The sequence below is a fragment of the Coffea eugenioides genome, unplaced genomic scaffold, assembly GCF_003713205.1.
Source record: "Coffea eugenioides isolate CCC68of unplaced genomic scaffold, Ceug_1.0 ScVebR1_23;HRSCAF=104, whole genome shotgun sequence".
NCBI lineage: Eukaryota > Viridiplantae > Streptophyta > Magnoliopsida > Gentianales > Rubiaceae > Coffea > Coffea eugenioides.
In genome coordinates, this window is record NW_020862884.1 from 169,291 (window position 1) to 240,937 (window position 71,647).

General features: G+C 35.5%; 7 protein-coding genes across 7 annotated transcripts; all 7 read left to right on the forward strand.

Moving 5' to 3' along the window:
• Positions 1–9,486: 9,486 nt before the first annotated feature.
• LOC113756548 (receptor kinase-like protein Xa21) lies at positions 9,487–11,949 on the forward strand. The gene is made up of 2 exons (XM_027300185.1): positions 9,487–9,934; positions 10,964–11,949. Exons 1-2 carry the CDS (start codon positions 9,487–9,489, stop codon positions 11,947–11,949), a joined length of 1,434 nt encoding a protein of 477 aa, XP_027155986.1.
• Positions 11,950–19,721: 7,772 nt separating this feature from the next.
• Positions 19,722–25,508, forward strand: LOC113756549 (leucine-rich repeat receptor-like protein kinase PEPR1). The gene is made up of 4 exons (XM_027300186.1): positions 19,722–20,409; positions 21,184–21,327; positions 21,916–22,116; positions 24,997–25,508. Exons 1-4 carry the CDS (start codon positions 19,722–19,724, stop codon positions 25,506–25,508), a joined length of 1,545 nt encoding a protein of 514 aa, XP_027155987.1.
• A 9,883-nt stretch (positions 25,509–35,391) lies between these two features.
• Positions 35,392–38,380, forward strand: LOC113756587 (MDIS1-interacting receptor like kinase 2-like). Its single transcript, XM_027300220.1, has 3 exons — positions 35,392–35,876; positions 36,686–36,829; positions 37,240–38,380. The coding sequence occupies exons 1-3, from the start codon at positions 35,429–35,431 to the stop codon at positions 38,295–38,297; spliced, it is 1,650 nt and encodes a 549-aa protein (XP_027156021.1). The 5' UTR covers positions 35,392–35,428; the 3' UTR covers positions 38,298–38,380.
• Positions 38,381–50,981: 12,601 nt separating this feature from the next.
• LOC113756550 (receptor-like protein 35) lies at positions 50,982–52,138 on the forward strand. Its single transcript, XM_027300189.1, has 3 exons — positions 50,982–51,669; positions 51,806–51,927; positions 52,088–52,138. Exons 1-3 carry the CDS (start codon positions 50,982–50,984, stop codon positions 52,136–52,138), a joined length of 861 nt encoding a protein of 286 aa, XP_027155990.1.
• A 595-nt stretch (positions 52,139–52,733) lies between these two features.
• On the forward strand, positions 52,734–56,704 carry LOC113756551 (probable leucine-rich repeat receptor-like protein kinase At1g35710). The gene is made up of 3 exons (XM_027300190.1): positions 52,734–53,421; positions 54,839–54,982; positions 55,647–56,704. Exons 1-3 carry the CDS (start codon positions 52,734–52,736, stop codon positions 56,702–56,704), a joined length of 1,890 nt encoding a protein of 629 aa, XP_027155991.1.
• A 5,727-nt stretch (positions 56,705–62,431) lies between these two features.
• On the forward strand, positions 62,432–63,329 carry LOC113756552 (receptor-like protein 34). Its single transcript, XM_027300191.1, has 2 exons — positions 62,432–62,879; positions 63,298–63,329. The coding sequence occupies exons 1-2, from the start codon at positions 62,432–62,434 to the stop codon at positions 63,327–63,329; spliced, it is 480 nt and encodes a 159-aa protein (XP_027155992.1).
• Positions 63,330–64,176: 847 nt separating this feature from the next.
• On the forward strand, positions 64,177–67,257 carry LOC113756588 (receptor-like protein kinase 2). The gene is made up of 3 exons (XM_027300221.1): positions 64,177–64,631; positions 65,371–65,517; positions 66,105–67,257. The coding sequence occupies exons 1-3, from the start codon at positions 64,184–64,186 to the stop codon at positions 67,139–67,141; spliced, it is 1,632 nt and encodes a 543-aa protein (XP_027156022.1). The 5' UTR covers positions 64,177–64,183; the 3' UTR covers positions 67,142–67,257.
• Positions 67,258–71,647: the final 4,390 nt, after the last annotated feature.

Consider the following 71,647-nt stretch of genomic DNA (forward strand, 5'->3'; position numbering starts at 1 on the left):
CAAAAGGATGTCAGTTTTGAATTCAACGAGGAGTGCAAAGAAGCGTTCGAGAAGTTGAAGAAATTACTCACTTCTCCACCTATCATCCAACCTCCTGATTGGAATTGCCCATTCGAAATTATGTGTGATGCCAGCGACTAATCCGTGGGAGCAGTTTTGGGACAAAGGGTGGAGAAAGCGGCGCACGCAATATATTATGCCTCTAGAGCTTTAAATGGCACCCAACTCAATTACTCTACTACGGAGAAAGAACTCTTAGCTGTTATTTTTGCTTTGAAAAAGTTTAGACCTTATTTGTTAGGTGCTAAAGTAATTGTGTATTCTGACCATGCAGCTTTGAGGTACCTACTGACCAAGAAGGACGCTAAACCCCGCTTGATAAGATGGATATTGCTCCTGCAGGAATTTGACTTGGAAATCAGAGACAAAAAAGGAGCGAAAAATCTAGTAGCTGACCACCTAAGTCGAATACTGGTAACAGAGAAAGAATTACCATTAAGGGAGTCTTTTCCTGAAGAGCATTTACTTTCTATTAATTCATCCCCTCCTTGGTTTACAGATATTGTGAATTATTTGGTTACTGACAAATTGCCCGCAGGTTGGCCCAAGGCAAAAAGGGACAAACTAAAAAGCGATGCAAAGTACTATGTCTGGGATGATCCCTATCTGTGGAAACAAGGTGCTGACCAAATAATGAGGCGATGTGTAGGTGAAGATGAATTCCAATCTATATTGACTTTCTGTCACTCTTTTGCATGTGGGGGTCATTTTGGACCTAAACGGACTGCTAGAAAAGTGTTAGAGAGTGGCTTTTACTGGCCTACCCTTTTTAAAGATTCGTATTTATTTTGCAAATCCTGTGATAGGTGTCAAAGGGTGGGGAATATTTTTCTTAGGGACCAAATGCTACAAACCCCCGTGTTGTCTGTTGAAATTGTTGATGTTTGGGGGATAGATTTTATGGGTCCTTTTCCCTCATCTTTTGGTTTCCTATACATTTTACTTGCCGTAGATTATGTATCCAAATGGGTGGAAGCGAAAGCCACCCGTACTACTGATTCTAGAGTGGTTGCAGAGTTTTTAAAGTCTAATATTTTTGTCCGCTTTGGAATGTCAAGAGCTGTGGTAAGTGATAGGGGGACACATTTTTGTAATAAGACTATCACTGCCCTGTTCCGAAAATATGGCGTGCTCCACAAGGTATCCACACCGTATCACCCGCAGGCGAACGGTCAAGCCGAAGTGTCAAACAGGGAAATCAAGTCGATCTTGGAGAAGATGGTGCGTCCGGATAGGAAGGATTGGAGTCTAAAGCTAGAAGACGCATTATGGGCGTACAGAACCGCGTATAAGACGCCGATTGGGATGTCTCCATATAGACTTGTCTTCGGTAAGGCTTGTCATCTTCCCGTGGAGTTCGAACACAAGGCGTTTTGGGCAGTGAAGCAGTGTAACATGGGATTAGACGAAGCAGGGGACCAAAGGAAATTGCAGCTACAAGAGTTGGAGGAGATAAGAAATGAAGCGTATGAGAATGCCACGATCTATAAGGAAAAGAGTAAAATCTTTCATGATCAACAGGTTTCCAGAAAATCTTTTGTAGTGGGGCAAAAAGTCCTCTTGTATCACTCGAGACTTAAACTTTTTCCCGGTAAGTTGCGTTCTCGTTGGATTGGTCCATTTGTCGTTTCTCATGTGTTTCATTATGGTGCAGTGGAGATCCAAAGTTTAAAAACAGAGAAAACGTTTGTGGTGAATGGCCATCGTCTCAAGCCTTATTATGAGGGATTCGCTGTTGAAGAAGTAGAAGTTGTACACCTCCAGGATCCACTTTATCTGGCTTGAGGGTCTCAGCCATGTCTAGCCAAAGACGTTAAAGAAAGGCGCTACTTGGGAGGCAACCCAAGACTATTTGGTTTAGTTTTCGTACATTTTTGAAGTTCTAGTTAAGTGTTGGTAGCAATTAATAGTTTGATGTTTGGTGACGGGGAATTGGCATTTAGGCGTGCCTACGCCAGGTGGTCACGCCTGAGAAAAAGGGTTGGAAGGCGAGGATCTGCGGACTCTATAGTCGTTAGACGTGCCCACGCCAGATGGTCACGCCTGAGGGAAAGAAATTTTCGTTCAGGATCTGCGGACTCTATAGCAGTTAAGCGTGCCCACGCCAGATGGTCACGCCTGAGGGAAAGAAATTTTTGTTCAGGATCTGCAGACTCTTTAGCAGTTAAGCGTGCCCACGCCTAAGACTGGGTTTCTTTCATACAAAAAAAAAAAAAAAAATTTGAAATGAAGAAGACACGGAACCTTACTCTTTTCTTCTTCTTCTTTCTTTTCTTTTTCTTTCTTTTTTCTTTCTTCTTCCTTTTCTTTCTTTTTCCCCTTCTTCTTCCTTCTTTTCTCCTTGTCCGCCGCCGCCCACCACGCCAAGCCCACCTCGCGCCGTGCCTCCTCCGCCAGCGGACAACCATGTCGCCGCCCGCCGCCGCTCGACTGACCAGAGCCAAAACTGCTGCCGCCATCGCGTCGCTGCCCACCACGGGCCTCGCCCCTGCACCAGCCGCGCAAGACCCTCTCCGCACGCCGGGCCGCCCAGCGATCTGGCAGATCGCGCACCAGCAGCCGCAGCAACTAGCAACCGCCTGGCGAGCGACTCCAGCTCACTTCCAGAGCAGCAAGCGGCCAGAGCCCCAGCGCGCGCGACTCTGCCTGGCAACTCATCGCACGCCGTCCAGTCCAGTCGCCCTCTTGACCAGCAGCCAGGCGCGCAGCTTTTGCGCGCTGCCGCAGGCGCGACCCATCCGCGAACCTCGCCTTGGGGCCAACAGCAGCCCAGACCAGCAACAGCGAGCAGTAACGCCGCAGGCGCCCACTGTGCGCCCAGCTTCACCAGCCACGAGCTGCCTTCGCACGGCCAACTCGCGCGAGCAACGCCCCACCGCGCGCACGGATCAAAACCAGCTGCGCACGGTGCGCAGTCATCCGCCAAGCGCCGCGCCCACCTGCGTTCTTTTTCTTTTCCACCCATGGCAACTACCGGTTATTCCTTCCCCCTGGTGATTTCTTTCTTTAATTTTCTGTCACTAAGTAGCTGAGGCCAGATTACTAGTCTTTATTAGCTGACGCCAAATTTTAATTTCGTAGCTGAGGCCAGATTATTAGTTCTGCTTAGCTGAGGACAGATTTGTTTTAAATTGTTAGCTGATGCCAGATATTTTGTGGTTAATTTGAGTGTTGTGATATCATCTGTGGTTGGTTGACGACTATTTGACCAATTTTGGGATAGAATCTGAAGTAATTGGGGAAATTTTTGTTGTTTCCATGTTTAATTGGTTTTTGGGTGAAGATTTTATTATTTATCAACTTAATTGATTTTTGGGGTGTTTAGTTTATATTTGTGCAATTGTTGGTGTTTGGAGCTGTGTTTGGGGACCCCTTACTCTGTTGACTAGCTACCGCTCCATTTTACCCAGTTTTACCTTGTCTTTGCCATCTTTCCTGATATCCAATGACCAAACCAAAAACTAAAGGCAAGAACAAGCCATCCACCTCCACCCCTCAGCCTACGGTCCCCTTAGAGGGACCTGCCACATCGACTGGGCCTGGAGGGCCTCGTACCCGCCTTGGACGGAATAGGGAGGTTCATATCTCCTCTCCGGCCCACTTTGGCGGCAATTTGACCTTCACCCGGGCTGCCGACAAGGAGCGGTATGCCTCGGCTTGCACAAGGAAGATTATTCCTTGTAAATACATCCATGACCCTACACTTGATATGCTAAACCTGAGGGATGAGGTCACGCAGCACTTGACTAACGTAGGCTGGACCCGCTATGCTTCTATCGTTTTACCTGCTTTCACTGAACTGACGTGGAAATTTTATGCTACTTTTGAATTTAATATTCCTGATGAATTCTCCGTTACCACTCCTGGGGTAGTGAGGTTTCGATTAATGGGTAGAGAGTTCACCCAATCTATAACTGAGTTTAATTTGGCTCTTGGGTTTATTGATACTCCCTACTCCCAGAGTGAGGAGTATATGCACAGTGTGTGCGAGTACTCGGAGCCATTTTTCTCTCATTACATTGATTTTTGGAGAGAGTTGTCGGTTGACCGACACTGCTATGACCCCAGTCAGTCTAAGGCTTCTTATCTTAAGAGCGCCGCCTACCGTTATTTACATAGATTCATGGCCTATAGTTTCTCAGGTAGGAAGGATAGCTCGGGTACTCTGACCAAACCCGAGTTCTTTTTCATTTGGTGCATGGTCACTCGGACTAGGGTCAATTTGGGTAGCTGGTTTGCCCTCCACCTCCTAACTGTGCTAAGTAAGAAAAATAAGCCATTAATCTTAGGCTCATTTATCACTCAGTTGGCTGTAAATCTTGGAGTTTTGGACTTACATAATCATAACTTGCATCGTGCTTGTACTATGGAACCCCTCGATTTGGTTTGTTTGGAAAAAATGGGTCTTATAAGACAAGTGGGGGGGAATTTTTCAGTTTGCTCCCCCGGGGCCAATCTCCGTTCCTCCAAAGCGCAGAGCTTCCAAATCCGCTGACCCGGAGGCTGGTGGTCCTACTACGGATGCCCCCGGACCATCCTCTTCGGCACCTCCACCATCTTCCTCCGTCGATAGCCAGCTTGCAGCTCTTCGATTCCAGATGCAGCACATGGACACTCGCATGGAGCGGATGGAGTGTCAAATGGCCGGCATGGCCCAGAATTTAGCACAATACCTCCACCACGTGGGTTTCCGCCCACCGTGCCCTCCACAACCTTAGTCCACCTCTGCCCTCCGCCGTATTAAGGGAAGTGTTGTTGCCTTTCTCGCTTTATTTTCATCTTTATCCGCTTCCATTGAGGACAATGAAAGGTTTAGGTGTGAGGGAGGGTTAATTATGCATTAGTTGTGCTTTGAGTTGTTTTATGTGCATTTTCCTTGCCTCAGTAGCTCTTTTCTTTAAACTGTGATAAGTACAATTGAGATATGAGCGTACATAGTAAGTTCATGCCATGGGGTGTTCTACTTTCCTTGATACTGAATTGATTGATGAATATGCTGGATTTGACATCAATTTGATCACTTGTACAATTTTTGAGCCTAATTTTTCGTTTGTTGAGTGATTAGTGCACATGGTTTGTCATTCTAGAACTTGCTCGGTTATGCATGTCAAGACCACATCTAAATGAGTTTAATGCGTTGAAATGATAGGGCACCTAGGAATGAGCCATTTTGGACTTTCTTAACACCAACCCTTGGATTGTTTACTATCATTAGGGAGCCAAGTTGAGCCTTAACCCCTATTCTTTGCTTGAGACCCCAGCTTTTAGCCGTGAAACCTCTTTTTAGACTTTCTTTCTGAACCTCGTGTGAAGAAGTGCTTTGATTTCATTATACAGAATGTTGGAATAGTATCTGAGAGGCATTGCACATGTCTATATATTAAAAAAAAAAACCCACAAAAAGAGAAAAAAGAGGTGGAAAGAAGGCAAAATGCAAGAAAGCAACGAGTAAAGTTGATTCTTATGGTGCTGGTTGGGAGTTGTTGAAAAAAAAAAAAAGAAGAAAAAAATATAGAAAAAAAAGAGGAGAAAGAAAAAGTCGAAGGTCGTGGCAAGTGCCAATTTACTCTACTCGTGTGATGGTTGAGATGCCTTGAAGTCCCCAATGTGCAAGAATCTGTGTAGTGAGTTTCTGAGCACTTTCTTTATACCTTTACACCCTTTTGATTCCTTTTTATCCTACCTTCTCACTTTAGCCCCATTACAACCTTTTAAAGTCCCTTGATTGCTGCATTTAAATGCATAAGTAAGTGGTGGCGATATGATATATGAGCAAGCTTATGGTAGTGTCATTCTATTATGTTGATTTGAGAGTTATCTTATACACATTTCATATACACTTTGGAGTGAATGAGTGCACTTTGAACTGTGAGCATTGTTGAGTTGGTATATTTTGATTTCGATGAAGTTATTGGGGAATTTGGAGTGCCGTTTTTGGTATGAACTGCTGTAAATTGCTTCGTATCTTGATTGTACTTCTGAGATAATTATGCTTGAGGGCAAGCATGATTCAGGTGTAGGGGGAATTGATAGGGTATAATTGGTTAGTAATTTTATTATTTATTTCCCCTTTTATCCCTGATAAATATTGTGTTAATTGCTGATATCTACTCATATTTGGTATCTGGACTTAATTTCAGGAAGGAAACAGAAAACTACCGAAAAGGAGGGATTTTATGGAGAATATGGAGACTTCTAAGGGCTTCAATCCTTGGGCCCTTGGATTGGTGGGGACCACAAAGCTATAAGTTATTTGGGCTCTTCAAAGAAAGTTACGAAAAGAGGCTTGGGAGGAGAAGTACTTGGGAGGTTTTGTTCTCATGTGTGGGGACCACCTAGATAGCTTTAGTCTATCTTTCTTTTGTTTCTTAAATAGGGATAACGGAGGAAGGGAGACGTCTCTAGTTTTTTTTAGTCTTTTAGTTTAGTTTTAGTTCTTCTTTCTCCTGACTGGCCTCTGACACACGCCAGGTGTTCGACAATATTCCCCAACGGGAAAAACACCTTTTATTCCTTGCTTCTTAATAGAAAACGCAATGCCTTTGCAATTTATTAATTCGTGTGGTGATTTAATTATGCGGCGTGGCTAAGTCTTCCATCTAGTCAAGGGTCAACTCGACGGCGCAGTCCCGAAAATCTGTGAGATCTAATTAGTTTTCACGTGTTCCTTTATTTATTAATATTTGCACGTTGTCTGCTTGAATTTTCATGGGATTATTTTATTAATTGGATGTCAAGGGCCCGATGTTCAATGTGATTTATTAATCTCGTGCCAATTTAGTCAATTAAATCCGTAATTGTTTGATCGATTAATATTAGTGGCAACTGGTGTGTTTACATATTAGGGGAACGTGCAATCTAATTTAAATAACCCTCGTAGCGTGTTATTGATTAGGGCTAGGTTTTTCTGGTTATTAATGCAATTGGAAAATTAATTCCTACGGTCGTACCTAGGAGTACTTTTCTGGTTAGGGGTGATTAATGGTCGTACCTTGGTCATCTATAAATTAAGGAAAAATTGGTCATTAGAGTTCATCGATGGCTATAACTAGCCTATTAATAAATTAAGTGAACCTCTCTTGCATCAATGATCAGATAAATGGACTGTGCCTGAGTAGTTGCATCCTTGGCTAGAATTTATTTATTCCTGGTTAAATTCCTGCTAGATTTGTGCTAGTTATTTATTCATTTTTAGTTAAATTGTTTAATTGTTTTTAGTTTCATTCCAGTGAAATCCCCTCCCCCTTATCAATTGGACTTTAAAAGAGACAGATATCTCCAGTCCCTGAGGAGACGACCCTACTGGCCACTGTCTACTATTTGATAATTTTTGTCAATTAATTAATTCTGGTATATCGGATTAAGCAACTCTTCGGGAACAGGGTGAATCAAGTAACCCATTGCACACCTAAAGTCCATGCTCCAGTACCTAGGATTAATTATTGACTGCTCTTAGTGGTAGTTAGGTTCTATATTTATAATTATTATTGCACAGGTTTGACGCCCTGTCAAGCATAATCATAAACATAGTCATCTAACTTCAGTTCCACCTTTGACTTTGATGGTTCAATAATGTGATATATGCGTTTCATCTTTTGAAAAGTCAAACGAGCCAAGTCTTCCTTTACTTTAAGTCATCATCAAAATTGGATATTGAAACTTGAGCCTCCCATATGACATCAAATAATTAATAAGAGGTTCTTTAGTTTCTACAAGTCTTTGGCAACGTATCTACATCAAGTGGCTGGTCAATTATGGAGATGGTCTTTATATCTTTATCTTCGGACCTCAACTTTTTTTTTAAAAAAACTAACTGAAGCCATATTTGCCCACAATGCAAACAAGAGATTAACTATAAACAAAAAGAAATAGAAATGACTAAATTAATGACAAAAGAAATAAAAGTTGCAGTGGTAACGAGGTATTAATTTTTAACCTAAAAAATGAACATTTTTTAGTCATAGTTTTCTTTACCTAATCTATCCTAATTCAGGGGAGGGATGCTAACGAAAGTTAAATCACCATCGGAGAAACCCACTAAACGTGACAGTCATATACAGTGACAAATTAGTGTTGAATCCTTAACTTCTCACACCATCAAAATTTAAAAAGTTTTCGGTGATGATCACCTACCCAAGGGCTGTTGGCAGTTTTTTAGTCATAGTGGGGTAGTAATATTTTTGTGCAAATGTTTCTTAGATGTACAATCACATCATTGTCACAATTAACATGCAGCGAGCTTGTCAGCTAGTCTAGATAAATTCATTTTACTTATCTGACAATTTTTCATTTGAGTTGACTAAGTCTACCATGGACATTGGACAGAATCCATCTAACAACGTACCTTAAATGCTGGGATATCCATTGACATTGCTCGACAGCATTTGATCTTGAGATACATACATTATATCCGAATTGAAATGCTTGGGCCATGTAAAATTGGCTAAATCCCGGTCTAGGCATTTGCCAATACGTCCAGGGCCAAGGTGTCCGTTATTCCACGTGAATTTCAGCCCGTAAAACCCCAGATCAAATAGTCGGCTTTCCGCAAGAAAGTTATGAAATTCAATCATTTTGCTAGTCATGCAATCATGCAGAGTTGCAGAACCCCCCAAATGCTCAGGAGGAGACAGCGCACTGTTAAAATTGCCAATGAAAATTTACCAATTTGGTTGACATAAAATGAAATGCACACGGTCTTTTGAAGAGTCAAACGAAGCCTTGTAATCACCTTCTAATTGCCAACAATCCCTGCTGCTGCTGAGCGGACATTATTTCCCCGCTTTCATGTCTCACAGGAGTCAAACTTTGGTGCGGGGCCTACACAAATCAAATTAATCTCTCTATTCTTACTTGGAAATTCAGTCGTACGCCCCACCCTCCCATTCATTCGCACCGTGCATTCGTCAATGGGCGGCGTTCCCTCCATAAAATTATCCCAATGATGGAGATGGTCTGTTTTTTTATCCATACAATGTCGTTGTTAGACAGAATCCCTCTTAAGTCTCTAACAACCTTAAATGCTGGGACATCCATTGGTAGTAGTTGACAGCATATTTGATCTTGAGAATACCTATATGGCATCTGAATTGAAGTTAAAATTGTATACCTCAGCCCAATAATAGTGTGTATATATATATATACTTGCCCCTTGTCGGCACCATTTGTAAGGTTTGTCAAAAGAAATGGAGAGAACATGCAATTATTTTCCTGTAGGACTTTTGTTAGCCACTTCTCTGGCAGCCATGGCAACGGCCAAATTCCTTTAGGATGAATCTGCCCTTGTAGCTTTGAAAAACAACATAGTTTCTGATCCTCACTCAATCTTGGCCAAAAATTGGTCCATTTCTTCCTCTATTTGTGATTGGATTGGAGTTACTTGTGACTCTAGTCAGTCAAAGAGTGGTGGCCTTAAATATTTCTAACATGGGTTTTGAAGGCACGATTCCTGTACAGTTGGGAAACCTCTCATTTCTTGTTACTCTCGACATGAGTAACAACAGTTTTCATGGTTATTTGCCAGAAGGCATGTCTCATTTGCGTCGACTAAGTTTCATGGCTTTAAGCAACAATAATCTCGCGGGAGAAATTCCATCATGGTTGGGTGTCTTGGATAGACTTCAATACCTATCCTTGAGAAACAATTCTTTTGTTGGTCATCTTCCCACTAACATATGTGACAATCTTCCAAATCTAAAAGAGCTTGATATGTCTTTGAATCAGTTAAGCGGTGAAATACTATCAGGTTTAGCAAATTGCTCCAGATTGGAGTCATTATCTTTGTCATTCAACTGGTTCAACGGGTCCATGCCAAAAGAACTTGGGAGCTTAAAAATGCTTGAGGTGCTAGATCTTGGGTATAACCTTGTAGAAGGTAATATTTCTTGGTTTATTTATTCCCTTATTGGATGCCATATTTAAATTTGGTCACTGTAGAATCATATTTCTTGTGCTACAATCTCTTGGCTATTGCCAATTTAAAGTTTAAAGATTTACTTCAATTAAGGAGATCGGAGGTGATCCGCCGAAATATGCAGCTATACTCCAGAAGAGCTTGATTTAAGTCATAATTTTCTATTTGGGCAGATCCCAGCAGACTTGTTCAAATGCCCCTCACTCCGAATTTTGTCATTGGAACATAACAATTTGACTGGATCAATACCAAGGGAGATTAGAAACCTAACTATGCTTGAAGAGCTATACATTTATAAAAACAACCTTTCAGGTGACAAAATGGTGAAAAGTTTCAAATTTCAGCCAATTTTCTTGTTCTTTTAATATTTGTTAACAAATTGGTGCAGCAGAATATATGCATAAATAAAAAATGTGTTAAGTGGGTGGTTTTATTATTTTTTTCTGTTGGTTCAACTAGTCAGCAATTATTAATCCAAATTATTTTGGTGGAAAAATTTGCCATAATTTTGACTTGGAGAGGCAAACGGACATGAAATGAACATCAAGTGGCCTAAATTCCCTTTTTTTTTTTTTATTTAGTCAATCTTAGATATACAATTTTTACTGGTGGAAGTATATAACATGTCGATGTTACAAGGCATTAATTGGCTTATATAACATAACAACCTGTCCGAATCTCTTGCAGAAAGTTTAGGTGACTTGCTTCCTGAACTTGGAAGTTTATATCTACAGATAAACAATTTGGATGGCCAAATACCTAAAAACTTTTTAAAAAATTCCCCGCTTTAAATTCTTTGCCTAGGGATCAATAAATTCAATGGACAAATACCGAGGGGATTGGAAATTTATTAATCTATGCTTAAGAACCCATGTCAGAAATAGATAGCTATATCACGGGCATGCTAATTTTGAATGAGCTGTAGTCCTGAATTTGGTGCAACTTTTGGAGTATACGTAAATGAGATTGGTTTTGTTCATGAATTGACAGGTTCGATTCCAAATGAGATGTTCAACATCTCAACTCTAAGGGTATTTGACCTTTCTGACAATCATTTATCTGGCATTCTTCCATCAAATATGTGCCATGGCCTACACAATTTAGAAGATATTTCTCTTGCTGCGAATGACTTCAGTGGAGTCATACCTGCCTCTATCTCAAACTGTTCGAAATTGGCTACAATATCTCTTGGTGATAACAAATTTAGTGGTCGAATTCCCAATTCCATTGGAAATTTGAGACACCTCGAATTAATGTATCTATCTGCTAACAATTTGACGAGTGAATCTTCATCTCCAGAATTGAGCTTCTTCACTTCCCTCACAGGTTGCATCTCTTTAAGGATTATCTGGGTGGCAAGCAATCCATTAAATGGGATTCTTCCGAGATCCATCGGAAATCTTTCTATTTCTGTTGAATGGCTGGATCTAGCGAACTGTGGAATTAAGGGAAACATTCCAGATAGCATTGGAAATTTAAGCAATTTAAGATATTTAAATCCACGTAGCAATAGCTTGACTGGCTCAATTCCAACTACGATATGGGGTTTGCAAAAGCTTATAGGATTGGGTCTTCACAATAATTCCCTCACTGGTTCGCTCTCCGGTGATCTCTGTGGTTTGCAGAGTTTGAAGTATTTATACCTAAGTCAAAATCAGATTAGCGGTTCAATTCCAGGATGTTTCAATAATCTTACATCTTTGAGGTATCTTGACATAGCTTTCAATAGATTAACCTCTACTCTGCCAATGAGCTTGTGGGATCATAAAGATCTCGTGGTTGTCAACTTGTCATCAAATTTCTTGAGAGGACCTTTGGCTCCAGAGATGGGAGAATTAAAGTTTTTGACAACGTTAGACTTGTCAAACAATCAGTTTTCAGGTAAAATTCCCAGTACGATATGGAGTCTAGAGAGTTTGGACTATCTCTCTTTAGCAAACAACAGCTTGCAAGGATCCATTCCGGACAACCTTTGAATTGGTACCTTTGAATTTGGGCCTAGAAAACTGGTCCATTACAGAGTAACTATTCTGGTTTGGTTGGATCCCCAACGTCTCATATACTTAATGCTCACTTTTAAGGAATTAAGTAGTGGCTCGTGTATTTTTGCTCTGTAATAATTTAAGACCTATGTAGATTTCCTTGGTTTCAATATCCACCATACCAAGCTATTCGAAACAATAAAACCAAGGACAATAAAGGTGCATATGCATACATTTATTGTGCCACAACTATTCTAATTTTTTTTTTAAATTCAATTAGGAAGTGAAACTTTTCCCTAACTAACAAAAGATATTAAGAAAATAAATGTTTAAAGTTACTATGTTAGCCCATGGAAGAAAAAAAAATAGAGTAGTCCACATTTTCTTTGTCAATACCATCACCCTCACTTCATAATTGGAAAGCTACTGTTGAAAAGCTTTTGGTATCATATATATAATTGAAGACCAAGGGAGAATTGTTATTTTCTTTTTCTTTTGGTGAAAATAATATAATAGGCCTGCATTATGGAAAGTAAGGGAAAGTAAGGGAATTAATTCAACAGATTAAATGTCTATCTATTAATTTAAGTATGCGTGAAAAAAAAAAGTTGAAAAATAGTAAGTGAGCCATCAATATTTTTTTTTGGTCCTTTTAACAATAGTTTTTCCCGGACTTTTGCGTCTTTCTTAAAGGCTTGAAGGTGGTAAAGGTGAAGTACATATAAACAACATTAATATCAATTGACAGTTATATATTTATAGTTCTGAGGGGATATGAGCGTGATTAACAAATTACTTCTAAATGCACAAATCACCATATAAGATTTATGCAATAGTCTAGTCCAGCTAGGTGGCCCCAATAATTTTCTGGCGATGGGAATGGAAAATTGGCCATCAAGTAATTGAAGCACTCTTAGTTTGGTGATTATCACTTGAGTAATCCTTTGGGAGTTGTTGAGGATGATCTTCATCCATACATTTAGCAATGTGCGCATTTTTTTTTCTTTTAAGAGGTGAGTTGATCTGCATAATATTATTGGTCGTACAACTTTATTATGACTCTGTATTTTTTTAGAACATCTTTTGAATGTACTTGGATTTTAGTTGAATCACAAGTGTTTCATTTATATGGATTTTTTTTTTCTTTTTAACATCATTCGTGAGTGAAACTACACACCACTCTGGCCAATATATTGTTCTTCATTGAATCACCATTTGAACAATTGATAAGACACAACATTTTGCAGGTTAGCATGTTTTGATATGATTAAGCAATTCTGTAAGGATTGAAATTCTCGACTTGTGGCTTTGCTATCATCACATTTTGTATTATGGAAACAGAAAGTCGACAACTAGAGAAGCCAATAAAGAGTTTCTACTGCTATAGTCATCAATTCGTTCATTTTTTTCTTGAAATCAATGTGGCCCAATTTTGACCAATTTATTTGCAGGTGTATTGGTGGTTGATGGCAGAGAGTCTTATGTCTTAGGCCCAAATATATTTTACTTACTCGATGATGGCTAGATTTCGGCTTAAAACAACCCCTTAGCCGACGAATAATCAGATTGCTTGGTCATAGTATCCAAAAACAGCCGAGGCCCAGTAGCATTACGGGTCCATCATTTCTACAAATGCAGCATTATGTGCACTAGTATTATTTTGTACAAACGAACATGAAAAGAAGCATGAAAAACACGAAACTGGTTTCACTCTCAAACCTTCCCTCATTTTTCTTTTAGTTGTAATGTTTAAAGTTTTATATGATGAATACAAATTAAAAGATAAGCTTGTTTACGTGCTTAAGAAATTAAGGGTGCGCTTTGATAAAATTGAAATATGAATTCATTAAGTTATTGAATTGTTAAATATTAAATCTAATACATTTGAGTGGATACGTGAATAACCTATCACTTAGTCCCGTTTGATAACCCAATTTAACACTTAAATTTAATAGATTCGGATCTAACATATTCAAACCGTTTGATAACAAAAAATTGAACATCTAAATTAATTAAGTGGCACTGAATTTTTTAGGCAAAATTTGCTCCCAAAATTAAGTAATAGACTATTCACTTATCACTGAATGTGATATGCATTCAATTACATTAGATTTAATATTTAACAATTCAATAATTTAATATATTAATATTTCAGTTTTCAGATCTCAAACTTCAGACTTTAATTTTATCAAACGCATCCTAATTTGTCTCTGTAATCATAGAGTCAACACCAAAACACAAATTGATTTCCCTTGTGATTCTTCAATTTCCCATTTTCAAAAGGATTTTTTTCCAATTGCTAGGCACTGTTTTTGATAGCTTACATCACATCTTTATAATTATATACATTCTCTACTAAATTTTACATTTTTAAAATATTAACACTTAAAACTTCATCTTAACAAATCTCACAGACCACTTTTTTTTTTTAGAGTTTCTTTTTAGCAAAAGAATGGTAGGATTTAAAAAACGAGGAGGAGGATTGGAATCCATGGCCCCTAACTCTTGGGATCTCAACCTCAGCCCTACAACCTTTCTAAAAGGCAGTGAAACTTAAAGCCAATTTTATTCATTTACTTATTCAATTACCACTGAATCTGGATTATAAAATACAGTTGGTGATTCATGGAACCTAACACTCTACCGCACATAAAATTCAGAAGGATTACAATATATCACTGACATTCCCTGTTTTTAAATTCGTTTTTTCATATAATTGAAGTCATACATATTGTACTCGTTTTTTCTTATAAGTAGTAAGAAACTACTTGCACAATACCAAGTTATAGGCTAATAGCCTAAAATATTACTATTCAACTTGGCTATCAAACCACATCATTGCAGCCATAAATATGCGGCAGAGCCTGCAAACAACAATCAATGAATACATTTTCAGTTCTTGCCTTCTCCCCAAATTAATTTTTATATCAACCAATTTTCATTTCGAGTTGACTAAAGTCAACCATAGCCAGATGATGAGGTTTAAATACCAAGGGGATTGGAAATTTAATCTATGCTTAATAAGCTGCATCTAGATGATAGCTAATTTGACAGGTATGCTAATTTTCAATTAAGTGTAGTCTTGAATGTGGTGTAACTTTTGGAGCATATTTAAATGAGTATATTAATTTTTTTTAATATTCTTGTAATTTAACATTTATTACAATTAAGGAATCATAATCAAAGGAAAAAGGAAAGGCAACCTTTTTCCATCTTACATAATAGTGAAGCTATTTATGGTTCCACGACACTTTGTAATTTACCAATTTTTGTACTGATTTCTATGTTTTGTGACACTGAATTCTCCTATCAAGAGCTTCTTCCACTAATATGAAGTAGTTTTAACGAAGTTTTCTATTTAAGTGTAATTGGCATGGACTCACTTTATGTAGTTTTGTCAAGGGTTGCACGAGAATTTGAAAAAAATTAACCGCATTTCTATGAAAGCCATGCACGTAATAGGGTATGAATTTTGAGGAAAATTAATTCTAATGAATGAAATCACATTGGTTCTCGTAAAGCTGATAAAGTTTCAACAGATGGAAATGTACTCGTCGTCTAAAGCTTCGCAAAGCTAATCAAAGAGGAGCCAGAAAATATCTTTAAAGTAGCTTTGCTTAGGTATCAGAAATTACACTTACTCTCTTGGCGACACAATACTATAATAATCTTGAAAAGAATACTAATACCCAAATTTGCAAAAACCTAAAAGCCAAAACAAAAGAGAGAAAATAATAATTAAGATAAATGATGATTGAAATAAAATTTTAAAACCATTTAAGTTTATTTTTGCTAAATTTGAGTACAATTTGATGATTTCACCATTTTGGGTTTATTTCGTCTAAAAATATGAATTTCAATGTCTGAGGAACGTATATGAAATTATGCTAAATCTTTGGGAGAGATGTAATGAGTTGGCCCTAAAATGTGAGTGCAGATGTTATGGCAAATTTCCATCAAAGTTCAGAAAGAACCACACTTCTTTTTGACTGATTTAGTGTTTCCAGTTGATAAGAGTATATCTGTTGTACTAGTACATACATCACATGGTGGAATTGGAACGTAAGAGAACTGATGGATTTGATTAAAACCATAAAGGTTGTTCATAACATCTAACGGTGGTTCCTTTCACCTTTGGCGGTTCCATAACGTGATGTACACTTCGTATTTTGAATGGTCAAATAAGCCAAATCTTTCTATTATTTAAGTCGTCATCAAAGTTGAATATTAAGTTTCTACCACTTATATATAACATCAACTAATCAATAAAAATCTGTAGTTTCCACAAGTCTTTACCAAAATTTCCACGTCAACTGGCATGTCAAACCTGGAGATGATCTTCTTTTTTTTTTCCCCACAATAAAGGAATCCTAATCAAAGGAAAAAAAGGGGAAGAGAGCCTCTTTCCACCTTGCATTAATTTTGGAAGACATAGATGTTAAAATCTTTCATATTGTTTGATCAAATCAATCTTTTTGTTTCCATTCCAATTATGAGACAAGTCTAGGTTTTCATCTTTCATTTGTCTAAACTTTATTTATTTCTCTGGACCTTCCACTGACATTTGATATTCTAATCAAATCTTTTCTTGGTTTCTAACATTTTTCTTCGTGATTTTTCCACACTTCCCCACCTTCATTTCCGTTGTAGAAAGACATACTTACCATTCATACTTACCTTCTATTTATGGTTCTAATTCTGGGCAGACACTAAAACATTTGTGCCTGAAGAGACGCTGAAACAATGTTTATTTTTTTTTGCGGTACAGCCAAAATTTTGTAATTTACCAATTTTCTAAGTTTTGTGACACTGAATTCTTCTGTCAACAACTACTTCCACTGATATAAAGTAGTTTAAATGAAGTTTCCATTTAAGTTAATTGGCGTGGTCTCGGTTTTTATGTAGTTTTGTCAAGGGTTGCACGAGAATTTGAAAAAAATTAATCGCATTTCTATGAAAGTCATGCACGTAATAGGGTATGAATTTTGAGGAAAATTAATTCTAATTAATGAAATCACATTGGTTCTCGTAAAGCTGATAAAGTTTCAACAGATGGAAATGTACTCGTCGTCTAAAGCTTCGCAAAGCTAATCAAAGAGGAGCCAGAAAATATCTTTAAAGTGTTTTAATTCGGGAATAACTTTACATACCTCCCTTGAGGTTTAGCCTTGCTTAGGTATCTAAAAACTTACACTTACTCTCTTGGCCAGACAGATGCTATGATAACCATGAAAAGAATACTTATACCCGAATTTGCAAAAAAAAAAAAAAAAAAAACAGGAAACACAATAATTAAGATCACTAATGATTGAAAATAATTTTTTTTAAAAACCACATATGGGTATTGCAAAGTTAGAGTACAATCTGATGATGTCATCATTAATTTATACATTAATTTAGTTAACTGAAATACCAATAGTGCCCTTACTTAAATGCTAAATCAATTGACAGTTTAACTACTTTGTATAAAAGTATAGGGGGATTACGTGAATAAATACAAAAATCATAGGGGAATAAAGTGAAAATTTATACAAACCATGAGGAGGTTACATAAAAATTAAGATTTTATTACATGCGCTTTTGAGCATTGTTTGGTACAAACACCGTAACTGATTGTACTTTCTGTCCATTTTTCACTTTACATAAAACCATAGAGAGGTTATGTGGCTATTTGAAAATCGCTAGGGGGTTATTTGGGATTATGTAAAGTCACAAGGGATTGTAGGTAATTTATCCTATATTATATTGTGGGACTAAAACTTAATAGAACTGATGAATTTGAATAAAACCATAAAGTTGGTTCATAACATCTAATGGTAGTTCCACATTTGACGGTTCAATAACGTGATATGCACTTAGTCTTTTAAAGTGTCAAACAAGCCAAGTCTTCCTATTGTTTAAGTCGTAATCAAAGTTAACTATTAAATTTTTTTTCTAGTTGGATATTAAGTTTCTGCCACTTATATAACATCAACCAATCAATAAAAATCTGTAGTTTTCACAAGTCTTTGCCAAAATTTCCACATCAATTGGCGTGTCAAATATGGAGATGATTTTTTTCCACAATTAAGGAATCCTAATCAAAGGATAAAAAGGACAGACAATGTTTTTCCACCTTGCATTTATTTTGAAAGACATAGATGTTAAAGTCTCTCATATTGTTTATGAACTGATGAATTTGAATAAAACCATAAAGTTGGTTCATAACACATAACGGTAGTTTCACCTTTCACAGTTCAATAACGTGATATGCACTTTGTCTTTTAAAGGGTCAAACAAGCCAAATCTTCTTATTGTTTAAGTCGTAATCAAAGTTAAATATTAAATTTTTTCCTAGTTAGATAGTAAGTTTCTATCACTCATATAACATCAACCAATCAATAAAAATCTGCAGTTTTCACAAGTCTTTGCCAAAATTTCCATGTCAATTGGCGTGTCAAATATGGAGATGATTTTTTTCCACAATTAAGGAATCCTAATCAAAGGATAAAAAGGAAAGACAACTTTTTCCCACCTTGCATTTATTTTGAAAGACATAGATGTTAATGTCTTTGATATTGTTTGATAAAATCAATCTTTTTGTTTTCGTTCTTCTTGTGTGACAAGTCTAACTTTTCATCTTTCATTTGTTTAAACCTTATTTATTTCTCTAAAACTTCTACTCATATTTGGTTTTTTTCTAATCAACTCTTTTATTGTTTTCTAACATTTGTCTTCTTGATTTTTCCATGACTTTTCCCCTTCATTTGCATTGTAGAAATATATACTTACCTTCCATTTTATTTGAATTTTCATCTTGTAAGAAAGTATACTTAAATTTGTATCACAAAGTTATTAATAGCATGATCAATCCTATCGAAGAGGATATGTTAGCAATAAAGTATTTGGATATGCTTGGGCCATTTAGAATTTGGCTAAAACCTGGTTGCTAATACGAAGAGTCAAACGAGACTAGTTTTCATTTTGTTTAAGTCATCATCAAAACTGGATATTAAATTTCTCTCACATTAACTAATTAATAAGAATGTTTTAGTTTCCACAAGTCTTTGCCAAAATTTCCACGTCAACAGGCGTGTCAAATATGGAGAACCAATAGGAGTCATCTATGGTAGGTACTGATGTTACTTCCTACCGTAGCACATCATGAAAGCATTCTCAGTGAGAAGTTATAAATATTTGATGTGATTTGTGGCAGGCCCCAATGATAAATAAATTTCATATGAAATTTTTATTGTTAATGTAAACAAAACAAATTTTCACAGTATAATTTTTACATTAGTAGTTATAATGCTTAAGGCTGATTGTGTTGAAAAGTAAAAAATAAAAGTAAAATAATAGTTATTTTGACAATTTGTATTTAGGTAGTTTAATTAAAAGTGCCTAAATACATGGGTAAAATTTGATGGATTAAAAATAACTTAAAAAATCAAATTCTTGGTCGAAATATTTAAGAATTGTATATTTGGAATGAATGGATGTTTCGCATGATAAAGAAAAATACAAACTTTGGTGCAGGCCTGCCACTGTTAGTGTCACAAATCAAAGTTAATCTCTTTACTCTTACTAGGAAAATTCAGTGTAGGTTGATGGAGATGGTCTGTCTTTCCCTCCATACAATTTAATTGTTAGACAGAATCCATTTCATAATCATAAATGCTGCTAGTAGTTGACAGCATTTGATCTTGAGATACAGATATTGCATCTCAATGGAAGTATATATATGCTTACTTCCCCATCGTCAGCTCTATTTGTATTAGTCAAAAGAAATGGAGAGAGCATACTATTACTTTCCTGTAGGACTTTTATTAGCCACTTCTCTGTTAGCCGTGGGCACAGCCGATATCATAAATGATAAATCTGCCCTTGTAGCTTTCAAAAATCACATAGTTCTTGATCCTCACTCAATTGTGGCCAAAAATTGGTCCATTTCTTACTCTGTCTGTGATTGGATTGGAGTTACATGTGACTTTAGTCGTCAAAGAGTGGTGGCATTAAATATTTCTAACATGGGTTTTGCAGGCACGATTCCTCCACAACTGGGAAACCTCTCATTCCTTGTTTCTGTCGACATGAGCAACAACAATTTTTATGGTCATTTGCCAAAAGGAATGTCTCATTTGCGTCGACTAAGTTTCATGGCTTTAGGCAACAACATTCTCACGGGAGAAATTCCATCATGGTTAGGTGTCTTGGATAGACTTCAATACCTGTCCTTGAGAGAGAATAATTTTGTTGGCCATCTTCCTGCTAACATATGCGACAACCTTCCAAATCTAAAAAAGCTCGATCTGTATTGGAATCAATTGAGTGGCCAGCTACTATCAGGTTTATCAAACTGCTCCGGACTCAAGTCGTTAGATTTGTCACTCAACCAGTTCAATGGTTACATACCAAAAGCGGTGGGGAACCTGAAAATGCTTGAGGAGCTACATCTCGACAATAACATCTTGAAAGGTTACTTTCTTGTTTTCTTAATCTTTATTCAGTTCCATATTTACATTTTGTCACTGTATAATTATCTTAATTTCTTGTGCTACAATCTCTTGATCTTTGGCCCTTTTAAATATTTTTTTAAAGTTAAAGAGATTTAGGTGTTTGGGTGATCCCCTGAAACGAAACTCTGAATCTACCCACGAAAGCAGCAACACGGTTCTATGCCACCCACAATCTTCAAAACCTCCACATTGGAATTTGTTGATTTTGTAGAATAACGATTATCTGGTAATATTCCTACTGACATATGCCACAGTATTCCAAATGTAAAAGAGCTCTATCGCCTTTGGAATCAGTAGCAGGTTCAACAAAATGCTCTATCGACTTGGGGTATGGTGTTTTGTCATTCAACGGATACATACCAAAAAGAAGTTGGAAATTTGAAAATGCTTCAGTATCTATATCTTGGCACTAACAATTCGAGGGAGGGGGGGATGGGGTGGTTGTATTAGAAGGGTATAATTGTCTTTTTAATTGAACCACTAGCAAGGGACCAAAAGTAAATCAAAATTAATGCTAAGGTAAACCATAGCAAGGGAGGAATTATGTATTTATAATTAAAACTATTCTTTATGTATTTATAATTAAAATTATTCTTTATGTATTGCGCAATTTAAATTTTGTCACAGTACAATCGTAATTCTTGTACTACAAATCTCTTTGATTTTGGGCCGAAAAAAAAAAGGCATACATTTAGTTCTAACGAATTGGTGGTAATTCCTCCAAGTTTCGCAGGTAGCATTCCCGAAGAGATAGGCAATCTCCAGAGCTTGAGGGCCTTGTCCATAGAAAGCAGCAATTTGAGTGGATCAATACCCAGGGAAATTGGAAACGTAACTATGCTTGAAGGAGTAGATTTTTCTAACAACAGACTTACAGGTAACAAAGTGGCAAGAAGTTTCTAATTTCTGCTGCTTCTGTTAACAATTGTTAGCAGATTGGTGCGACACAATATATATATGCTTGAATTAAAAAATTTGTTAAGTGGGTGGTTTTATTGTTATTATTATTATTATTTAAATGGTTCAACTAGTCAGCAACAGTAGTATTAATCCAAAACTGTTTTATTTAACTTGGAGGGGCAAACAGACATGAAATTAATGAACTTCAAGTTGCCAAAAATCCCCTTTTTTTTAAATTTTTTTTGAATTTTGTCAATTTTAGATATACATTTTTTATCGGTGGAATTATATAACATGTTCCTGAATTTGGAAGTTTATATCTACAGATAAACTTTTTCAAAAAATTCCTCGCTTTAAATTCTTTACATAGGGATCAACAAACTCAACGGGCAAATACTAAGGGGGGATTGGAAATTTGTTAATCTACTATGCTTAAGAAGCTGTATCTAGATGATAGCTAATTTGACAGGTATATATGTTAATTTTCAACGAGTTGTAATCCTGAATTTGGTGCAACTTTTGAAGTATTTTTAAATGAGATGGGTTTTTGTTCATGGATCGACAGGTCCGATTCCAAACGAGATTGGCAACTTGCTCAAATTGGAAAGCCTTGACTTGGGATGGAATAGCTTAAGTGGTTCGATACCAGTTGCTATCTTCAATATCTCAACTCTGAGGATGCTCCGCCTTCATGACAATCAATTATCTGGCGTTCTTCCATCAAATATGTGCCATGGCCTACACAATCTGGAAGATATTGATCTTTGTGACAGCCCCACCTCCCCCTAAGGCGAACCAAAGGGTTCGGCGGGCCGCCTGCCCAACTCTCGCCGGGACTAACGGTTCAGTTGAGCGATCCAATCCGTTTCGGGACATACAAACGGGCGTAAACAAGCCAAAATGTCAAAATAAAAAAAAATAAAACCGGAGTCGGCCATGAATAGTAACCGACACGTCAAAACCCAACCAAACATCAAGCAAATATTTACATGTTGAAATTTAGCAGATACCAACCAAAGTGGTATACCAAAGTGATTCAAAAGTGGATACAAGTACGGTTTGCCAAATCAAAAGGGAAATGGACCCAAAAGTACATTTAGGGTTTCAATCAATGAGCTATACAAAAGATATGTCCAACTAGCTCAATTCGGCAACCAACTATCAATTGCAGTCCAAAAATATTTATTTTCCTGTAAGGAAAACAAAAGGAATAGGGTGAGTTTAAACCCAGTGAGATAATACCACTCAAGCAGCAAAGTTCACATAAGCATAAAGCTTTTCATTCCAATTCATCAAAAGTAAACAAAGGCACACATTAATGGTGCTGATAAAAGGATACGGGCGGCTCTCAAGAGCCCTCTTCCTCGTTTGCATTCTTGATCGAATCTCATTGACTCTCCGTCAATGTTTCAAAGTAACCAACCGTAGACTCCACTTTACTTCCATTCCTTCCACCCAACATACCCCTACCGGACCCGAACTCCAAACACTTGCACTGTGGTATTACTCGAGTATACCGGAATCGAGAGTCTCTCATACTACAAGATTCCATATAACAGTCCCCAAGGTTCATTAATTGGCACGACCAAGCCCTCGCCGGCTCGATTCAATCAATTACCAATGGGGTTGAGCTCAATGGTAACAATCATGGTCGTTGGATACTCGTCCAATCGACACCAAGTCAAGTACTTTTCATTTCATGTAACATTCCATGTAACATTCCAATAACATAAGAAATAAGTGAGAGTGATAAAGTACACCCTCATTTCAATCAATATCGATGGTGCAATAACATTTAACTCATCAAGTTCAAGTATCAAAGCCATATAGTAACACACAAGTGAGTAGTACACTCACCACGCTTGCAAATGATATTTCATGCACCTCCGTCAAAGGAGCGTCGTGAACCACCGTCACGCCCTAAAATATGCAAACAAGTACAATGAGACTCGATAACGAGTCATAAAACAGTGCCAAATATGACCAAAATAGGATTCCATAAGCATACATAAGCATTAGAGGAAACCAGAAAAATCCGGAAATGGAGTTAAGCGTTAACCCGAAAAAAATAGTTTTTGACATCATTTTGCGGTTTTGGTGGCAATGGCACTACGATTATCGGGTGAAGGTGCAAGACCCACCGTTTCGAAGCTAAGAGATAGGGTTACAATATTACAGAAGGTCACTCAACCCAGTTTCGAGTGTAACTAGGTCAAAATGCAAGATACTACACCAGAACCGCAAAAACAGATTCACAGAACGCATTCTAATACAAATATCATAAATCAAGCTACCTAAGTCCAAATCCAGAAATTCCAAAGCCATCTGAAAGCTAAGAAACATGGCTACATTTCATCAGAAGACCTCAACAACCAATTCCTAAGCATTCCTAACCAAAATAACCAATTACAGAAGCAATTCCCAAATTCGGGTAAAACCAGGGCAGCAAGGGTAATTCCGTCTTTTCTCAAGTTATACTACTCCGATTGACCTGAAATTTTGCAGGCACCTCTAAAATATCATTCCCTAAAACTTTCATGTTTTAACCCAAGGCCAATTTGGCATCTAACTATGAGCTACAAAACCGGGCAGAATGTAATTCCAAGAACCCTAATTTTCCAGTTTTCTTTCCAAAATAGAAATTGCTTGCAATTAACCACTTTTTCCATCTTCTAGCTTCCTTAAATATCATTTCCAATCATCATACATGACCACATAATCATATTCATATGAAAACAGAAAAATCCCCAATAATTACAAAACTTCACCAATTCAACCAAAAATCAAGATATAATCCATAAAAGTGCATCTTATACTACCACCAATCATGAATTAATCATCATTAGAGGGAGGAGAGGGGTCCTTCACTACTCACCTTAGTAAAACAAGAGAGAGAGCAATTAGTCACCTTAGCTTTCCAAACAACTCCACAAAACACCTCACTATCACTCACTTAAGGTTTCCTATGGAGCAAAACCAAGATTCAATGGTTGATTTGGTAGATTGGAGCAAGATTGAAGCAAACCTTGGAGAGCTTTTTCTTTCTTTCTTCCTTGTAGAGAGGTTCGGCCATAAGCTTGGGAAAAATGGAAGATTTTTGGTCAATTTTTGGGTTTATTTAGTAAATGGTAAAAGGATGAATAGTAAGTCAAATGTAGGAATGAATCTCTAAGTGACACATGTCACTTTCATTAATTACTTGCCTAACTTTTTCTCTCTCTCACACCAACCACTTGGTAACCTCTAAATATCTCATAACAACCGATAAATTAAACCCAATATCCAAATCTTAACCTAGTTGGCCGAATTTTACCGAACTTTTCGCACTAGTGGGTCCCACGTCCGATATACATTCTTATTTTCTAAAAATCTAACCGATACTAGAAAACTCATCTAAAAACTATATTTACTCATAAAAATTATTTTCACAATTTTCGAATAAATAAAATGTGGAAAAGCGTGTAATTAATATTAGCAATTAAGAAAAGTACGGGTTCTCACAATCTTGGTGGGAATAACTTCAGCGGAGCCATACCTGCCTCTATCTCAAACTGTTCCAAACTAATTGCAATATCTCTTTATGATAACAAATTCAGCGGTCCAATTCCCAATTCCATTGGAAATTTGAGACACCTTGAATTTCTAGATCTGTCTGCTAACAATTTGACGAGTGAATCTTCATCCCCAGAATTGGGTCTCTTCACTTCCCTCACAGGTTGCATCTCTTTAAGAGATAGCATTGTGGGAGACAATCCGTTAAATGGGGTTCTTCCGAGATCCAACGGGAATCTTTCTATTTCTGTTGAATGGTTGGATGTAAGGAACTGTGGACTCAGGGGGAACATTCTAGACAGCATTGGAAACTTGAGCAATTTAGTTTATTTAGGTCTAGGTGACAATAGCTGGACTGGATCAATTCCAACTGCAATATGGGGTTTGCAAAAGCTTCAGTATTTGGATCTTAGCAATATTTCCCTCACTGGTCCGCTCTCTCGTGGTCTCTGTGGATTGCAGAGTTTGGAGGGTTTAGGCCTAAGTCAAAATCAGATTAGCGGTTCAATTCCAGGATGTTTTAATAATCTTACATCTTTGAAATATCTTAACATTGCTTTCAATAGATTAACCTCTACTCCTGCCAATGGGCTTGTGGGATCTTAAAGGTCTCCAGGAGGTCAACTTGTCGTCGAATTTATTGAGAGGACCTTTGGCTCCAGACATGGGAGGATTAAAGAATTTGACAAGGTTAGACTTGTCAAACAATCAATTTTCAGGCAAAATCCCAAGCACCATTTGGAGTTTAGAGAATTTGGACCATCTTTTTTTATCAAATAACAGTTTGAGAGGATCAATTCCGGACAACTTTTGAATTGATACCTTTGAATTTGGGGCTAGAAAACTGGCCCATTACTGAGTAACTTCTCTTGTTGGATCCCCAATATACTTAAATGTTCACTTTTAAGGAACTAAGTGGTGGCTCATGTATTCTTACCCTGTAATAAATTAAGGCTTGTGTAGACTTTCTTGGGTCCAATATGCACCATACCCGGCTATTCCAAACAATAAAATCAAGCACAATAAAGGTGCATATGCATATATTTATTGTGTCAGAACTATTCTGATTTTTTTTAATATAAAAATTCATTTTTCTTTAAAAAAATGCAGTACACTTTTTCTTTGTCAGTACCATCACTCCCACTTCATAATTGGAAAACTACAGTCGAATAGCTTTTGGTATGATAATTGAAGACTAAAGGTTAGTTTTGTTATTTTCTTGTTGCTTTGGTGAAAATAATAATATAACAGACCGGCATCATGGAAAGTAAGGTTACAGATATTTGCAGCAAATGACTGACACAAATTCACTTGTTCTTCCACTTGAAATATGGAGAACAGCCCCGATTAAATCAACAGATTAAATATCTGTGTATTAATTTAAGTATGCGTGAAACAAAAAAGTTGAAAAATAGAAAGGGAGCCATCAATATTTGTTTTTGGTCCTTTTAGCATTGTTTTGCCCAGGACTTTTTTTTGCGTCTTTCTTAAAGGCTTGGAGGTGGCAAAGGTGAAGTACATATATACAACATTAATATCAGTTGAGGATCATATAGTGCAAAAATAAACCAAGCCATTGGCTAATGGCCTAAAATATTACTATCAGTTATTCTTTTGGGCAAAAAACCTCAGCGGCCATTAAACTATTAGCGAGATCATGTTTTGGCCATCGAACTATTTTTTGTCAATAATTGGCCACTAAACAATTTAATCCGTAAACCCATGATCATTTCGTTGTTAATTGCTCTTAAGTTCTAAAATTAGCATTGCACGTGGCCATGTCCGAGGGCAATTTTGTCCAGTAATTTACTGACCCTGCAACCCAACTCCTCTGTTTCCTCGCCTTCTGAGACAGGGTACCCACTAGAGAATTGACCGTCTCTGAACTGATAGCCGACACAAGATCCCCCAGCATATATCAACATAAAAACATGTCTTCTTCCTTCCAGTAATTTCCCCATAGATTGAGAATGTAAAGTTAGAAAAACCTACATAAGAACAACTCTGAAATTGCAAAAAGCAATGCATAATTAAAGAACCAAAGAGAAGGAGGGAGCCGGGAACATACGGGAGCACAAGGAAGCAAGAAGAGCCACAAATGTAGACTCCCTCAGCAACCCATAAGACAGCTTGCAGTAATTTCCTTATATTGTCATCCAACTCTGTAACTAAACCGTCGCCACCGACGCCGGCGGTTGTTGTAATGGGACTCGAATTCCGGCGACGGCGAGCCCCATTGGAAAGATAAAGTTCAGTACTAGCAATTCCAAATTTAAACCACCCCTTATTCTCCTTGGTCTTGAATTTATCAAAATTAGTATAACTCTGCCTTTTCTTGGTGTTAGCAGCTGCGACGTGGTCAACGCTGCTAGGCGCCCATGAAGGCGGTCTTGAGTTGAGGGGCTTGCATAGAAAGGTTCCCGTTGTCAGTATTTTCAGATTTCACCGCCGGTCGCCGGTGAAATTCTCTCCGGTGACTCAATCCCAGTCAGAAAGAAAGAGAGGAGGTGCACATGTCTAGTGCAGGATGGTGGAAGTTCAGTAGCTATTTCAGTAGGACTTGGCAACAGTGGAACTTAGGATGGGGCTACGGCTACGTGGCGTAGCATTATTCAAGTACTTTTTCACAGACTACGGTTCCACGCCTTCTAGTAGGGTCAATAAATTGCTGGACAAAATTGCCCTCGGACATGGCCACGTGTAATGCTAATTTCAGAACTTAAGAGCAATTAACGACGAAATGATCACGGGTTTACGGATTAAATTGTTTAGTGGCCAATTATTGACAAAAAATAGTTCGATGGCCAAAACAGGATCTCGCTAATAGTTTAATGGCCGCTGAAGTTTTTTGCCCTATTCTTTTTGGCTTTGTCTCTTAGATATCAAACCACATCATTGCCGCCATTAATATCCCAAAGAGCTTGCCAACAACAATCAATGAACACGTTTTCAGTTCCACGTTTTCAGTTCCATGAATCCAGTGCCATTAATATGCCAAAGAGCCTTCCGTCTAAATTAATTTTTCTACGTACCAATTTTCATTTCGAGTTGACTAAAGTCAACCATGGATAGAATTCAACCTTAATTGCTACGGCCCTAGATAGAAAACTAGTGTTTTAGAGGGAAAATCCTGATTGAAATACATATAGGAAAAAATGCTTGAGAATCTATATCTGGGCAATAAGAATTCGAAAGGTTAGTTTCTTGGTCCATTATTATTTATTTGTTCCATATTTCAAATTTAAATTTTTACTCTATATGATTATCATTCCTGTGCTACAATTTTGTATATAATTTAATTTAAATATTTACCTTATAAGAATTAATGAATTCTATAAATTGGTCCTAATGCCATCTATATTTTGATATCATAGTTTGAACTATTACTTTATAAGTATTAATGAATTTTATAAATTGATCCTAACGTCCCTTTAGATTTTGATATTATAGTTTAAACCTTTACTTTATAAGTATTTATAAATTCTATTTGCTACTCCAACACTTGAGATAAGCATTTTTCTCCCCTAAGGACATTGTTTTGTGTATAAAAAATTTGAAAAAAATTCCTCAAAGAAATCTTAACAAATGAGGGATACCTCTAGCTTGTTTCAATTTAAATTATATTTTTAAGAATAGTTGATTAAAGAAGATGGAAAATATGCAAATATTAAATTACGATGTTAATAATAGAATTTCACAAGAAAAATTAAAGTACAAAGGAGATATTATATTTAATGATACTATAATCATGTGCAAAACACATGACCTCCCTTCAGCTTTACCTTGCTTAAGTATCAAAAATTACAATTACTCTCTTGGCGACACAATTGCTATGATAATCTTGAAAAGAATACCAATACCCAAATTTGCAAAAATCGAAAAGCAAAAAAAAAAAAAAGAGAGAAAATAATAATTATGATCAATGATGATTCAAATAAAATTTTTAAAACCATATAAGGTTATTTTTGCAAAATTTGAGTACAACAATTTTATTATGTCTAAAAATACAAATTTCAATATCTGAGGAACGTACATGAAACTAAGCTAAATCTTTGGGAGAGATGTAAGGAGTTATCCTTAAAATGTGACTGCAGATGTTTTTGCAAATTTCCATGAAAGTTCAAAAAGAACCACACTTCATTTTGACTAATTGAGTGTTTTCAATTGAACTGCATACATTACATGGTGGGACTGAGAACTGATGAATTTGAATGAAATCATTAGTTTGTTCATAACATTTAACGATAACTCCTTATCATCTTTGATGGTTCAATAACATAATATACACTTCGTCTCTCGAAGGGTCAGGTCTTCCTATAGTTCAAGTCGTCATCAAAATTGAATATTAAGTTCCCATTACTCTATAATATCAACTAATTAATAAACAGTTTTAGTTTCCACACGTCTTTGCCAACATTTCCACGCCAACTAGCGTGCCAAATATGGAGATGATCTTTTTTCCCTCGTCACAAAGTACTTGTTAGCGGCAGAATTTATGGGAAGAAAATTCATATGGTTATGTTAAGGGTATTTGTTATCAAATGACAAGTTGCACAACAAATGAATGTCCAATAATCGAAACCACAAATTCTATATGCATATGAACAAACTGCAAGTACTAAATCACAAGATGTACACAGATAAAACCAAATAACAGGGCGTAGGAATTAAATGGATGGTACAAGTTAATAAATTATTAATTTATTTATATTTCTTTTAATTTAAACTTACCACAATTAAGGAATCCTAATCAAAGGAAAAAAAAAAAAGGGAAAGACAACCTTTTTCCACCTTGCATTAATTTGGAAGACGTAGATGTTAAAGTATTTCATATTGTTTGATCAAATCAATCTTTTTGTTTCCATTCCAATTGTGAGACAAGTCTAGGTTTTCGTCTTTCATTTGTCTAAACTTTATGTATTTCTCTAAACCTTCCACTGACATTTGATATTTCTAATTAAATCTTTTCTTGGCTTCTAACATTTTTCTTCTTGATTTTTCCATGACTTTCCCCCCTTCATTTCCATTGTAGAAAGATATACTTACCTTCCATTTTATTTGGATTTTCATCTTGTACGAAACTGTACATAAATTGCATTACACAATATCATTAATTACATGACCAATTCTATTCAAGTTTATACATTCCGTCAAAATATTTTACATGCTTCTGTCTTCTTTTTTTTTGGCCCTAAGAACATCTATTTTAGAGGGATTATGTGGATAAATGCAAAAATTATAAGGGGATAAAATGAATATTTATACAAACTATAAAGGGGTTACATAGAGATTAAAATTTTATCACATGAGCTTTTAGAGTGTGTTTGGTATAAACGTCATAATTGATTGTGCATTCTGTCCATTTTCCATTTTATATAAAATTATAGAGGGGTTATGTGGCTATTTTAAAATCTTAGAGGGGTCATCTTGCATTATGTAAAATCTTAGGGGAAATACAAGTAATTTACCATATATTACATGGTGGGACTGCAACTTAACAGAACTAATGGATTTGAATAAAACATTAAAGTTTGTTCATAACATCTAAGGTAGTTCCACCTTTGACGATTCAATAAGGCAATATGCATTTCGTCTCTTGAAGGGTCAAACAAGTCAAGTCTTCCTATTATTTAAAAGTCGTTTTCAAAGTTGAATATTAAATTTTTTTTAGTTGGGCATTAAATTTCTACCACTCATAGAACATTAACTAATCAATAAAAATATGTAGTTTCCACTAGGGGTGGGTGCGGGTCGGGTACCCGCCCCATTCACCATTTGGCTGACCCGACCCGCACCTTGCGGGTCAGCCATTTTTTGACCCTTACCCGCCCCGCATATCAACGGGTACCCTATAATCGGGTACCCGCTAAGATAGGGTCGGGTCAACGGGTACCTGCCCCCGCCCCATTTATCATTTAATTTAAAAAAATAATTTATACCAATTTAATTTTATATTTTACACATTCATCTAAGATTTAAGAAAATTTTTTTTCTAAAAAAAGGTTTCCCACCAAGAAACAAGCATGTGAAGAAAATATAAGATAAAGGAAAAAATTTAAAAGAATTCGAAATCAATAAAAGTTTGAAATAAGTAGCACAATTTTTAATATATATGTTCCACATTAATTAAACTTTTTTCTATAAAATATAAGATCATGGCCTCTACAAATGAATCTTGAAAATAAACTATAGTCTCTCATATTTGTAATGCAATTTGTTCAATAAAATTACTTATTTAGTTCTTATTATTTTATAGTGTGTGTATAAAAATAAAAATAAAATAAAATATATATATGCGGGGCGGATCGGGTACCCGCGGATTTTTAATTATGTGACCCTAACCCGCCTCGCATCTTAACGGGTACCCGACCCTCTTTTGACCCGATCAAATAATAAAAATCGGATATCCTAATTTTCGGATCGGATTGGATCGGATATGACGGATTTTCGGGTTAGCGGATAATTTTGCCCACCCCTAGTTTCCACAAGTCTTTGCCGAAATTTCCACATCAATTGGCGTGTCAAAAATGAAATTTGACCATTTTGCTAGTCATGCCATCATGCGGACCCCCTCAAATGCACAGAAGGAGACAGCTTACTGCTAAAATTTCCAATAAAATTTGACCAATTTGCTCGCTCGTCATAAAAGTTGGATATTAAGTTTTCTCACATCAACTGATTAATAAGAATGTTTTAGTTTCCACAAGTCTCTGCCAAATTTTCCACGTCTACTGGTGTGTCAAATATGGAGATGAACTTTTTCTTCCTCGTCATAAACTACTTGTCAGCGGCAGAACTTATGGGAAGAAAATTCATATGATTATGTTAAGGGTGTTTGTTACCAAATGACAGGTTGAACAACAAATGAATCGAAATCACAAGTTGTATGTACATATGGACAAACTGTGAGTACTAAATAACAAAGCATAAAAATCAAATAACAGAATGTAGGAATTAAATGGATGGTACAAGTTAATACATTATTAATTTTTTATATTTCTTATAATTTAAAGTTACCACAATTAAGGAATCCTAATTAAAGATTAAAAAAAAAAGGAAAGACAACCTTTTTCCACCTTGCATTAATTTTGGAAGACACAGATGTTAAAGACTTTCATATCGTTTAATCAAATCAATCCTTTTGTTTCCATTCTTCTTGTGTGACACGTCTAGCTTTTCATCTTTCATTTGTTGAAACCTTATTTATTTCTCTAAAACTTCTACTCACATTTTATTTTTTCTAATCAGTTCTTTTTCTTTTTTTTTAAACATTTTTCTTCTTGATTTTTGATTTTTCCACGACTTTTTTCCTTCATTTCCATTGCAGAACCAAATACTTACCTTCCATTTTGGATTTTCATCTTGTAAGAAAACATACTTAAATTTGTATCACATCGTCATTAATTGCATGATCAATCCTATCGAAAGGGTATTTGGATATGCTTGGGCCATTTAGAATTGGCTAAAACTGGTCTAGACGTTTGAGAATAGACAAGTCAAACGAGTCCAGTCTTCCTATAGTTTAAGACGTGGTTAAAATTGGATGTTAAGCTACTCTCACATCAAGTGATTAATAGGAATGTTTTAGTTTCCACAAGTCTTCGTCAACTAGCGTATCAAATATGGAGAACCTATGGGAGTCATCTACGGTGGGAACGTATTGATGTTTCTTTCCACCCTAGGAATGTGCAACACGAAGATATCGACAGCACATCAAAGCATTCTCAGTGAGAAGGCAAGCCCACGTCTAAATTCCATTGAGGTTTACCTTTTTTAGGTATCAAAAATTAAACTTAGTCTCTTAGCGCACAATTACTATGATAACCTTGAAAAAGAATATTAATACCCAAATTTGCAAAAACCGAAAAGACAAAAAAAAAAGAGAGAAAATAATAATTAAGATCAATGATGATTGAAATAAATTTTTAAAATCATATAAGGTTATTTTTGCAAAATTTGAGTACAGTTTGATGATGTCACCATTTTGGGTTTATTATGTCTAAAAATACAAATTTCAACATCTGAGGAACGTATATGAAACCATGCTAAATATTTGGGAGAGATGTAAGGAGTTATCCTTAAAATGTGAGTGCAGATGTTATTGTAAATTTCCATCAAAGTTCAGAAAGAACCACACTTCATTTTGACTGACAGTGTTTTCAATTGGCAAGAGCATATCTATTGTATTACTACATACATTATATGGTGGGACTAAAACTTAAGATAAATGATGTATCTGAATAAAACCATTGGTTTGTTCATAACATTTAGAGGTAGTTTCTTACCATCTTTGACGATTCAATAACGTAATATACACTTCATCTTTTAATAAAGGGTCAAACAAGTTAGACATTTCTATAGTTTAAGTCGTGGTCAAAGTTGAATATTAAGTTTCTACCACTCATATAATATTAACTAATTAATAAAAATCTTTAGTTTCCACAAGTCTTTGCCAAAATTTCCACTTCAACTGGCATGTCAAATATGGAGATGATCTTTTTTCCCTCGCCACAAAGTACTTGTTAGCGGCAAAGGAAAGACAATTTTTTTCCACCTTGCATTTATTTTGAAAGACATATATGTTAAAGTCTTTCATAATGTTTATGAACTGATGAATTTGAATAAAACCATAAAGTTGGTTCATAACATCTAACGGTAGTTCCACCTTTGACAGTTCAATAACGTGATATGTACTTCGTCTTTTAAAGGGTCAAACAAGCCAAATCTTTCTATTGTTTAAGTCGTAATCAAAGTTAAATATTAAATTTTTTCCTAGTTGGATATTAAATTTCTACTACTCATATAACATCAATCAATCAATAAAAATCTATAGTTTTCACAAGTCTTTGCCAAAATTTCCACGTCAATTGGCGTGTCAAATATGGAGATGATTTTTTTCCACAATTAAGGAATCCTAATCAAAGGATAAAAAGGAGAGACAACTTTTTTCCACCTTGCATTTATTTTGAAAGACATAGATGTTAAAGTCTTTCATATTGTTTGATAAAATCAATCTTTTTGTTTTCGTTCTTCTTGTGTGACAAGTCTAACTTTTCATCTTTCATTTGTTTAAACCTTATTTATTTCTCTAAAACTTCTACTCATATCAACTCTTTTATTGTTTTCTAACATTTTTCTTCTTGATTTTTCCGTGACTTTTCCCCTTCATTGGCATTGTAGAAATATATACTTACATTCCATTTTAATTGGATTTTCATCTTGTAAGAAAGTATACTTAAATTTGTATCACAAAGTTATTAATAGCATGATCAATCCTATCAAAGAGGATATGTTAGCAATAAAGTATTTGGATATGCTTGGGCCATTTAAAATTGGCTAAAACCTGGTTGCTAATACGAAGAGTCAAACGAGACTAGTTTTCTTTTAGTTTAAGTCGTCATCAAAACTGGATATTAAATTTCTGTCACATTAACTAATTAATAAGAATGTTTTAGTTTCCACAAGTCTTTGCCAAAATTTCCACGTCAACAGGCGTGTCAAATATGGAGAACCAATAGGAGTCATCTATGATAGGTACTGATGTTCCTTCCTACTGTTGCACATCATGAAAGCATTCTCAGTGAGAAGTCAAGCCCACGTCTAAATTCCCACGGCAAAGAAGAAATATTTGATGTGATTTGTGGCAAGCCCCAATGATAAATAAATTTCATATGAAATTTTTATTGTTAATGTAAACAAAACAAATTTTCACAGTATAATTTTTACATTAGTAGTTATAATGCTTAAGGCTGATTGTGCTGAAAAGTAAAAAAATAAAAGTAAAATGAATAGTTATTTTGACAATTTGTATTTAGGTAGTTTAATTAAAAGTGCCTAAATACATGGGTAGAATTTGATGGATTAAAAATAACTTAAAAAATGAATTTCTGGATCGAAATATCTAAGAATTGTATACTTGGAATGAATGGATGTTTCGCATGATAGAGAAAAATACAAACTTTGGTGCGGGCCTGCCACTGTTAGTGCCACAAATCAAAGTTAATCTCTTTACTCTTACTAGGAAAATTCAGTCACAGGAAAATTCGTTAGCACGAGTTCCCACTGTGGTTTGATGGAGATGGTCTGTCTTTCCCTCCATACAATTTCATTGTTAGACAGAATCCCTTTCATAATCATAAATGCTGCTAGTAGTTGACAGCATTTGATCTTGAGATACAAATATTGCATCTCAATGGAAGTATATATATACTTACTTCCCCATAATAGTAGTATATACATACTTACTTCCCCATCGTCAGCTCTATTTGCCAGCTTAGTCAAAAGAAATGGAGAGAGCATACTATTACTTTCCTGTAGGACTTTTATTAGCCACTTATCTGTTAGCCGTGGGCACAGCCGATATCATAAATGATAAATCTGCCCTTGTAGCTTTCAAAAATCACGTAGTTCTTGATCCTCACTCAATTGTGGCAAAAAATTGGTCCATTTCTTACTCTGTTTGTGATTGGATTGGAGTTACATGTGACTCTGGTCGTCAAAGAGTGGTGGCATTAAATATTTCTTACATGGGTTTTGCAGGCACGATTCCTCCACAACTGGGAAACCTCTCATTCCTTGTTTCTGTCGACATGAGCAGCAACAGTTTTCATGGTCATTTGCCAGAAGGAATGTCTCATTTGCGTCGACTAAGTTTCATGGCTTTAAGCAACAACAATCTCACGGGAGAAATTCCATCATGGTTGGGTGTCTTGAATAGACTTCAATACTTGTCCCTAAGAAACAATTCGTGTGTTGGCCATCTTCTTGCTAACATATGCGACAATCTTCCAAATCTAAAAGAGCTCGATCTGTCTCGGAATCAATTGAGTGACCAGATGCTATCAGGTTTATCAAACTGCTCCGGACTCAAGTCGTTAGATTTGTCATTCAACCAGTTCAATGGTTACATACCAAAAGCGGTGGGGAACTTGAAAATGCTTGAGGAGCTACATCTCGACAATAACATCTTGAAAGGTTACTTTCTTGTTTTCTTAATCTTTATTCAGTTCCATATTTACATTTTGTCACTGTATAATTATCTTAATTTCATGTGCTACAATCTCTTGATCTTTGGCCCTTTTAAACATTTATTTAAAGTTAAAGAGATTTAGGTGTTTAGGTGATCCCCTGAAACGAAACTCTGAATCTACCCACGAAAGCAGCAACACGGTTCTATGCCACCCACAATCTTCAAAACCTCCACATTGGAATTTATTGATTTTGCAGAATAACAATTATCTGGTAATATTCCTACTGATATATGCCACAGTATTCCAAATGTAAAAGAGCTCTATCGCCTTTGGAATCAGTTGAATGGTCAACTAGTAGCAGGTTCAACAAAATGCTCTATCGACTTGGGGTATTGTGTTTGGTCATTCAACCAGTTCAACGGATAGATACCAAAAAGAAGTTGGAAATTTGAAAATGCCAGTATCTATATCTTGGCACTAACAGTTCGCGGGAGGGGGGGATGGGGTGGTTGTATTAGAAGGGTATAATTGTCTTTTTAATTGAACCACTAGCAAGGGACCAAAAGTAAATCAAAATTAATGCTAAGGTAAACCATAGCAAGGGAGGAATTATGTATTTATAATTAAAATTATTCTTTATGTATTGCGCTATTTAAATTTTGTCACACTACAATGTAATTACATTTAGTCTGTGAGTGCTACAAATCTCTTTGATTTTGGGCCTTGTAAACATTTATCTATGATTTCGGGCCCAAAAAAAAAGCATACATTTAGTTCTAACGAATTGGTGGTAATTCCTCCCAAGTTTCGCAGGTAGCATTCCGGAAGAGATAGGCAATCTCCAGAGCTTGAGGGCCTTGTCCATAGAAAGCAGCAATTTGAGTGGATCAATACCCAGGGAAATTGGAAACCTAACTATGCTTGAAGAAGTACATTTTTCTTACAACAGACTGACAGGTAACAAAGTGGCGAGTAATCCAAAACTATTTTAGTAGGAAAATTTGCCTTAATTTTAACTTGGAGGGGCAAACTGACATGAAATTAATGAACTTCAAGTTGCCAAAAATCCTCTTTTTTAAATTTTTTTTGAATTTTGTCAATTTTAGATATACAATTTTTATCGGTGGAATTATATAACATGTTCCTGAATTTGGAAGTTTATATCTACAGATAAACTTTTTCGAAAAATTCCCCACTTTAAATTTTTTACGTAGGGATCAACAAACTCAATGGGCAAATACTATGCTTAAGAAGCTGTATCTAGATGATAGGTATATATGTTAATTTTCAATGAATTGTAATCCTGAATTTGGTGCAACTTTTGGAGTATATTTAAATGAGATTGGTTTTTGTTTATGGATCGACAGGTCCGATTCCAAATGAGATTGGCAACTTGCTCAAATTGGAGAGCCTTAACTTGGGTGAGAATAGCTTAAGTGGTTCGATACCAGTTGGGATCTTCAACATCTCAACTTTGAGGGAACTCTACCTTTCTTACAATCATTTATCTGGCGTTCTTCCATCAAATATGTGCCATGGCCTACACAATTTGGAAGCTATTCTTCTTGGTGGGAATAACTTCAGCGGAGCCATACCCGCCTCTATCTCAAACTGTTCGAAACTAATTGGAATATCTCTTGGTGATAACAAATTCAGCGGTCCAATTCCCAATTCCATTGGAAATTTGAGACGCCTCGTAGTTCTATATCTGTATGCTAACAATTTGACGAGTGAATCTCCGTCCCCAGAATTGGGCCTCTTCACTTCCCTCACAGGTTGCATCTCTTTAATGGATATCGATGTAGGAGACAATCCGTTGAATGGGGTTCTTCCGAGATCCATCGGGAATCTTTCTATTTCTGTTGTAGATTTGGATGTAGGGAACTGTGGACTTAAGGGGAACATTCCAGACAGCATTGGAAACTTGAGCAATTTAGCAAGTTTAGGTCTCGATGACAATAATTGGACTGGATCAGTTCCCAATACGATATGGGGTTTGCAAAAGCTTTGGATTTTGGATCTTAGCAATATTTCCCTCACTGGTCCGCTCCCTCGTGGTCTCTGTGGTTTGCAGAGTTTGGAGTATTTAGGCCTAAGTCAAAATCAGATTAGCGGTTCAATTCCAGAATGTTTCAATAATCTTACATCTTTGAAATATCATAACATAGCTTTCAATAGATTAACCTCTACTCTGCCATTGAGCTTGTGGGATCTTAAAGGTCTCAAGGAGCTCAACTTGTCGTCGAATTTATTGAGAGGGCCCTTGGCTCCAGAGATGGGAGGATTAAAGAATTTGACAAGGTTAGATTTGTCAAACAATCAGTTTTCAGGCAAAATTCCCAGCACCATTTGGAGTTTAGAGAGTTTGGACCACCTTTCTTTAGCAAACAACAGCTTGCAAGGATTAATTCCGGACAACCTTTGAATTGGTACCTTTGAATTTGGGGCTAGAAAACTGGCCCATTACAGAGTAAGTTCTTTTGTTGGATCCCCAATATAATTTTTTTTGAAAAGGAAAAACTTTTCATTGCAAATCAGCAATAGCGGCCTCAGTAACCGGCATGGTAAAGTTTACAAACCAGACCCTACGTCCCTTGAAAGATAACGATAACTTAGACATGATATGAGCTGGGACATTATTGGTCCTCCTCACATGGCTAACCTTAACAAAATCAAAAGAATGCAGCATAGTCCTGATGCCATGGATTAAATGGCCAATCAAAGACAAATCAGGTTCCTTGCTATTAATCTTTTGAACAATATTTAATGCATCACCTTCGAGCAAGAAGTGCGAGATACCAAAATCTCTTGCAAACTCCAAAGCATAAAGAAAAGCCAAGCATTCCACATGCTCTGCATTGTGAACTCCTTCTACCCTTGCAGCCATTGCAGCCTCCACTTGGCCCAAGTAATTCCTCACCACTAAACCAACACCAGCTGCTTGTTCGGAAAAAGCTCCATCAACATTAATTTTCAGATAGCTCTGTTCTGGTGCTACCCATTTGGTATGCTCCTTATATTGCCGTGATCCTTGTCTCCTTAGCAGGTTCCAATACTCTTGCAAGAATGCCTTAGCATACACGCCCACCTGTGCTGCACGCTCCGTCTTGCCCGCGAATAATGACTGGTTCCTACTTTTCCACAGCAACCACATCGTCACCACCGTGAGCTCTGTTAACTCATTTCCTTCAAATTTCATAAAACAGTCTATCCAGTCCTTAAAATTTGATGCAGCAGGCTTGTAAATTGCTTTCAGCATCCCCATACTCGCCTACACCTCCCTAGCAAAATCACATCAAAAAATATGTGCTTATCAGTCTCCTGAACACAACCACACCAGGTGCATCCCATTACTTCGCTCTTAAGCCTACTCGATAAATTCTGCCCCGTAGGTAAGATACCAGAGCATGCGCCGCCAAACAAAAATTCTGACCTTTGGACGAACATGCAGATTCCAGATTTTGGACCAAAAGGACTTCTCCTTACTACCTGATGACGCCTCCTCCCCACCTTTGTCCAACCTCTGCAGGGTTCTTGCCAAATAGTACGCGGACCGAACATCAAACATCCCATTTTTATTGTGGAACCATACAAGCTCATCCTCCGCCCTCCACGGTGTACGAGGAATTTTTCGAATAATTTGTACCTCGTAACTCAAGAATAGAAAATGAAGCAAATCCAACCTCCAGTCACCAGAATGGGGATCAATTAAATCAGCTACTCTAGCATCTGGCCACAGAGTCCTCGAGCATTGTGACACCCGGAAGGATGGAGGACAGGGTAGCCAAGGGTCATCCCAGACTCGTATGTGTGAACCATCACCAACTCGCCACACGACCCCTCTTTGTAGTAAGCTTCTTCCTACTAGTAAACTCCTCCATAGGTAGGACGGATTGCTCCCTAATTTGCCGTTCCAAAAATCACTCCTGGCGTAATACTTGGGCTTCAAAACTTTGGCTGCCAGAGAATCAGGATTTTTAACTATCCTCCATCCTTGTTTTGCTAATAAAGCGAGATTAAAGGCCTCCAAATCTCTAAAACCCAACCCTCCTCCTGTTTTCATTTTACACAAGCGATCCCATTTCATCCAGCACATCTTCTTTTCGTTACCTTTCTGCCCCCACCAAAAATTTCTAACTAGAGACTTGATGTCATCGCATAAAGCTTTTGGGAGCTTGAAACAAGACATCACATAAGTGGATCCCCAATATACTTAAATGTTCACTTTTAAGGAATTAAGCGGTGACTTGTGTATTCTTGCTCCGTAATAAATTAAGACTTGTGTAGATTTTCTTGGTTCCAATATGCACCATACCCGGCTATTCCAAACAATAAAATCAAGCACAATAAAGGTGCGTATGCATGTATTTATTGTGCCAGAACTATTCTGAATTTTTTTTTTATAAAAAATTCAATTAGGAAGTGAAAGTTTCTCCTAACTAACAAAAGATATAAAGAAAATAAATGTTTAAAGTTGCCATGTTATATGATGGTCATCATTTTTTATTTTTTGTGAATTCAAAAAAATGTGGCCTCTTGGAAGGCACATTTTCTTTTACGGGTGAAAATTTTGGAATTTTTTTCTTTAAAAAATGTAGTAAACTTTTTCTTTGTCAGTACCATCACTCTCACATCAAATTTGGAAAACTACAGTCGAAAGGCTTTTGGTATCATAATTGAAGACTAAAGGGGTTTTGTTATTTTCTTGTTGCTTTGGTGAAAATAATATAGAAGACGCGTCTTCATTTTGGTACCAAGGAAAAGCGTCTGGTGAAACAGATATTTGCAGCAAATGATTGACACCGATTCACTTGTTCTTCCCGCTTGAATAAAAAGTGGAAAAATAGTAAGTGAGCCATCAACATTTGTTTTTGGTCCTTTTAACATTATTTTGTCTAGGACTTTTTGCGTCTTTCTTAAAGGCTCGGAGGTGGCAAAGGTGAAGTACATCTATACAACATTAATATCAGTTGAGACTTATATGGTACAAAAATAAAATCTATATACATCGGTTAAAACCAATATCAATACCGCCGTGATTAATGAGTTACTTCTAAATACATGAATCATGCCATAAGACCTGTGCAATAGTCTAGTCTAGCTGGGTGGCCCCAATAATTTCTTGATAATGGGAATGGAAAATTGGACCTCATGTAATTGAAGCACTCTTTGTTTGGTCATTACCAATTGAGTAACCCCTTGAGAGTTGTCAAGGACAAACTTCATTACTACATCCAACAATTTAGGCATTTTTTTTTCTTTTACAAACTCCATGTAATTGACCTGTTTTTTTCCGGGTTTATCGGGTCTGACCCGATTTCTCAAAATCTAAATCCAAATCTATTAATTTTGTGTTAACTTCGTATCGTAATTTTAGATCGTATCGAAAATTATTACCCTAAGTGAGAGCAGAGAAACTTATGTCTTAGACCCAAACTTATTTGTTTTGCTGGATCAAAGCAAGATTTCGTCTCAAAACAACACCCAGGACGACAAACAATTTGTCATCTGGTCTTAGTATGTAAATACAGCCCAGGCCCAACAGCATGACATTGTACTGATAACAAAGACATCACTTGTAACCGTAAGGCTGTTGATTCGACTCTGAGACCCTTCCCTTTCTTCTTCTTCTTCTTTTTTTTTTTTTTTTTTTTTTTTTTTGTCTTTGTGTTCCGTTATAAGGTTTGAAGTTTTATATGACGCATACAAACTAAAAGATAATTCATATCAAAATTTTTAAAAAATTTTGTATTTGAATAGATCACTGGCATACCTTATTTTTAAATTTGTATTTTTATGGGTGAAGTCATATAACCTTCAAGCCTTCTGTCTAAATTAATATTTCTATCTACCAATTTTCATTTCGAGTTGACTAAAGTCAACCATGGACAGAATTCAACCTTAATTGCTACGGCCCTAGAAAACTAGTGTTTTAGAGGGAAAATTTTATGGTACATAAACGGCATCCTGATTGAAATACATATAGGGAAAAAAAAAACTTTTAGCTAGAAAATGTTTATAACACATAAATGGCCTCGTGGTTGAAGTCACCTTCATCTTCCAGCTTAGTCAAAGCAAGAACTGGAGAGAACAAGCAATTACTTTCTTGTTGGAATTCTTTTAGCCACTTTTCTAGCAGTCATTGCCACAGCCAATAATGCAATTGATCAATCTGCCCTTCTTCCCTTGAAGGATCACATAATTTCTAACCCTTACTTAATCTTGAAAAAAAATTAGTCCATTTCTTCCTCTGTTTGTGATTGGGTTGGAGTCACCTGTGACCCTAATTATCAAAGAGCATTGGCCTTAAATATTTCTAACAAGGGTTTTACAGGCACGATTCCTTCAAAATTAGGAAACCTCTCATTTCTTTTTTCTCTTGACACCAGGAGAAATGTCTCATTTTCATGGCCATTTGCCAAAAGAAATGTCTCATTTTGCGTCAACTAGGTTTTATGGCTTTAAGCAACCATAATATTTCACAGGAGAAATTGCATCGTGGTTTGGTTTCTTGGGTGAACTTCAGCATCTGTCCATAAGAAACAACTCTCTCACCTCCTCCTCTTTTTAATTTATCAAAGCTTGAAATTTTGGCTTTATCTTATAACTCCATTAGTGGGAAGATTCCTAAAGAAATTTTTAATCTTTGTAAACTCAAGTACCATTTAACCGTCTTGCCATCCACAATCTTCCGAATCTCCAATTTGGAATTTATTAATCTTTTAGGGAACCAGTTATCTGGTAACCTTCCTGTATGCTGCTATCCCAAAAGTCTCATACAGCTTCATCTATCATATAACCAATTAAATAGTCAAATCCTTTCAGGTTTATCACAAGGCTCAGGACTCGAGGTATCATCTTTGTCATTCAACCGGTTCAACGGGCACAACCAAAAGAAGTTGGGACCTTTTTCTGAGTAATAACCAACTATTTGGGCAAACTTGTGCAGATGCTCATCACTCCGCATCTTGTCATTGGAGGATAACAATTTGGGTGGATCAGTACCAAGGGAGATTGGAAATTTAACTGCGCTTCAATAACAATGGCCTTACAGGTACCTCATGACAATGCTCTTAATATACTTCAGTGCAACAAATTGGTCAGAACTTCCTAAATTTCAGCCATTTTATAGTTCTGTAGAATTTGTTAACAAAATATGCTTGAACAAATATTATTGAATGGATGGTTTTATCATTTTTTGTTGGTTCAACTAGTGAACGATTAATCCAAAATTATTTAAATGGGAAAATTTGCCTTTTATAAATTGGAATGGACAAACTGCAGAAAAATGAACTTCAATGGGGGCTTTTTTTATTTTATTTTGGGGGATCTTTCAGTCTTTGTCCGTTCTATCCAATTTTGAATTTGCAGGTGAAAGACCGAAAGAGATTGGTAATCTCCAAAGCCTTGAATCATTATTCATGGCAAATAACATGCTTTTGGGATCCATGTCGACGGAAATATATAACATGTCCAAGTTACGAGAAATTGGCTTTGGTAATAACAGCCTGTCTGGAGCTCTTCCAAAATGTATATGTGACCAGCTTCTTGAACTTGAAAGTTTATATCTACACAGAAACAATTTGGACGGCCAACTGCCAGAAAACTGATTCAAATGTTCCACACTTGAATCTCTGTACCTAGGGAACAATAAATTCAATGGACAAAAAAAATTTAGATACAAAGTAACACTCTTAAAAACACCCAAAACAATGCTAGAAAATAATTTTAAAAGACCCAAAAAACAAAAAACACACCAACATGCAAACACGCATGTGGCCCTTCTCCCTATATTACCATTTTTCACCCTATCCCAAATCTTCCTCTGCCACTTGCCACCACTTCTCCCTCCTCCCCTCTAACAGATCCTACTAGTCTCTTAACCCTACCACTACTAGGGAGGGGAATTATTGGAGTAGGGTTGAGGGAAAAGGTGGAGTCTAAAGTGTAATTGAATTGAGTTGAGTCGAACTTGACTCTCTTAGCTAGAGCTCTTAAAAGTTGAGTTTGAACTTGAGTCCAATTCAATTTTATGTTACTTGAGCTCGAGCTCGATCTTGATTCGTTTAGTTTAATCAGGTTCAACCGAGCTCATATGAGTCTAATCAAGCTTAAGTGTTATAAATTAATATTTAATACAATTTTTTTTTTTAAAAAAGGATAAAATAGACACTCCAAACTACATATATTTATTAATTTTTGAAACTCGATTGAGATCGATTAAACTTGATGAGCTATCGATCCTCATATATAAGACTCTTCATATATAAGGCTCAAACTCGAACCCGTTAATATATTTAAGTTGTCTGAACTCAACTCAAGCTCAAGACTCAGTTAATGCGAGTTCAAGTTTTTATTTTGACCAAATAAACTCATACGAACAAGTAAATTTTTGGTCAGCATTTTGCAGAATTGTATGTTTGATATGATTAAGCGATTGCATGAGAACTGAAATTCTCGACTTGTGGTTTTGCAGTCATCACTTTTTGTAAAATGGAAACAGAAGCTTCCTGTTTTCATCATTGTATTCTACACTCTTTGTAGTGTTCATTTTTCTTGAAGTCAATGGGGCCCAAATTTTGACCAATGTATTTGCAGCTGTATTGGTGGTTGATCGTAGTGAAACTTATGTCCTAGACCCAAAAATATTTTACTTACTGGATGATGGCTCCATTTCGGCTTAAAATAACCACCAGGCGGACCAATAATCAGATTGCTTGGTCATACTATCTAAATGCAGCCCAGGCCCAGCAGCACTACGGGTCCATCATTTCCATAAATGCAGCATTATGTATATTAGTATTATTTTGCGCAAACGAACATTTAAAAAAATGAATGAAAAACATGAAACTCATAACAAATATTGTCCTCGTAAGAAAGATACTACTTGCAAAATACCAAGTTATAGGCAGGGGTATTATCAAGCAATCGTAAGGTTACAGGTTTCACTCTCAAACCCTCCATTTTTTTTTTCATTGTAAGACGAATACAAATTAAAAGATAATTCACCATAAAATTTTTAAGAATTTTTATATTTGTATATATCATTGGCATTCCCTATTTTTAAAGCCCTTTTTTTTTCTTGTAAGTGAAGCTATATATATTGTACTTAGTAAGAAAGAAACTCAGTGGCCACCACCTCTCCTGGTGGGGTGGAAGGTCAGGGGTTCAACCCTTACTTCCCACCAAATTGTCTGTCCTTCATGGGCAGCTCGATTGGTTTCAGCAAAGACTCCTTAGGAACTGGTGTCCAGTGCCCGCAAGAATCCGAGTCTCGTGATTATCGTGTTCGGGGGATAGGGCCTCTTCTCCCGGGCCGGAGTGGGATTAGTCGGGCCCCGTAAGGATTGACCCGGACACTCTGTCAAAAAAAAGAAAAAAAAAAAGAAACTACTTGTACAATACCAAGTTATAGGCTAATAGCCTAAAATATTACTTCAACTTGGCTATCAAACCACATCATTGCAGCCATAAATATGCCGGAGAGCCTGCAAACAACAATCAATGAATACATTTTCAGTTCTTGCCTTCTCCCCAAATTAATTTTATACCTACCAATTTTCATTTCGAGTTGACTAAAGTCAACCATTGCTAGATGATGAGGTTTAAATGCCAAGGGGATTGGAAATTTAATCTATGCTTAATAAGCTGCACCTAGATGATAGCTAATTTGACAGGTATGCTAATTTTCAATTAAGTGTAGTCTTGAATGTGGTGTAACTTTTGGAGTATATTTAAATGAGATCGGCTAGCAGGTACATTATTAATTTTTTTAAATATTCTTGTAATTTAACATTTATTACAATTAAGGAATCATAATCAAAGGAAAAAGGAAAGGCAACCTTTTTCCATCTTACATAATAGTGAAGCTATTTATGGTGCCACGACACCTTGTAATTTTTCTATGTTTTGTGACACTGAATTCTCCTATCAAGAGCTTCTTCCACTAATATGAAGTAGTTTTAACAAAGTTTTCTATTTAAGTGTAATTGGCATGGACTCACTTTATGTAGTTTTGTCAAGGGTTGCACGAGAATTTGAAAAAAATTAATCGCATTTCTATGAAAGTCATGCACGTAATAGGGTATGAATTTTGAGGAAAATTAATTCTAATTAATGAAATCACATTGGTTCTCGTAAAGCTGATAAAGTTTCAACAGATGGAAATGTACTCGTCGTCTAAAGCTTCGCAAAGCTAATCAAAGAGGAGCCAGAAAATATCTTTAAAGTAGCCTTGCTTAGGTATCAGAAATTACACTTACTCTCTTGGCGACACAATACTATAACAATCTTGAAAAGAATACTAATACCCAAATTTGCAAAAACCTAAAAGCCAAAACAAAAGAGAGAAAATAATAATTAAGATCAATGATGATTGAAATAAAATTTTAAAACCATTTCAGTTTATTTATGCTAAATTTGAGTACAATTTGATGATTTCACCATTTTGGGTTTTTTCGTCTAAAAATATGAATTTCAATGTCTGAGGAACGTATATGAAATTATGCTAAATCTTTGGGAGAGATGTAATGAGTTGGCCCTAAAATGTTAGTGCAGATGTTATGGCAAATTTCCATCAAAGTTCAGAAAGAACCACACTTCTTTTTGACTGATTTAGTGTTTTCAGTTGATAAGAGTATATCTGTTGTACTAGTACATACATCACATGGTGGAATTGGAACGTAAGAGAATTGATGGTTTTGAATAAAACCATTAGTTTGTTCATAACATTTAACGGTGGTTTCTTCCACCTTTGGCGGTTCCATAACGTGATGTACACTTCGTATTTTGAATGGTCAAATAAGTCAAATCTTTCTATTATTTAAGTCGTCATCAAAGTTGAATATTAAGTTTCTACCACTTATATATAACATCAACTAATCAATAAAAATCTGTAGTTTCCACGAGTTTTTGCCAAAATTTCCACGTCAACTGGCATGTCAAACCTGGAGATGATCTTCTTTTTTTTCCCACAATTAAGGAATCCTAATCAAAGGAAAAAAAAGGGGAAGAGAGCCTTTTTCCACCTTGCATTAATTTTGGAAGACATAGATGTTAAAATCTTTCATATTGTTTGATCAAATCAATCTTTTTGTTTCCATTCCAATTATGAGACAAGTCTAGGTTTTCATCTTTCATTTGTCTAAACTTTATTTATTTCTCTGGACCTTCCACTGACATTTGATATTCTAATCAAATCTTTTCTTGGTTTCTAACATTTTTCTTCGTGATTTTTCCACACTTCCCCACCTTCATTTCCGTTGTAGAAGGACATACTTACCATTCATTTTATTTGGATTTTCATCTTGTACGAAACCAATTCTCTCCAACTTTATACATTCCATCAAAATATTTTTCATGCTTTTGTCATTTTTTTCGGTTTTTTTGCCATAAGAACATCTATTTTAGAGGGATTGAATTTGAAGTTCATTCTCTTTTCTTTCTTTGTTTTGTTGTTATCTAATGATAACCTTTTTTTTCCTCCTATTCTCTTGTTTTTCTTTAAGATTACGGAAAGGAGAATGTTTTTTAAGATTAGAGATGGGCATTTCAATGCCCAATTCTTGCTAGGCATCAAACTAACAGGTTTAGAGTGTTGGGTTTCTAAGGAAAATTATATTTTATTCAATCTGATTCTTGAAATTGCAGCCGAAATTTCACTTCTTTGCCCTCCATCACTCGTGGAGCCATTGGCGACTACTCAAGGCAACATATGTAATTTAAGAGTTCAAGAAATTTATCTAGGTTTCATTTCATGTAATCAATATGATTCAACTATTGAACCAAATTATTTCGGATGTGTTGATTTTTTTTTCTTTTTTCTTTTTATTTCTTTTGGTCCGAAAGGTTCCTCATGTCTAAAGCTTGACCGGAGGTTTTAGTTACAGGTGCATACATTGTTGCAAGTTGCAACTGTCCATACAGTTAGAATCTTGAGGTGGGATGACTGTAAAACCAATATAATAGTGCCTGAAGAGACGCTAAAACAATGTTTATTCTATGCATAAAGCTTGAGCCTATTTATTCTGTGCAGACACTAAAACATTTGTGCCTGAAGAGACGCTAAAACAATCTTTATTTTTTGCGGTACTGCCAAAATTTTGTAATTCACCAATTTTTGTACTCGTTTGTAAGTTTTGTGACACTGAATTCTTCTGCCAACAACTTCTTCCACTGATATAAAGTAGTTTAATTAAATGAAGTTCCAATTTAAGTATAATTGACGTGGTCTCGCTTTATGCAGTTTTGTCAAGGGTCACACGAGAATTTTTTTTTAAGAGCAAGGAAACACAATAATTAAGATCACTAATGATTGAAAATAATTTTTTTTAAAAACCACATATGGGTATTGCAAAGTTAGAGTACAATCTGATGATGTCATCATTAATTTATACATTAATTTAGTTAACTGAAATACCAATAGTGCCCTTACTTAAATGCTAAATCAATTGACAGTTTAACTACTTTGTATAAAAGTATAGGGGGATTACGTGAATAAATACAAAAATCATAGGGGAATAAAGTGAAAATTTATACAAACCATGAGGAGGTTACATAAAAATTAAGATTTTATTACATGCGCTTTTGAGCATTGTTTGGTACAAACACCGTAACTGATTGTACTTTCTGTCCATTTTTCACTTTACATAAAACCATAGAGAGGTTATGTGGCTATTTGAAAATCGCTAGGGGGTTATTTGGGATTATGTAAAGTCACAAGGGATTGTAGGTAATTTATCCTATATTATATTGTGGGACTAAAACTTAATAGAACTGATGAATTTGAATAAAACCATAAAGTTGGTTCATAACATCTAATGGTAGTTCCACATTTGACGGTTCAATAACGTGATATGCACTTAGTCTTTTAAAGTGTCAAACAAGCCAAGTCTTCCTATTGTTTAAGTCGTAATCAAAGTTAACTATTAAATTTTTTTTCTAGTTGGATATTAAGTTTCTGCCACTTATATAACATCAACCAATCAATAAAAATCTGTAGTTTTCACAAGTCTTTGCCAAAATTTCCACATCAATTGGCGTGTCAAATATGGAGATGATTTTTTTCCACAATTAAGGAATCCTAATCAAAGGATAAAAAGGACAGACAATGTTTTTCCACCTTGCATTTATTTTGAAAGACATAGATGTTAAAGTCTCTCATATTGTTTATGAACTGATGAATTTGAATAAAACCATAAAGTTGGTTCATAACACATAACGGTAGTTTCACCTTTCACAGTTCAATAACGTGATATGCACTTTGTCTTTTAAAGGGTCAAACAAGCCAAATCTTCTTATTGTTTAAGTCGTAATCAAAGTTAAATATTAAATTTTTTCCTAGTTAGATAGTAAGTTTCTATCACTCATATAACATCAACCAATCAATAAAAATCTGCAGTTTTCACAAGTCTTTGCCAAAATTTCCATGTCAATTGGCGTGTCAAATATGGAGATGATTTTTTTCCACAATTAAGGAATCCTAATCAAAGGATAAAAAGGAAAGACAACTTTTTCCCACCTTGCATTTATTTTGAAAGACATAGATGTTAATGTCTTTGATATTGTTTATGAACTAATGAATTTGACTAAAACCATAAAGTTGGTTCATAACACCTAACAATAGTTCCACCTTTCACAGTTCAATAACGTGATATGCACCTCATTTTTTAAAGGGTCAAACAAGCCAAATCTTCCTTGTTTAAGTCGTAATCAAAGTATTAAATTTTTTTCTAGTTGGATATTAAGTTTCTACTACTCATATAACATCAACCAATCAATAAAAATCTATAGTTTTCACAAGTCTTTGCCAAAATTTCCACGTCAATTGGCATGTCAAATATGGAGATGATTTTTTTCCACAATTAAGGAATCCTAATCAAAGGATAAAAAGGACAGACAACTTTTTTCCTCCTTGCATTTATTTTGAAAGACATAGATGTTAAAGTCTTTCATATTGTTTGATAAAATCAATCTTTTTGTTTTCGTTCTTCTTGTGTGACAAGTCTAACTTTTCATCTTTCATTTGTTTAAACCTTATTTATTTCTCTAAAACTTCTACTCATATTTGGTTTTTTCTAATCAACGCTTTTATTGTTTTCTAATATTTTTCTTCTTGATTTTTCCGTGACTTTTCCCCTTCATTTGCATCGTAGATATATATATACTTACCTTCCATTTTAATTGGATTTTCATCTTGTAAGAAAGTATACATAAATTTGTATCACAAAGTTATTAATAGCATGATCAATCCTATCGAAGAGGATATGTTAGCAATAAAGTATTTGGATATGTTTGGGCCATTTAGAATTGGCTAAAACCTGGTTGCTAATACGAAGAGTCAAACGACACTAGTTGTCATTTAATTTAAGTCGCCATCAAAATTAGATATTAAATTTCTCTCACATTAACTAAATTTCAAGCCCACATCTAAATTCCCACGACAAAGAAGAAATATTTGATGTGATTTGTGGCAGGCCCTAATGATAAATGAATTTCATATAAAATTTTTATTGTTAATGTAAACAAAACAAATTTTCACAGTATAATTTTTACATTAGTAGTTATAATGCTTAAGGCTGATTGTGTTGAAAAGTAAAAAATAAAAGTAAAATGAATAGTTATTTTGACAATTTGTATTTACGTAGTTTAATTAAAAGTGCCTAAATACATGGGTAAAATTTGATGGATTAAAAATAACTTAAAAAATCAACTTCTTGGTCGAAATATTTAAGAATTGTATATTTGGAATGAAAGGATGTTTCGCATGATAGAGAAAAATACAAACTTATGTGCGGGCCTGCCACTGTTAATGCCATAAATCAAGGTTAATCTCTCTATTCTTACTAGGAAAATTCAGTCATAGGAAAATTCGTCAGCACGCGTTCCCACTGTGGGTTGTGGAGATGGTCTGTCATTGTTAGATAGAATCCATTTCATAATCATAAATGCTGATAGTAGTTGACAGCATTTGATCTTGAGATACTCATAATGGCATAATCATAATGGCATATCAATGGAAGTATATATATATACTTACTTCCCCATAATAGTAGTATATGCATACTTACATCCCCATCGTCAGCTCTATTTGTAAGCTTAGTCAAAAGAAATGGAGAGAGCATGCTATTACTTTCCTGTAGGACTTTTAGTAGCCACTTCTCTGTTAGCCGTGGGCACAGGCGATATCATAACTGATAAATCTGACCTTGTAGCTTTCAAAAATCACATAGTTCTTGATCCTCACTCAATTGTGGCAAAAAATTGGTCCATTTCTTCTTCTGTTTGTGATTGGATTGGAGTTACATGTGACTTTGGTCGTCAAAGAGTGGTCGCATTAAATATTTCTAACATGGGTTTTGCAGGCACGATTCCTCCACAACTGGGAAACCTCTCATTCCTTGTTTCTGTCGACATGAGCAACAACAATTTTTATGGTCATTTGCCAAAAGGAATGTCTCATTTGCGTCGACTAAGTTTCATGGCTTTAGGCAACAACATTCTCACGGGAGAAATTCCATCATGGTTAGGTGTCTTGGATAGACTTCAATACCTGTCCTTGAGAGAGAATAATTTTGTTGGCCATCTTCCTGCTAACATATGCGACAACCTTCCAAATCTAAAAAAGCTCGATCTGTATTGGAATCAATTGAGTGGCCAGCTACTATCAGGTTTATCAAACTGCTCCGGACTCAAGTCGTTAGATTTGTCACTCAACCAGTTCAATGGTTACATACCAAAAGCGGTGGGGAACCTGAAAATGCTTGAGGAGCTACATCTCTATTATAACAATTTGGAAGGTTACTTTCTTGGTTTCTTATTCTTTATTCAATTCCATATTTACATTTTGTCACTGTACAATTATCTTAATTTCTTGTGCTGCAATCTCTTGATCTTTGGGCCTTTAAACATTTATTTCAAATTAAAGAGATTTAGGTGATCTTCTGAAACGAAACTCTGAATCTACCCACGAAAGCAGCAACACGGTTCTATGCCACCCACAATCTTCAAAATCTCCACACTGGAATTTGTTGATTTTGCAGAATAACAATTATCTGGTAATATTCCTACTGATATATACCACAGTATTCCAAAGAAGTTGGATATTTGAAAATGCTTCAGTATCTATATCCTGGCATTAACAATTCGAAAGGTTACTTTCTTGGTTTGTTATTCTTTGGTTTGGTTGCACAGTTTGACGTTTGTTTTCAATTGCAGTTTATCGTAATATTAACACTTTTTGGGCATAGTTGCTCAGCTAGTCCGTAAATCATGAAAATGAACTGCAACGCGCCCGGGACTAATTGTCTTTTTCACATTTTAATTTTTATGTTAGTAGTTATAATGCTTAAGGCTGATTATGTTAAAAAGCAAAAAATAAAAGTAAAATGAATAACTATTTTGACAATTTGTATTTAGGTAGTTAAAGTAAAAGTGCCTAAATACATGGGTAAAATTTGACGGATTCAAAATAATTTTAAAAAAATGAACTTCTTCATCGAAATATCTAAGAATTGTATATTTGGAATGAAACAGGGAAAAATACAAACTTTGATGCAGGGCCTGTCACTGCTAGTGTCACAAATTAAATTAATCTCTCAACTCTTATTAGGAAAATTAAGTCGTATGCCCCATCCTCCCACTGGTCAGTGCGCGTTCCTACAATGATGGAGATGGTTTGTTTTCCTTGCATACAATGTCATTGTTAAGACATAACCCATCTAACAGTACGTAGTTGACAGCATTTGATCTTGAGATACATATATGGCATCAGAATTCAAGTTAAAATAATATACCTCAGTCCCATAACCATATATGTATACTTCCCCATCGTCAGTTCTATTTGCCAGCTTAGTCGCAAGAAATGGAGAGAACATGCTATTACTTTCCTATAGGACTTTTATTAGCCACTTCTCTGTTAGCCGTGGGCACAGGCGATATCATAACTGATAAATCTGCCCTTGTAACTTTAAGAGACCACATGGTTTCTAATCGTCACTTAATCTTGGCAAAAAATTGGTCCATTTCTTCTTCTGTTTGTGATTGGATTGGAGTTACATGTGACTCTAGTCGTCAAGGAGTGGTGGCCTTAAATATTTCTAACATGGGTTTTGCAGGCACAATTCCTCCACAACTGGGAAACCTCTCATTCCTTGTTTCTCTCGACATGAGCAACAACAATTTTCATGGTCATTTGCCAGAAGGAATGTCTCATTTGCGTCGACTAAGTTTCATGGCTCTAAGCAACAACAATCTCACGGGAGAAATTCCATCATGGTTGGGTGTCTTGGATAGACTTCAGTACCTATCCTTGACAGAGAATAATTTTTTGGGTGATCTTCCTGCTAACATATGCGACAATCTTCCAAATCTAAAAGAGCTCGATCTATCTTGGAATCAATTGAGTGGCCAGATACTATCAGGTTTATCAAACTGCTCCGGACTCAAGTCGTTAGATTTGTCAGCCAACCAGTTCAATGGTTACGTACCAAAAGCGGTGGGGAACCTGAAAATGCTTGAGGAGCTACATCTCGATTATAACAATTTAGAAGGTTACTTTCTTGTTTTCTTATTCTTTGTTCAGTTCCATATTTACATTTTGTCACTGTACACTTATCTTAATTTCTTGTGCTGCAATCTCTTGATCTTTGGGCCTTTAAACATTTATTTCAAATTAAAGAGATTTAGGTGATCCCCTGTAATGAAATTCTGAATCTACCCACGAAAGCAGCAACACGGTTCTATCATCTATGCCACCCACAATCTTCAAAATCTCCACATTGGAATTTGTTGATTTTGCAGAATAACAATTATCTGGTAATATTCCAAATGTAAAAGAGCTCTGGACTCTGAAAATGTCTTGTGTTTGTCATTCAACCAAAAGAAGTTGGATATTTGAAAATGCTTCAGGATCTATATCTTGGCAATAACAATTCGAAAGGTTACTTTCTTGGTTTGTTATTCTTTGGTTTAGTTGCATAGTTTGATGTTTGTTTTCAATTGCAGTTTACTATTTTTGTGCTACTTTAGTTGCTCCGCTAGTCCATATCCATGTTTGACTATTAAATGGCTAGTTTTGGCGTTACTTGCTGTTCACCCGCTGGACTGCGAACCTTATTGCATTTTTGTCCCTTTGAAAAGTTTCATAGGCAGTTTACTTCCCCTTCATATTTCTCGCCAAAATTACTCTTGCTTTCAATTACTTCTATTTTCTTTTTGCCTCCTCCTTTTCCCCTTTAATTCTTTTGTCTCTTTTAGTTTTCCAATTAATTTTCTTCATTTTCCCGTTCTTACTGTTACAACGATTAATCATTGATTAATCACAAATTTATTTTTGTAGATATACCTGAATAATTTAGCTTCTGTATTAAAAATGATTGGAACATAAGAAACAAACAAAGTACGTAACCTAATTTAGATATGTCTGAATAAGAGGTTGATTAATCAATTTTTAATAGTAAGAAATTGCTCAGTAATGGCAAGAGAAAAATGAAAAAATTCAAGAAAAATAAGACAAAGAAGAGAGAAAAGAAATAAAATGAAAAAGAAGAATAAAAAGAAAAACAAAAAATGAGTAGAATAGCAAAGGTAATATTCTTCTGAAACATGAAAAAAGGGATAAGTTACTTACTAATATATTATTTTTCTTTTGGAAGGGTGAGGGGTAAGCAAGGGGCAAAGATGGTCATAGCTTATGAAAATAAACTATAACTAATTCAAGGGCTTTATTGTCATAGCATATTGTAAGAATATAAGAGCTTTATTGTCTTTTTAATTGAACCACTAGCAAGGGACTAAAAGTAAATCAAAATTAATGCTAAGGTAAACCATAGCTGATACCAAAAATCAGCTTGCTTGCTCTGTGGAAAAACATTTATCTCTGATTTCGGGCCCCAAAAAAAAAAACAAACATTTAGTTCTAACGAATTGGGTGTATACTAACTACAGTAATTCCTCCAAGTTTCGCAGGTAGCATTCCGGAAGTGATGGGCAATCTCCAGAGCTTGAGGGTCTTGTCCATAGAAGGATGCAATTTGAGTGGATCAATACCCGGGGAAATTGGAAACCTAACTATGCTGGAAGGAGTAGATTTTTCTAACAACAGCCTTACAGGTAATCCAATTGGTGGTGAGAAGTTTCTAATTTCTGCCGGTTCTGTTAACAATTCTTAGCAGATTGGTGCGACAGAATATATATATATGTATATATATATATATATATATATATGCTTTGAATTAAAAAATTTGTTAAGTGGGTGGTTTTATTATTATTATTATTATTATTATTTTGTTGGTTCAACTAGTTAGCAACAGTAGTTATCCAAAACTGTTTTAGTAGGAAAATTTGCCTTAATTTTGACATGAAATTAATGAACTTCAAGTTGCCAAAAATCCTCTTTTTTAAATTTTTTTTTTTTGAATTTCGTCAAATTTTAGATATACAATTTTTACTGGTTGACTTATATAACATGTCAATATAAACTTCTTGAGTTCGGAAGTTTATGTCTACAAATAAACAATTTGAATGGCCAAATACCTGAAAGCTTTTTCAAAAAATTCCCCGCTTTAAATTCTTTACATAGGGATCAACAAATTCAATGGGCAAATACTAAGGGGGGATTGGAAATTTGTTAATCTACTATGCTTAAGAAGCTTTATCTAGATGATAGCTAATTTGACAGGTATATATGTTAATTTTCAACGAGCTGTAATCCTGAATTTGGTGCAACTTTTGGAGTATTTTTAAATGCGATTGGTTTTTGTTCATGGATCGACAGATTCGATTCCAAACGAGATTGGCAACTTGCTCAAATTGGCGATCCTTGGCTTGGGTGAGAATAGTTTAAGTGGTTCGATATCGGTTGGGATCTTCAACATGTCAACTCTGAGGATGCTCGACCTTGCCGACAATCATTTATCAGGGGTTCTTCCATCAAATATGTGCCATGGCCTACACAATTTAGAATACATTGATCTTGGTGGGAATAACTTCAGCGGAGCCATACCCGCCTCTATCTCAAACTGTTCGAAACTAACTGGAATAAATCTTGATGGTAACAAGTTCAGCGGTCCAATTCCCAATTCCATTGGAAATTTGAGACGTCTTGAAGTTCTAAATCTGTTTGCTAACAATTTGACGAGTGAATCTTCATCTCCAGAATTGGGCCTCTTCACTTTCCTCACAGGTTGCATCTCTTTAAGGGAAATCTGGGTGGGAGACAATCCGTTAAATGGGGTTCTTCCGCGATCCATCGGGAATCTTTCTATTTCTGTTGAACGGTTGGATGTACGGAACAGTGGACTCAGGGGGAACATTCCAGACAGCATTGGAAACTTGAGCAATTTAGCTTTTTTAGTTCTATGTGACAATTGTTGGACTGGATCAATTCCAACAACACTATGGGGTTTGCAAAAGCTTCAGGATTTGGATCTTAGCAACATTTCCCTCACTGGTCCGCTCTCTCGTGGTCTCTGTGGATTGCAGAGTTTGGAGTATTTAGGCCTAAGTCAAAATCAGATTAGCGGTTCAATTCCAGGATGTTTCCATAATCTTACATCTTTGTGGTATCTTGACATAGCTTTCAATAGATTAACCTCTACTCTGCCGATGCGCTTGTGGGATCTTAAAGGTCTTGTGTATGTCAACTTGACATCGAATTTATTGAGAGGACCTTTGGCTCCAGAAATGGGAGAGTTAAAGGATTTGACAAAGTTAGACTTGTCAAACAATCAGTTTTCAGGCAAAATCCCAAGCACCATTTGGAGTTTAGAGAATTTGGACCACCTTTCTTTAGCAAACAACAGCTTGCAAGGATCAATTCCGGACAACCTTTGAATTGGTACCTTTGAATTTGGGGCTAGAAAACTGGCCCATTACAGAGTAATTTCCGTTGTTGGATCCCCGATATACTTAGGATGTGTTTGGATTGCATTTTTCGTGATTTTTCATGAAAAAATTACTGTAGCGATTTGATGTATGTGAGGAAAAAAAGGTAATAGGGAAATGTGATCACGGAAAACGACAATATTTTCCGACGGAAACAAGCAATCCAAGCATGGCCTTAAATGTTCACTTTTAAGGAATTAAGTGTTGACTCATGTATTTTTACTCTGTAATAATTAAGACTTGTATAGAATTTTTTTGATTCCAATATACCCGACTATTCCAAACAATAAAATCAAGCACAATAATGGTGCATATGCATATATTTATTGTGCCACAACTATTCTAATTTTTTTAAAAAAAAAAATCAATTAGGAAGTGAAAGTTTCTCCTAACTAACAAAAGATATTAAGAAAATAAATGTTTATTGTTACAATGTTAGCCCATGGCCCAAAAAAAAATTAGAGTAGTCCCGTTCATTTAATATGATGGTAATCATTTTTTATTTTTTGTGAATTCAAAAAAATGTGGCCTTTTGGAAGGCACATTTTCTTTTACAGGTGAAAATTTTGGAATTTTTTCTTTAAAAATAACAGTACACTTTTTCTTTGTCGGCACCATCACTCTCACGTCAAAATTGGAAAACTACAGTCGAAAGGCTTTTGGTATCATAATTGAAGACTAAAGGTTAGTTTTGTTATTTTCTTGTTGCTTTAATGACTGACACAAATTCACTTGTTCTTCCACTTGAAGTTCGTGTCATGGAATATGGAGAACAGCCCCGATTAAATCAACAGATTAAATATCTGTCTATTAATTTAAGTATGCGTGAAAAAAGTTGAAAAATTGTAAGGGAGCCATCAATATCTGTCTATCCAATACAGTGACGATCCAAACTAGTGTTTTAGAGGGAAAATCCTGATTGAAATACATGTAGGAAAAAATGCTTGAGAATCTACATCTGGGCAATAAGAATTCGAAAGGTTAGTTTCTTGGTCCATTATTATTTATTTGTTCCATATTTCAAATTTAAATTTTTACTCTATATGATTATCATTCCTGTGCTACAATTTTGTATATAATTTAATTTAAATATTTACCTTATAAGAATTAATGAATTCGATAAATTGGTCCTAATGCCATCTAAATTTTGATATCATAGTTTGAACTATTACTTTATAAGTATTAATGAATTTTATAAATTGATCCTAACGTCCCTTTAGATTTTGATATTATAGTTTAAATCTTTACTTTATAAGTATTTATAAATTCTATTTGCCAGTACTCCAACACTTGAGATCTACATTTTTCTCCCCTAAGGACATTGTTTTGTGTATAAAAAATTTGAAAAAATTCCTCAAAGAAATCTTAACAAATGAGGGATACCTCTAGCTTGTTTCAATTTAAATTATATTTTTAAGAATAGTTGATTAAAGAAGATGGAAAATATGCAAATATTAAATTACGATGTTAATAATAGAATTTCACAAGAAAAATTAAAGTACAAAGGAGATATTATATTTAATGATACTTTAATCATGTGCAAAACACATGACCTCCCTTGAGCTTTACCTTGCTTAAGTATCAAAAAATTACAATTACTCTCTTGGCGACACAATTGCTATGATAATCTTGAAAAGAATACTAATACCCAAATTTGCAAAAAACCGAAAAGCAAAAAAAAAAAAAAAGAGAGAGAAAATAATAATTATGATCAATGATGATTGAAATAAAAATTTTAAAACCATATAAGGTTATTTTTGCAAAATTTGAGTACAACCATTTTATTATGTCTAAAAATACAAATTTCAATATCTGAGGAACGTACATGAAACTAAGCTAAATCTTTGGGAGAGATGTAAGGAGTTATCCTTAAAATGTGAGTGCAGATGTTTTTGCAAATTTCCATGAAAGTTCAAAAGGAACCACACTTCATTTTGACTAATTGAGTGTTTTCAATTGAACTGCATACATTACATGGTGGGACTGAGAACTGATGAATTTGAATAAAATCATTAGTTTGTTCATAACATTTAACGGCAGCTCCTTATCATCTTTGATGGTTCAATAACATAATATACACTTCGTCTCTCGAAGGGTCAGGTCTTCCTATAGTTCAAGTCGTTATCAAAATTGAATATTAAGTTCTCATCACTCTATAATATCAACTAATTAATAAACATTTTTAGTTTCCACAAGTCTTTGCCAACATTTCCACGCCAACTAGCGTGTCAAATATGGAGATGATCTTTTTTCCCTCGTCACAAAGTACTTGTTAGCGGCAGAATTTATGGGAAGAAAATTCATATGGTTATGCACAACAAATGAATGTCCAATAATCGAAACCACAATTCTATGTGCATATGAACAAACTGGAAGCACTAAATCACAAGATGTACACAGATAAAACCAAATAACAAGGCATAGGAATTGAATGGATGGTACAATTTAATAAATTATTAATTAATTTATATTTCTTTTAATTTAAACTTACCACAATTAAGGAATCCTAATCAAAGGAAAAAAAAAAAGGAAAGACAACCTTTTTCCACCTTGCATTAATTTTGGAAGACATAGATGTTAAAGTATTTCATATTGTTTGATCAAATCAATCTTTTTGTTTCCATTCCAATTATGAGACAAGTCTAGGTTTTCTTCTTTCATTCGTCTAAACTTTATTTATTTCTCTAAACCTTCCACTGACATTTGATATTTCTAATTAAATCTTTTCTTGGTTTCTAACATTTTTCTTCTTGATTTTTCCATGACTTTCCCCCCTTCATTTCCATTGTAGAAAGATATACTTACCTTCCATTTTATTTGGATTTTCATCTTGTATGAAACTGTACACAAATTGCATTACACAATATCATTAATTACATGACCAATTCTATTCAAGTTTATACATTCCGTCAAAATATTTTACATGCTTCTGTTTTCTTTTTTTTTTGCCCCTAAGAACATCCATTTTAGAGGGATTATGTGGATAAATGTAAAAATTATAAGGGGATAAAATAAATATTTATACAAACTATAAAGGGGTTACATAGAGATTAAAATTTTATCACATGAGCTTTTAGAGTGTGTTTGGTATAAACGTCATAATTGATTGTGCATTTTATCCATTTTTCACTTTGTATAAAATCATAAAGGGGTTATGTGGCTATTTTAAAATCTTAGAGGAGTCATCTTATATTATGTAAAATCACAGGAGGAATACAAGTAATTTACCCTATATTACATGGTGGGACTGCAACTTAACAGAACTAATGGATTTGAATTAAACATTAAAGTTTGTTCATAACATCTAAAGTAGTTCCACCTTTGACGATTCAATAAGGTAATATGCATTTCGTCTTTTGAAGGGTCAAACAAGCCAAGTCTTCCTATTGCTTAAGTCATTTTCAAAATTGGATATTAAATTTTTTTTTCTAGTTGGACATTAAATTTCTACCGCTCAGAACATCAACTAATCAATAAAAATATGTAGTTTCCACAAGTCTTTGCCAAAATTTCCGCATCAATTGGCATGTCAAACATGAAATTTGACCATTTGCTAGTCATGCCATCATGCAGACCCTCTGAAATGCACAGAAGGAGACCGCCTACTGCTAAAATTTCCAATAAAATTTTACCAATATGCTCGCTCCTCATGAAAGTTGGATATTAAATTTCCTCACATCAACTGATTACTAAGAATGTTTTAGTTTCCACAAGTCTCTGCCAAAATTTCCACGTCAACTGGTGTGTCAAATGTGGAGATGAACTTATTCTTCCTCGTCGAAAACTACTTGTCAGCGGCAGAACTTATGGGAAGAAAATTCATATGGTTATGTTAAGGGTATTTGTTACCAAATGACAAGTTGCACAACAAATGAATCGAAATCACAGGTTGTAGGTACATATGAACAAACTGTGAGCACTAAATCACAAAGCAAAAAAATCAAATAACAGACTGTAGGAATTAAATGGATGGTACAAGTTAATACATTATTAATTTTTTTAGATTTCTTATAATTTAAAGTTACCCCAATTAAGGAATCCTAATCAAAGATAAAAAAAAAAAAAAAGGAAAGACAACCTTTTTCCACCCTGCATTAATTTTGGAAGACACAGATGTTAAAGACTTTCATATCGTTTAATCAAATCAATCCTTTTGTTTCCATTCTTCTTGTGTGACACGTCTAGCTTTTCATCTTTCATTTGTTTAAATCTTATTTATTTCTCTAAAACTTCTACTCACATTTTATTTTTTCTAATCAGTTATTTTTCTTTTTCTTTTTCTTAACATTTTTCTTCTTGATTTTTGATTTTTCCACGACTTTTTTTTCCCTTCATTTCCATTGCAGAACCAAATACTTACCTTCCATTTTGGATTTTCATCTTGTAAGAAAACATACTTAAATTTGTATCACACCGCCACCGCCATTAATTGCATGATCAATCCTATCGAAAGTCACACCGCCATTAAAACTCAGTCTAGACGTTTGAGAATAGAAAAGTCAAGCGAGTCTAGTCCTCCTATAGTTTAAGACGTGGTTAAAATTGGATTTTAAGCTACTCTCACGTCAAGTGATTAATAGGAATGTTTTAGTTTCCACAAGTCTTCGTCAACTAGCGGGTCAAATACGGAGAACCCATGGGAGTCATCTATGGTAGGAACGTATTGATGTTTCTTTCCACCCTAGGAATGTGCAACACGAAGATATCGACAGCACATCAAAGCATTCTCAGTGAGAAGGCAAGCCCACGTCTAAATTCCCACGGCAAAGAAGAAATATTTGATGTGATTTGTGGCAGGTCCCAGTGATAAATAAATTTCATTTAAATTTTTTATTGTTAATGCAAACAAAACATAATTTCACATTATAATTTTTATATTAGTAGTTATAATGCTTAAGGCTGATTATGTTAAAAAGAAAAAAATAAAAATAAAATGAATAGGTATTTTGACAATTTGTATTTAGGTAGTTAAATTAAAAATGCCTAAATACATGGGTAAAATTTGATGGATTAAAAATAACTTAAAAAATGAACTTCTTGGTCAAAATATTTAAGAATTGTATATTGGGAATGAATGGACGTTTCCCATGATAGAGAAAAATACAAACTTTGGTGCTGGATCTGCCATTGTTAGTGCCACAAATCAAAGTTAATCTCTCTACTCTTACTAGGAAAATTCAGTCGTAGGAAAATTCGTCAGCACGCGTTCCCACTGTGGGTTGATGGACATGGTCTGTCTTTCCCTCCATACAATGTCATTGTTAGACAGCATCCATTTCATAATCATAAATGCTGCTAGTAGTTGACAGCATTTGACCTTGAGATACATATATTGTATCTCAATGGAAGTATATATATACTTACTTCCCCATAATAGTAGTATATACATACTTACTTCCCCATCATCAGCTCTATTTGTAAGCTTAGTCAAAAGAAATGGAGAGAACATGCTATTACTTTTCTGTAGGATTTTTATTAGCCACTTCTCTATTAGCCGTGGGCATAGCCGATATCATAAATGATAAATCTGCCCTTGTAACTTTAAGAGACCACATGGTTTCTAATCGTCACTTAATCTTGGCAAAAAATTGGTCCATTTCTTCCTCTGTTTGTGATTGGATTGGAGTTACATGTGACTCTAGTTGTCAAAGAGTGGTGGCACTAAATATTTCTAACATGGGTTTTGCAGGCACGATTCCTCCACAACTGGGAAACCTGTCGTTCCTTGTTTCTCTCGACATGAGCAACAACAATTTTCATGGTCATTTGCCAGAAGGAATGTCTCATTTGCATCGACTAAGTTTCATGGCTTTAGGCAACAACATTCTCACGGGAGAAATTCCATCATGGTTAGGTGTCTTGGATAGACTTCAATATCTGTCCTTGAGAGAGAATAATTTTGTTGGCCATTTTCCTGCTAACATATGCGACAATCTTCCAAATCTAAAAGAGCTCGATCTGTCTTGGAATCAATTGAGTGGCCAGATACTATCAGGTTTATCAAACTGCTCCGGACTCAAGTCGTTAGATTTGTCAGCCAACCAGTTCAATGGTTACATACCAAAAGCGGTGGGGAACCTGAAAATGCTTGAGGAGCTACATCTCTATTATAACAATTTGGAAGGTTACTTTCTCGGTTTCTTATTCTTTATTCAGTTCCATATTTACATTTTGTCACTGTACAATTATCTTAATTTCTTGTGCTGCAATCTCTTGATCTTTGGGCCTTTAAACATTTATTTCAAATTAAAGAGATTTAGGTGATCCCCTGAAATGAAATTCTGAATCTACCCACGAAAGCAGCAACATGGTTCTATGCCACCCACAATCTTCAAAATCTCCACACTGGAATTTGTTGATTTTGCAGAATAACAGTTATCTGGTAATATTCCTACTGACATATACCACAGTATTCCAAAGAAGTTGGATATTTGAAAATGCTTCAGTATCTATATCCTGGCATTAACAATTCGAAAGGTTACTTTCTTGGTTTGTTATTCTTTGGTTTGGTTGCATAGTTTGACGTTTGTTTTCAATTGCAGTTTACCGTAATATTAACACTTTTTGGGCATAGTTGCTCAGCTAGTCCGTAAATCATGAAAATGAACTGCAACGCGCCCGGGACTAATTGTCTTTTTCACATTTTAATTTTTATGTTAGTAGTTATAATGCTTAAGGCTGATTATGTTAAAAAGCAAAAAATAAAAGTAAAATGAATAACTATTTTGACAATTTGTATTTAGGTAGTTAAAGTAAAAGTGCCTAAATACATGGGTAAAATTTGACGGATTCAAAATAATTTTAAAAAAATGAACTTCTTCATCGAAATATCTAAGAATTGTATATTTGGAATGAAACAGGGAAAAATACAAACTTTGATGCAGGGCCTGTCACTGCTAGTGTCACAAATTAAATTAATCTCTCAACTCTTATTAGGAAAATTAAGTCGTATGCCGCATCCTCCCACTCGTCAGTGCGCGTTCCTACAATGATGGAGATGGTTTGTTTTCCTTGCATACAATGTCATTGTTAAGACATAACCCATCTAACAGTACGTAGTTGACAACATTTGATCTTGAGATACATATATGGCATCAGAATTCAAGTTAAAATAGTATACCTCGGTCCCATAACCGTATATGTATACTTCCCCATCGTCAGTTCTATTTGCCAGCTTAGTCGCAAGAAATGGAGAGAACATGCTATTACTTTCCTATAGGATTTTTATTCGCCATTTCTCTAGTAGCCGTGGCCACAGCCGATATCATAACTGATAAATTTGCCCTTGTAACTTTAAGAGACCACATGGTTTCTGATCCTCACTTAAATTTGGCCAAAAATTGGTCCATTTCTTCCTCTGTCTGCGATTGGATCGGAGTTACATGTGATTCTAGTCGTCAAAGGGTGATGGCCTTAAATATTTCTAACATGGGTTTTGCAGGCACGATTCCTCCACAACTGGGAAACCTCTCATTCCTTGTTTCTCTCGACATGAGCAACAACAATTTTCATGGTCATTTGCCAGAAGGAATGTCTCATTTGCGTCGACTAAGTTTCATGGCTTTAAGCAACAACAATCTCACGGGAGAAATTCCATCATGGTTGGGTTTCTTGGAGAGACTTCAATACCTATCCTTGACAGAGAATAATTTTTTTGGTGATCTTCTTACTAACATATGCGACAATCTTCCAAATCTAAAAGAGCTCGATCTGTCTTGGAATCAATTGAGTGGCCAGATACTATCAGGTTTATCAAACTGCTCCGGACTCAAGTCGTTAGATTTGTCAGTCAACCAGTTCAATGGTTACATACCAAAAGCAGTGGGGAACCTGAAAATGCTTGAAGAGCTAGATCTCGGTGATAACAAATTGGAAGGTTACTTTCTTGGTTTCTTATTCTTTATTCAGTTCCATATTTACATTTTGTCACTGTACAATTATCTTAATTTCTTGTGCTGCAATATCTTGATCGATCTTTGGCCCTTTAAACATTTATTTCAAATTAAAGAGATTTAGGTGATCCCCTATAATGAAATTCTGAATCTACCCACGAAAGCAGCAACACGGTTCTATGCCACCCACAATCTTCAAAATCTCCACATTGGAATTTGTTGATTTTGCAGAATAACAATTATCTGGTAATATTCCTACTGATATATGCCACAGTATTCCAAATGTAAAAGAGCTCTATCGCCTTTGGAATCAGTCGAATGGTCAACAAAATGCTCTGGACTTTGGGGTATTGTGTTTTGTCATTCAACCAGTTGAACGGATACATACCAAAAAGAAGTTGGATATTTGAAAATGCTTCAGGATCTATATCTTGGCATTAGGCTTATTGTATTAGAAGGGTATAATTGTCTTTTTAATTGAACCACTAGCAAGGGACCAAAAGTAAATCAAAATTAATGCTAAGGTAAACCATAGCTGATACCAAACATCAGGGAGGAATTATGTATTTATAATTAAAATTATTCTTTATGTATTGCGCAATTTAAATTTGTCACAGTACAATCGTAATTCTTGTGCTACAAATCTCTTTGATTTCGGGCCCACAAAAAAAAGGCATACATTTAGTTCTAACGAATTGGTGGTAATTCCTCCAAGTTTCGCAGGTAGCATTCCGGAAGAGATAGGCAATCTCCAGAGCTTGAGGGTCTTGTCCATTATAGACAGCAATTTGAGTGGATCAAAAATACTCAGGGAAATCGGAAACCTAACTATGCTTGAAGAAGTATATTTTTTTAATAACAGCCTTACAGGTAATCCAATTGGTGGTGAGAAGTTTCTAATTTCTGCCGGTTCTGTTAACAATTGTTAGCAGATTGGTGCAACAGAATATATATATATATATATATATATATGCTTTGAATTAAAAAATTTGTTAAGTGGGTGGTTTTATTATTATTATTATTTTTTTGTTGGTTCAACTAGTCAGCAACAGTAGTATTAATCCAAAACTGTTTTAGTAGGAAAATTTGCCTTAATTTTGACATGAAATTAATGAACTTCAAGTTGCCAAAAATCCCCTTTTTTTAAATTTTTTTTTTGAATTTTGTCAATTTTAGATATACAATTTTTATCGGTGGAATTATATAACATGTTCCTGAATTTGGAAGTTTATATCTACAGATAAACTTTTTCAAAAAATTCCCCGCTTTAAATTCTTTACGTAGGGATCAACAAACTCAACGGGCAAATACTAAGGGGGGATTGGAAATTTGTTAATCTACTATGCTTAAGAAGCTGTATCTAGATGATGGCTAATTTGAATAAGCTGTAGCCCTGAATTTGGTGCAACTTTTGGAGTATGTTTAAATGAGATTGGTTTTTGTTCATGAATCGACAGGTCCCATTCCAAACGAGATTGGCAACTTGCTCAAATTGGAGATCCTTGACTTGAGATGGAATAGCTTAAGTGATTCGCTCCCAGTTGAGATCTTCAACATGTCAGCTCTGAGGACGCTCTACCTTGATAAAAATCATTTATCAGGGGTTCTTCCATCAAATATGTGCCATGGCCCACACAATTTGGAATCTATTTATCTTGGTGGGAATAACTTCAGCGGAACCATACCCGCCTCTATCTCAAACTGTTCGAAACTAATTGAAATATATCTTCATAGTAACAAATTCAGCAGTCCGATTCCCAATTCCATTGGAAATTTGAGACATCTCGAAGTTCTAGATCTGTTTGCTAACAATTTGACGAGTGAATTGGGCCTCTTCACTTCTCTCACAGGTTGCATCTCTTTATGGAGTATCGATGTGGGAGACAATCCGTTAAATGGGGTTCTTCCGAGATCCATCGGGAATCTTTCTATTTCTGTTGAACGGTTGAATGTACGGAACTGTGGACTCAGGGGGAACATTCCAGACAGCATTGGAAACTTGAGCAATTTAGGTTTTTTAGATCTACGTGACAATAGTTGGACTGGATCAATTCCCACTGCGATATGGGGTTTGCAAAAGCTTCAGTATTTGGATCTTAGCAATATTTCCCTCACTGGTCCGCTCCCTCGTGGTCTCTGTGGATTGCAGAGTTTGAAGGGTTTGCTACTGAGTCAAAATCAGATTAGCGGTTCAATTCCAGGATGTTTCAATAATCTTACATCTTTGTGGTATCTTGACATTGGTTTCAATAGATTAACCTCTACTCTGCCCTTGTGGGATCTTAAAGGTCTTGTGTATGTCAACTTGACATCGAATTTATTGAGAGGACCTTTGGCTCCAGAAATGGGAGAGTTAAAGGATTTGATAAAGTTAGACTTGTCAAACAATCAGTTTTCAGGCAAAATCCCAAGCACCATTTGGAGTTTAGAGAATTTGGACCACCTTTCTTTAGCAAACAACAGCTTGCAAGGATCAATTCCGGACAACTTTTGAATTGGGACCTTTGAATTTGGGGCTAGAAAACTGGCCCATTACAGAGTAATTTCTGTTGTTGGATCCCCAATATACTTAAATGTTCACTTTTAAGGAATTAAGTGTTGACTCATGTATTCTTACCCTGTAATAAATTAAGGCTTGTGTAAACTTTCTTGGTTCCAATATACCCGGCTATTCCAAACAATAAAATCAAGCACAATAATGGTGCCTATGCATATATTTATTGTGCCACAACTATTCTGATTTTTGTTTTATAAAAAATTCAATTAGGAAGTGAAAGTTTCTCCTAACTAACAAAAGATATTAAGAAAATAAATGTTTATTGTTACAATGTTAGCCCATGGCCCAAAAAAAAAAATTAGAGTAGTCCCGTTCATTTAATATGATGGCAATCATTTTTTATTTTTTGTGAATTCAAAAAAATGTGGCCTTTTGGAAGGCACATTTTCTTTTACAGGTGAAAATATTGGGATTTTTTCTTTAAAAATAACAGTACACTTTTTCTTTGTTGGCACCATCACTCTCACATCAAATTTGGAAAACTACAGTTGAATAGCTTTTGGTATGATAATTGAAGACTAAAGGTTAGTTTTGTTATTTTCTTGTTGCTTTGGTGAAAATAATATAGAAGACGTGTCTTCAGTTTGGTACCAAGGAAAAGCGTCTGGTGAAACAGATATTTGCAGCAAATGATTGACACCGATTCACTTGTTCTTCCCGCTTGAAGCTCGTTACTAAGTTTTGATATAATTAAGCTAATTAGTAGGTTTTGATATAATTAAGCAATTACTTGAGGAATAAAATTCTAATGCTATGGAAACACAAAGTGGACAACTAGAGAAGCCAATAATGAGTTTCTAATGCTATAACCGCTATAATCGTCAATTCTTTCCTTTTTTTTCGTATCGTTGTTATTCGTATTCCACAGTCTTGGTAATGTTGTTTATTTATTTCCTTAAATGAATCTGGCCCAATTTTGACCAATTTATTTGTTGGCATATTGGTGGTTGATGGTGGAGAAACTTATGCCTTAGGCCCAAAAATAGTCTACTTACTGGATTGAGGCTAGATTTCAGCTCAAAAAAAAACCTAGGCCCACAAATAATTAGATTGCCTGGTCATAGTATGCAAATACAGCCCAGGCCCTATTTTTTTTTTGTTTTTGTTTTTTGGTTGTAAAGTTTAAAGTTTTATATGATGAATACAAATCAAAAGATAATTCACCTCATAATTTTTAAGAATTTTTATATTTATATATATCAGTGGCATTCCTTGTCTTTAAGTTCTTTATATATATATATATATATATATATAAGTGAAGTCATATATATTGTACTTAAAGAAACAACTATTCAACTTATGTCTACTTACTGGATTGAGGCTAGATTTGAGCTCAAAAAAAAACCTAGGCCCACAAATAATTAGATTGCCTGATCATAGCATGCACATACAGCCCAGGCCCATCATTTCTACAAATACAGCATTATGTGTATTAGTATTATTTTGTGCAAATGAACATTAAAAAAAAAAAAAGAATGGAAAACATCAAACTTATAACAAATATTGTCCTCATAGCATTATGTTATAGGTAGGGGTAGTAATCAAGTAATCGTAAGGTCATTGGTTTCACTCTCAAACCCTCCCCCTACTTTTTTCTTTTTTGGGTTGTAAAGTCTAAAGTTTTATATGATGAATACAAATCAAAAGATAATTCACCTCATAATTTTTAAGAATTTATATATATATATCATTGCCATTCCTTGCCTTTATATATATATATATATAAGTGAAGTCATATATATTGTACTCTGTAAGAAAGAAACTACTATTCAACTTGGCTTTGTCTCTTGGATATCAAACCACATCATTGCAGCCATAAATAGGCCAGAGTGCCTGTCAACAACAATCAATTAATACATTTTCAGTTCCTGCCTTCAACCCAAGCCTGTCATTGGGCCTTTGGTCCAGTGGTCATTCCAAGCTTTCTAAGGTTTGGTGATGCAAAGAGGTCATGGGTTCGAATCCTGCCTCCCGCAAAAATTTGTCACAATTTGTGACGGTCTTAATCTATGCTAATTAAGAAGTTGCATCTAGATGATAAGCTAATTTGACAAGTATGCCAATTTTCAATGAGCCCCCGAGCTTGGTCTGGTGGCATGGGATTGCTGAAGATGGGACTTGGTCTCTGGTTCGAGTCTCGCTGCCAACAAGTTACGCGGGGTAGGGGATGTAGTCTGCGAGATCCATTCTCTACGGGACACCCAAAAAAAAAATGCTAATTTTCAATGAGTTGTAGTCCTGAATGAATCATAACCAAATGAAAAGGCAAAGAAGTGAATTAGAAGTTACAAAATTGTAATAGTTTTTAAATTAGTTTGCACTTTTAATTCTAAACAAAATCTCTCAAAATTTTAAAATCTCTTTTTCTGTTGGTTACAAAATTGTAATAGTTTTTAAATTAATGAATTATATCAACGAATTGGTGAGAAGTTTCTAAATTTCAGCCTTTTTCTAGTTCTATAAATTTTGTTAACAAAATGATGAGAAGACAATATAGGCTTGAATAAAATTTAGGGTTAATAACACTTTGGCCCACTAAATCTAGGGGATAGTCATATATTATCCCCTCAACCTTGAATATATATACTCTACCCCATGGAAACTTATTATTCATGGCAGATAACATGCTTTTGGGGCCTATGTGATGGAAATACATAACATGTCCAAGTTACGAGAAATTGGCTCCAGTAATAACAGCCTGTCTAGATCTCTCCTAGAAAGTATATGCGGCTGGTTTCTTGAACTTGAAAGTCTATATCTACACAGAAATAATTTGGAAGGCCAAATACCAGAAAACTTATGCAAATGTTTCACACTTGAATCTCTTTACCCAGCCCGGATTGAAAATTGGAACGACTTTATCTTGCTGAGAACAACTTCACTGGAGCTTTATCTAAGGCACCTCGAGTTTTTAGAGCTAATTGATGACAATTTGACAAGTAAATCTTCATCTCCAGATTTGAACCTCTTCATTTCCTAGGCCGGTTGCATCTCTCCAGGGAAGACCTCAGTGTCAGGAAATCCGTTGAATGGGGTTCTCCCAATTTCAATTGGAATCCCTCTAGTTCTGTTGAAAAGTTTTATGCAGAAAACTGTGGAATCAAGGGTAACATTCCATGGAGCATTGGAAGCTTGAGCAATCATTTGACTGGCTTCATCCCTTCTACGATGAATGGGTTCACAAGCTGCAAGGGTTGTTGTATCTCCAAAATAATTCTATGAGTGGTTCCCTATTTGGTGATCTCTGTGGTTTACAGAGTTTGAATATATATACACGTCTAATCCAAAACCAGATTTCTGGCTCAATTCCAGAATGCTTCGGTAACCTCACATCTTTGAGGTCTTTTTATATAGCTTTCAATAGATTAACCTCTACTCTACCAAGGACCTTGTGGAATCGCAAAGACCTCTTGGGAATTAATTTGTCGCTGAATTTTTTGAGTGGATCTTTGCCTGTAGAGTTGGGAGAATCCTGACATGGTTAGACTTGTCAATGAATCACTTTTCAGGTAACATTGCTAGTACCATTGGGAGTTTAGAATATTTGATGTTGCTTTCTTTGGCAACTAACAGCTTGCAAGGGGCAATCCCCCCAACCGTGGGTAACGTGTTAAGCCTAGAAAACTTCAACCTATAACATAATAACCTCTCAGTTTGATTCCCAAGTCAACGAAGGCTCTTAGACATCAAGTATTTATTTCAAATTAAGAGGTGAAATTCCAACTAGAGGTCCTTTTGAAGATTTCACTCATGAATCCTTTCTCTTCAACAAGGACTTGTGTGGACTTCTTAGGCTTTGTTGTCCAAAGAATAAATCAAGGAAAGTAAAGGTGCCTCTACCTTTGTTTATTTTGTTGGGAATTGTTGCAATATATAGTAGGTAAAATGGCCTGGCTATTTTCATTCCTTAGATGTCAAGAGAAGCATGAAGTACCAAGCGAAAGATAATCAGTTTTAGTTAGAGCACATGGAAGAATTCCATATTGTGATTTCATGCAAGCAACCAATGGGTATCATGAAAGCAACTTGATTGGGATGGGAAGTTTTGGATCTGTTTACAAAGGTAAACTTGATAATGGGATGCTTGTGGCAGTGAAAGTCTTCAATTTGCAAATGTAAGGCGCATTCTAGAGCTTTGATACAGAATGTGATGCGTTGAGTAACTTTCACCATCGAAATCTCACAAAAGCTATTGCTAGTTGCTCTAACCTTGATTTCAAAACCTTAGTAGTCTTGACAAGTGGTTGCACTCTCACAACCGTTTCTTAGTAGTTAGTACCTTCACTGCGGCCATCCAGAAATGGTGATTCATTGTGATTTGAAACCTGGTAATGTCTTGCTCGATCAGGATATGCTTACATATGTTAGTGATTTTGGTGTTACAAAGTTGTCAGATCATAAAGATAGCATCACATATACGAAAACACTAGCCACAATGGGTTA

Coding starts and splice junctions, on each gene's coding strand:
- LOC113756548 (XM_027300185.1), top strand. CDS start 9,487: ATGGGTTTTGAAGGCACGATTCCTGTACAGTTGGGAAACCTCTCATTT. Junction 9,935..10,963: donor TGGGTATAACCTTGTAGAAG/GTAATATTTCTT, acceptor ATGAATTGACAG/GTTCGATTCCAAATGAGATG.
- LOC113756549 (XM_027300186.1), top strand. CDS start 19,722: ATGGAGAGAGCATACTATTACTTTCCTGTAGGACTTTTATTAGCCACT. Junction 21,328..21,915: donor TTCTAACAACAGACTTACAG/GTAACAAAGTGG, acceptor ATGGATCGACAG/GTCCGATTCCAAACGAGATT. Junction 22,117..24,996: donor TCTGGAAGATATTGATCTTT/GTGACAGCCCCA, acceptor TTGAATTTCTAG/ATCTGTCTGCTAACAATTTG.
- LOC113756587 (XM_027300220.1), top strand. CDS start 35,429: ATGGGTTTTGCAGGCACGATTCCTCCACAACTGGGAAACCTCTCATTC. Junction 35,877..36,685: donor CGACAATAACATCTTGAAAG/GTTACTTTCTTG, acceptor CAAGTTTCGCAG/GTAGCATTCCGGAAGAGATA. Junction 36,830..37,239: donor TTCTTACAACAGACTGACAG/GTAACAAAGTGG, acceptor ATGGATCGACAG/GTCCGATTCCAAATGAGATT.
- LOC113756550 (XM_027300189.1), top strand. CDS start 50,982: ATGGAGAGAGCATGCTATTACTTTCCTGTAGGACTTTTAGTAGCCACT. Junction 51,670..51,805: donor CTATTATAACAATTTGGAAG/GTTACTTTCTTG, acceptor AAAGAGATTTAG/GTGATCTTCTGAAACGAAAC. Junction 51,928..52,087: donor TGCAGAATAACAATTATCTG/GTAATATTCCTA, acceptor TTTCAATTGCAG/TTTATCGTAATATTAACACT.
- LOC113756551 (XM_027300190.1), top strand. CDS start 52,734: ATGGAGAGAACATGCTATTACTTTCCTATAGGACTTTTATTAGCCACT. Junction 53,422..54,838: donor CGATTATAACAATTTAGAAG/GTTACTTTCTTG, acceptor CAAGTTTCGCAG/GTAGCATTCCGGAAGTGATG. Junction 54,983..55,646: donor TTCTAACAACAGCCTTACAG/GTAATCCAATTG, acceptor ATGGATCGACAG/ATTCGATTCCAAACGAGATT.
- LOC113756552 (XM_027300191.1), top strand. CDS start 62,432: ATGGGTTTTGCAGGCACGATTCCTCCACAACTGGGAAACCTGTCGTTC. Junction 62,880..63,297: donor CTATTATAACAATTTGGAAG/GTTACTTTCTCG, acceptor TTTCAATTGCAG/TTTACCGTAATATTAACACT.
- LOC113756588 (XM_027300221.1), top strand. CDS start 64,184: ATGGGTTTTGCAGGCACGATTCCTCCACAACTGGGAAACCTCTCATTC. Junction 64,632..65,370: donor CGGTGATAACAAATTGGAAG/GTTACTTTCTTG, acceptor CAAGTTTCGCAG/GTAGCATTCCGGAAGAGATA. Junction 65,518..66,104: donor TTTTAATAACAGCCTTACAG/GTAATCCAATTG, acceptor ATGAATCGACAG/GTCCCATTCCAAACGAGATT.